General features: G+C 34.7%; 1 non-coding gene across 1 annotated transcript; it reads left to right on the forward strand.

Annotated features, from left to right (window-relative positions):
* The first annotated feature begins 41,338 nt into the window (after window positions 1-41,338).
* On the forward strand, window positions 41,339-41,445 carry LOC139874032 (small nucleolar RNA R71). The gene has a single exon (XR_011767736.1). It is a non-coding gene; the product is annotated as a small nucleolar RNA R71 (small nucleolar RNA).
* Window positions 41,446-72,089: the final 30,644 nt, after the last annotated feature.

The following is a 72,089-nucleotide window of genomic DNA, read 5'->3' on the forward strand; positions in this document are numbered from 1 at the left end:
GGTATCAGAGCGGTGGTCTTAGCGAACCAGGTCTGCATTAGTGTGTCTAACTGATAAGTCGTTAGGATGCATTAGTGAGTCTGGACTTCGACCGTGTCTGCATGTCAAAAGTTTTGCTTATCATTTCTAGTCGAAAATCATCTGCTTATCATCCATAGGAAATTACCTGCTTATCATTATTAGTCTAGACACGTCTTGCTACATTAATTGCATGAGTAGCGTATAGACAAAATTCAAATCTTAGCGTATCTGCTAAATCATATCTTATCGTATCTGTTACTTTAAACTTTCCCTGACATATACCGCAAATTCCTTCGTAATCTATGAAATCTTTTGATCTCTATATATAGATATCCCATGTAAATAGAATACCACCCGATAGCCAAAAAATCATTTTATATCGAAAATCCTTTATCCAATCGTACGAAATGGAATTTGTCATCAGTTCAAGTCACTCGGATTTCGAAATGGAATCTCACTCAAGCTCCGAAAGCAGTGTGATCGGAATGGATCAACCAATTAGTCATCACATATTCTGGATGAATTGGGGATGGGTTCGTAGCCTCCTCAATCATTGGAAATAAGAAGAAGGCGATCCTTTCCATCCACCACATTACCCTCTTGGCGAAGAACCTGAAGCACTTACCGGCAAACCTGTTCGAGACACCATTTTCTCTTTCATTTCCAGGGTATCTCGTCACGATTATATACTACATCAAATTCTAGATTTTATTTATCCGCTCGTTCCGACCGACAATCATCCTAGAATAATAGAAGAAGTCAACGAACTTCGCGCTCGGGTAGTGGCTTTGGAGAATATGGTGCAGAGATTACAAACACCAGCAGCAGCACCAGCAGCATAACCAGTACCACCATCATCAATGCCAACAGTACCATTACCACCTCCAACCACAACCGCGTTGTAAACCTCAACTTCACAATCTGTCCCACTAGCATCAACGTCATACGCACCATAGATACCAAGGAGTACCAACAACAATAACTGACGAAGTATTAATTCATAACTTCATTGGAGAAACATTCCGCGGCGATTATATAATCTCGAAAGTCTTAGAGATTATCTAATCTAGCCCTAACCATAAATCAGTTAAGCGAACCAAAATGATAGAAGGAAGAGTAGAAACCCTGACAAAAATGGTGTGTGATTAACAAGTTAAACTTGTTTTACCAACAGCATCAACAGTACCGTCAACGTCACCAGCATCGTCAGTACAGTCAACATCAGAATCAACAACACCTATAATATCACAAACTCCGTCAGTTCAAGAATCACTGTGGACATCATTACGAATCAATAACGTGTATATTGTATCAACAAGTTATGAAGAATTAACTCATTCCCTCTGAAGAAATTATATATATTTTATATATATATATATATATATATATATATATATATATATATATATATATATATATATATATATATATATATATATATATATATATATATATTTTGAAATAAAAAATAAATCTTTCCGTGCTAAGCTATTGTGTGTGAATCTTAACTACTCGGTTAATTCATATTACAAATATGCAATAATGTACGTCCCTCGCCCGCGACTTAACCATCGTTAACTACAATCTCTGTCTCAATTCAACAAATTCCAATTCCTAATAAATCAAGTATATATTTGATTTTACACTTCATCATTGATGTAACCGAAACTTTTCAGATAACATCATTCGTACTTTGTGAAGTTCACGAGAATTTAACGAAAACCAACATCACATCTCAACAAATAACGAAGTATTGATTCATAATTTCAATATTATTGAAGAAATACTTATGTAACCTCTAAAGCCTTCAAGGAATTATCCAATTCTAGTTCCAACCGTAAATCGAATGAGTTTAATTTAGTATTAACTCATTAAAATCTATGTTACATCTGAGGAGAATATATGCATATATATTTTCATAAAGACTGTAATAAAATTCTTATGTACAAAGTATTAATTGTGAAATTTTTTTTAACGGGTAGGTAATACCCGAGAGATATATATAAATTCAAAATTAATATGTTACATTCTTCGAATCAGATTAAGCAAATTATCAATTATACTTCCTACTTTCACAATAATATACATTCTTTCATAGAAATCAAAACAACCATACTCATTCAAACCCAATTACATATTCTGATTTTAAAATCTCAGAATTCAATTCGAGATATAACTGGTACCATCACTTTTAGATTCCTACATCTTTCAAAGCTATACTTTGACTTCAAAAGTGTGTTAGAACATCAAATGTATACAAACAATTACAATCTGTGTTCAAACCCTTCGAAAATCTCCGAAGACACTTCAAATAATGAGCAATCGAGATGATGATCCAACCACATATTACCCACAGTTATGTACTTAAAAAGCTCTCGAAACCAAAGTCATAATTCAACACATATCTGTGTCAGATCTTTTGGCATTTGTTAGCAAAAAAATAACCTTGCAATTCCTTTGCAAAGTAGCAAATTATATCACAGCTCCAGCAAGACAACTTCGATTTTTTCATTCGGAGTAGCCTTACCATAATTTTGATATATGTGATTACCCTTTTATTACAGGAGAACCTTTCATATTCCACCACATTAGCAATAAACTTACCAACAACTTCACTGATCTTGGGCATTTCAAAGAATCTTTATATTTATCGAAACCTCATCATTTACTCATCTGCCTCTTGTAACGAGAATTGCCATACGAATCATTGGGAATTAGCAATCAGTATTTTGAAATCTCACAGCATGTTGACGCCAACAGTTATACATAACGTCTATTTCCAAGGCTTACATACTTCGAATGTGAAGTTTCTGAAAAACACTCTGAACCGCGAACTAGTTCTCGAAATGCTGATGAAGCAACAAAAACTGTAAACGACCTTAGCAGTAAAAAGTTTGATGATAAAGATTAGTGTATTAACAAAGCTTAGAAATAGAGAAGTTTTGGAACTGGAAAACGGATTGAGCAAAGTATGAAGGAGGCTGTGGAAAAATGACAAAGACTGAACCTGCCTTCAAAGAATCCAAATGATTCAGTGTCTGCTGAAGTCATTAATGAATACCTTGCTCCTCACACTAAACCCTTACAGACAATATTCTTCATCATCCTCTGATATTAGAAATTCTAAGATATCATCGTATCTTTCATTATAAATATCCTCCATATTTCTGAAGATATTTCCATAACTATTCTTATCTGGAATCATTTATCTCTTTGCGCTATCTGTATTACATCAAAAAGGAAACTGTTTAGTTCCTATACTCTGTAAACCTTTGAGTTTAAAATATGAATGTTTTTGAAGTAGTGCTGGAAACTGAAGCATGAATTAGTATAATATAATGACACTTGATCAACGTGATTATATTACAGTAATTCATGTTGAGTTTCTAAATGGAACGTGATGATTCAGAGATCATAACATCATCATGTGCCATGTTATACGACTCTTGTATTCTATTTAACTTCTAAAATATCAAGAAAATATTTCTTGATGATTCGGCCTTTTTCAAGGTATTCTAGTAATTTGACAAGTCAAGATCGTGCCATCACAATTTCCTTCCTAGAACATTAACAATGTTCATTCCGAAATTCATATCTGTGAATTCTGGACCATTACAAGCGGTGCTTAATCGCAAAAAGAAGAAACGAAAGGACAAAACTCCGAAATAGAAATTGGGGTATAAATTGTAGCAAATAAAAGAGAGCATTAACTGTGGATGACAATGATTATAAAAGATAGAAACAGAGACTTTGAAATATAAGGGAAGATATAAAGCCCAACGACAAACCAAAAATTATAAACCATATATATCGATGCATATAGCAATATAAAGACACGGGAGAACTAGAAACACTATAAACCCAAGAGTATAGTAGAAGTAAATAGATTCTTCCAGCGGTAGATGAAAAAGAAGAATGACCGATATGAAAGTTATAAGTATATCGAGAATCAGAACTGGATGGAGCATATTGATGAACACTTTAAAATATGAGTTGAGGGGGAAAGAATAGAAGGTGATGAAACATGACTAGGAACTTAGAAATCAACAGATTTAACTCACACAATGACGGAATAAGTGAATCAAACCCTCTAGTAAATAGGTTAAGCTTTTTGGGATTAATTTAGTCATACCATAACTAAATCAAGTGTGATTAAATCAACATCTAGAGCTATTATTCACCACCTGGGTGATTTGGGTTGAGAGAGAATCGGAGGAGCTCACCAGATCTGAGTGTGTGTAACAAATGAGAGGCTTAACCTAAAATGAAGAATATAAGACTTTATATACCCCTGCTGTTGACTCACCCGTATGATTCATCCATCACACATACGAGTTGGCTTCATCAGCCGTACGGGTGATCACTCACTCGTGTCTTCTCATTTAGGTTGTAATTGTGACTTAGCTCAGTATCAACTGTGCGTATGAGCCTATCAGCCGTACGAGTGAGGCTTCACTCGGACATAGTCAAACATCCAAATCTCGTTCCTGCAGTTGCTGTAACCACATACAAACACGGATAGGATAATAACGAACGATCATGGTGGCCTGTAAACTGTTGTACCTGCAATGGACGTGGGTAGATGTCTAGGGACTTGCATAAAATGCATCAACAGAAGGTGTGAGTTGTAAGAAAACGAAGGAGGTGAATTTATAAGAAAATCTCTGACAGAACAATTAAAATGGACGATCGCATTTAAAGCGGATCCTAATTCCTTTTGTTACCGGAGAATCAAATCTTATTACAAAGATTTTCTTCAAATCCCTTGAAATCTGAAAATCAATCATATCTACGTCAAATGATAAGATGAATCTACACTTACTCATTTCACTCTTCTATGTTAGCTTCATTCATACTCTTCATATAAACGGATTGTTTATCCAAATTATTCGCTGATGATAAAACTCTAATTTTCAGCCTGTATGCATCATGAAAACATACTTATTATCATTCATGACCTTTCCACTCAAATTTCGGGACGAAATTTCTTTAACGGGTAGGTACTGTGACAACCCGGAAATTTCCAACCAAATTTAAACTTTATCTTTATATTATTCCGACACGATAAGCAAAGTTTGTTAAGTTAAATCTAAAGAATTTTAAATTGTGTTCATACATTCATTATAACCTCGACCAAATTTCGACGATTCACGAACCGTTATATATAAATAAATATGTATATATATGTATATATATATTATAACTTGAGAATATTAATAAAGTATTTAACGTATAATACTTTACATGAACGTATTTGTTTCAATATGTTTATCGATGGAATTAGAAGATAATATCAAATGATTGATTTATCAGATACATTATGATATGATTACGGGTCTATGTTATGAGGTCCACTGTGATTTAAGAAATCTATTCTTTTTGACAACATTCGGAAAATGGTAAAGTGATTTATAAGTAAGAATGTGAAGTGTAAATAACTTAGATGTTGGATATCGACAAGTTAAGTAACTCGACATTTTTCATTAAGATGATTTCATACATTTATTTAACCTTTGAACTTTATCCCATGCTTCACCAACAAACTGTAATTTAAAAACTTGAAACCTATTATGAATATATATGATTCTACTTTTCTAAAACATTTTATGATATAACGATTTCCATTATTTTAACCTTTAAACAAAATGATTCTTAAAAATATATTTGGTTTTGGAAAACAAAATTATTATATTTATTTGATTTAGTTTCAAACATACAAAAACGTTTTCAGTTTAAAAAGAACTTTATTATTAAAACGTATATAACTTTTATAAATATCTAGAACCACTTTTGACAACTCATTACTTAACCAGTATGATAAAGATAACGATACTTATATTTTACTTTATTAAATATATATAAAGATTTAAATTAATATTATATATATTTATACGCGTATTATACGTACATAGTTTTATACTTTTACTATACTTAAACTTTACCTTTACTTTATTTTTACTTTACTTTAACTTTAATAATTCATACTTTAATAATTCACTTTAATAATTCATACTTTAATAATTCACTTTAATAATTCATACTTTAATAATTCACTTTAATAACTCATACTTTAATAATTCACTTTAATAATTCATACTTTAATAATTCACTTTAATAATTCAAAAATCTATTATAAATAGAATTCAATAGGTTTCATTATTTCATAGAAACTTGAAAATATTTTTCTCTAAACTCTCTCAATCGATTTACATATATATATTTACTCCGTATTATTTCAAGATATTATTAGTATACATAAAATATTACGTCAGAGTGCTGTCCGAGTGATTTCGAAATTGTTTTTCGAGTGGGATTGGATTAAGGAAATTATGGGTTATAGCTATAGAGGTGATTGGGTATGGTTCATGGGTATGCTCGTGAGGTCAATATAGTGTTTATCATCTCCGTTGCGTCTACGTACCTTTCCTGCAATATTGAATCTCAATATTGATACGTGAGTACTCATAATTTAACTTTTACATACTAATAGTGTATCCCTGACTAGTGCTCGAGTATATAGGATTATGCATGTTTATACTTTTGATATTGCCTTTAGTTAGGTTATGTTGAATCCTGAATTAGTTATATATGCGACTGAGATAACGTATAAGATATGCATGTCGTTGGAAAGCTAGCAAAAAAATTAAGAACTTTTAATTTAAATATCGAATGATTTCGATGAACGGATTTGAAGTTATAGTCCATCGAATTTTTGTATTATTATTAAAAATGATTATTATTATCGTCGTTATTATCGTCGTTCTAGTTTTATCTTATTATTATTATTATTATTATTATCTTTATCAATAAAAGGATTTATCATTAAAAAATTGTTATTTTTTTATTATTACTATCGTTATTATCGTTAAAGTTATAATTAGTTTTATTATTATTATCCAATTATTATTATTATTATTATTATTATTATTATTGGTATTATTATTATTATTATCATTATTAATATATATATCATTATTTAAAAATGGTTATTGTTATTGTTAATATTATTATTACTATATTATCATTAAGATAATTATTAGTATTATCGTTAATAATGTTATAGTAACTATCATTATTAATATTAGTGTAATTAAAACAAATATTTGTAACACCTAATTATTTTGATTACTATTATTATCATTATTACGAACACGATATAAAAGACGATTAAAAGCAATTAAACAAAACGATTAGGAAATAATGGGTTAGAGTATCATGATGAAATTAAAATATTATAAGATATTGATTTAGATAAAATTATCGTTCTTATTATTTTTATCATTACTATTATTATTAAAATTATCGTAGTATTAAAACTATCATTTTAACAAAAATTATCATTTTAATAGAAATGTCATTGTTACTATAAAATATCATTATTATTATAATTATTTTAAATAGAATTATTATTATAAAGATAATACTAAAAATTATCGTAAATATTAAAGTTATCATAATTAGAATTATCGTTTTATCATAATGTCATCTTAGTAATTATAAATATTGATATTTTTATAATAATAATTATTATTACAAAATAATACAGCTTTTACTTACTATCATTATAGATATTATTTTATCAAATAAATATTTGATACAAACATATTTTACTACGTGTAATAACTTACTTTAATAATACCTATCATATTATCTTTATAATATTAAATGAACCCTATAAATTTTATTACTTAATATATATAAAAGTATATTTTATTATATACATATAATATAAAATTCTATTTATTAATAAATAAATTATATTATTTACTCTAATAAATCTTTTAAAAATATTTAAAAATATAAAACGACGATATTTAAACTATATATTAATCATGTATAGATTTTTGGAAATTATTTTGAGTCAAATTTACTTTTTTTTACTTTTGCATATTAGTCTCGAGCATTAGGATTGTGGTACACTGTGACTTGACCCAATTTGTTAGACAAATATTGACCAACACATAAATATATATAATTAATTTAGGTTCGTGAATCCGAGGCCAACCTTGCACTTGTTCAATGACGTTATATGTATTTTTACTACGAAATACAGTATGGTGAGTTTCATTTGCCTTTTTACCCTTTATATTTTTGGGCTGAGAATACATGCGCAACTTTTATAAATGTTTTACGAAATAGACACAAGTAATTGAAACTACATTATATGGTTGAATTATTGAAATCGAATATGCCCCTTTTTATTAAGTCTGGTAATCTAAGAATTAGGGAACAGACACCCTAATTGACACGAATCCTAAAGATAGATCTATTGGGCCTAACAAACCCCATCCAAAGTACCGGATGCTTTAGTACTTCGAAATTATATCATGTCCGAAGGAGGATCCCGGAATGATAGGGGATATTCTTATATGTATCTAGTTAATGTCGATTACCAGGTGTTCACCATATGAATGATTATTTTTTGTCTCTATGCATGGGACGTATATTTATGAGAACTGGAAATGAAATTCTTGTGGTCTATTAAAATGATGGAAATAAATGATTATGATAAACTAATGAACTCACCAACCTTTTGGTTGACACTTTAAAGCATGTTTATTCTCAGGTATTAAAGAAATCTTCCGCTGTGCATTTGCTCATTTTAAAGATATTACTTGGAGTCTTTCATAGCATATTTCGAAGAACGTTGCATTCGATTCATTGAGTTCATCAAAGATTATTATTAAATCAATTTATAGTTGGGTAGTGGATATTATGAAATGGTATGCATGCCTGTCAATTTTTGATGTATAGAAAGATTGTCTTTTAAAAACGAATGCAATGTTTGTAAAATGTATCATATAGAGGTCAAATACCTCGCAATGTAATCAACTATTGTGAATCGTTTATAATGTATATGAACGGGTCCTTTCAACTGCGGCGTTATTTCGCCTCTTCAAAACTTTCGCACCATGGTATACATTTAAACCTATAGTATCTCGGGGTTCTGGTTCTTCTACTAATAATCCCCCCCCCGACTTATATCCACACCGAGATATTCACCAATCAAAGTAATAAAAATACCACCTCCTATTATGCTATGCGGTCTCATCCCCCGAACCATAGCTGATAAATAATAACCCACACAATACGGTATACTTACAGCGCTTTGTGGGTCTCGAATACACATATGGTAAAACAAATCCTGTTCATTTACTTTTTCCTTGTTCTTACCCCTTTGTGTAATCGAATTAGCTAAAAACCTATGAATTACTCTTAATTCGGCTCTATCTATATCCAAATAAGAGTAATTTCCCCCTTTGAAACGGTGATGGCTTGTCATTTGACTCCACACACCGTGTGTATCAAAATTTTCATCTATCTTTCTACCGTTTAGTATCAACCCTCTACAATCGGCAGATGCTAACTCCTCAGGCGTATATATACGTAAAGCCTGAGCCATGTCCAGTAAAGACATGTGGCGCATCGAACCGCCTAACAAAAATCTAATAAAAGATCGATCGGTTAAACTAGTTACCCGATCATTCAACTCTATACTACACAATAATTCTTCACACCATACCTTATATACAGGTCTACGCATGGTGAATAGACGTACCCAGTCATTAAAAGTAGAATTACCATACCTCTGTACAAGTAATTCCCTAATTGGCCCGGCCAATTCTACAGCTTCTAAGGGTCCCCATTCTATGACCCTTGGTACCTCAACAACCTTAGAATGAAGAGTATGCAAACCCCTTTGATATTTTGGATAATCTATCCAAAGTCTGTCAAATCTCAGGTTCGGGTGCAACTCTTCCAAGTGCATATCAGAAAATGTCATGACTGGATGCGGTATATCCTGCTTGTAGTAGTTATCCACCTCATGTTGTTCCGCATTCTCAGCAGGAGCATTGCGGGCTTGGGATGAAGATTCACCCCTTTCAGTCTGCAAAACACATCAAACACAATTTTTGTGCATCCAAATATGCATTAGTGTCAGCAAAATCATCAATCAAAATAATTACAATGACATGATCAATTTATATCAAACTTAAGCTCATTTTCATATTTTCATCAAATCTACACTTTTTCAAATAAGCATATACGAAAATGTTCGTCAAGTTCATAAGCATTCAACTCAAATAACATGTCAAAATAATCATTACTAGCAATTAAACAAGTTTCAAATGGTATTATCTTTCAAAAATCAAGTTCATGAATTTTAGACTTGAAAAAGTCCACTTTAATTCTCAAAATCATGTTTAGGCTCAAAGTTTGGATCATTTAACTACCTAGACATGTTACACTACTTAATTTAGCAACAATTCATGACAAAAATTGGCCATAACCTGTTTATATCAAAAAGCCCCAAATTTTCTCAAGAACACAAACCCTAGATTACTCTAAATTTGAAGTTTAAGGCTTCTAATCATGTTAAACAGCATCAATCTAGGTTATACAAGCATAATACATAAACAATTTAAGCCTAATTACACTAAAAACATCAAAATCAAATTGGGAAAAAAAATTGCTCAAGAACACCAAATTTCGGATTAAATGGTGTTTAGGTGTAGAAATTTACCATTTTTCTTGAGTAATTCCTAGATAGCATCCTTCTCAACATGATTTTAGTAAAAGATTTGGTGATTAACGGTTAAAAATTGTGATTTTGGGGGTGTTTTTGGGTGTTTTTTGGGAGTATTTCGCAGGTTTTTCGGTTTTGGGGGTGTGGACTGATCAGTTTGCAGCTCTTTTTAATTTTTTTTTTGTATTTCGGTCCTCCCGCGACTTGCGGTGTTTGGACCCTTCAAACTCCGCAAGTCGCGGAGTTTGGTTTTTTTTTTTTTTTTTTTTTATATATAATCTTTAACTTATAAAATAATTAAGTAATTAATTTTAAAAATTTTGTTTCCCTTGTTATTTAGGACGAGGTCGTTTCGGATCGATGCCCTAGTCCGTCCTTCGACAAAATTTTAAAAATTTGTCTTTTTGTAGCGATTGTTTTAAAAGCTAAGATTTTTGGGTTTTTTAATGTTTTTGGCATACTTTAATTCAATAAGATTAAAAATAATGATAATAAAAGTTCTCGTCCCTCCCTCGGGTAAAGCAATTTCGGTTCAAAGACCTAGTCTTCAACTTACGACGAATTTTAAAAATCATATTTTTAACTTAATGAGATAAAGTAAATTTTTGTTTTTAAATTCACACAACTTAAATATAAAATTCAAAATTAATATTAAAAATTCACACCAAACTTAAAATTTGAAATGCATAAAATTAAAATTTCATATTTTAAAAATTAAAAATTCACACCAAACTTAATTTAAAAATTTATAAATTCATACCAAACTTATATTAATTTTTCAAATATTTACAATTTTAAATATATTGTTTTTACAAAATTTACAATATTAATTTAAGATTTAAATATTAATTTTAAAAACATGGTAAAAATAAAATTAAAAATCTTTTTGTCTTTTTATCCCACTTTAATCAATCAAATATTATCAAAAATATGCGCCCCTCTTTTCGGTAAAGTAATTTCGGTTCCAAGACCTAATTTAACTCATGACGAATTTTTGAAATATTTTGGGTTGATTGTTTAAAGATATTTATACCTTAAGAATAAACGTTAAATTTCGCAGTGATGTAATAAATTTTTGTATGATATCAATAATTTCGGTCGCCAAACCTAATTTTATTCAATACCAATTTAATACTTTTTAGCGAACAAATTAGCGTTTATTATCAAAAGGTTAAAAATAAAAATAAAAATAAAAATAAAAACTGTACAGACATACCTGTGAAATAGATTTCTTAGTTATATGATCTATCCCATTCATAAGATAGTCGGTTTAATTGGTTTTCCATAGCTACATAGGCGTAACCTCGAGCATTCAGTGTCTTTTCTTCTAAACATATGAACGGTCCGTCTCTGCATAAAGTAACAAATTCGATATTTGAATAGGTTTGATTATTTGAACATTTACCTCTATGTGACCATTTTCCGCATTTGTGACATCGTTCTAGGTGTCGTGCTCTTCTTTTTGCTGCGGATTTTGATTTTCCTTTACCGAATTGTAACTTATTATCTTCGCATCTGGATTCTTTTCTAACTCCGTCCATTCTTTCTCTGATTACTGATACTAATTCACTCGGTAGTATGTCATTATTACGTTTAGTGATCAAAGCGTGTAGCATTAGACCATGGTTTAGTTCACAGGCAGTCTTCATTTCGTAAAAACCTAAAAAAAAAAAAAAAAATTCAGAATGGGGGGAGAAGACTAGTTCTTTAGGGTCTGCTAGGGAAAGACCATTCGGGTTCCATTTTCGAGAACTACACGAAAACAGACAATCTAACTCTAACAGAAATACATAAACCCCTTTGATTCTCCCCACACTTAGTTGGCTGTGGTATTGAAATTATGATTAACTTCATTGTCAACTTCCATCGGACCATGTATGTAATGTTTAACTCTGTGACCATTAACTTTAAATTCAATCCCATTTGAATTTATCAATTCTATCGTTCCGTATGGGAAAACTCTTTTGACTATGAATGGTCCAGACCATCTTGATTTCAATTTTCCAGGAAATAGCTTGAATCGTGAATTGAAAAGAAGAACTCTGTCTCCTTCTTTAAATTCTTTTGAACTTCTGATTCTTTTATCATGCCATTTCTTCGTTCTTTCTTTATAGATTAACGAATTTTCGTATGCTTCATGTCTTAATTCTTCTAATTCGTTTAATTGACTTAATCGTAGACGTCCAGCTTCATGTAAATCAAGATTACATGTTTTCAAAGCCCAAAATGCTTTGTGTTCAATTTCTACTGGAAGATGACATGCTTTTCCATAAACAAGTCTAAAAGGTGTGGTTCCAACTGGAGTTTTGTAGGCTGTTCTAAAAGCCCAGAGTGCATCCTCCAATTTAATGGACCATTCCTTCGGATTTGATCCTACGGTTTTCTCTAGAATACATTTTAAAGCTCGGTTGGTATTTTAAACTTGTCCACTTGTTTGTGGATGATATGCGGTGGAGATTTTATGAGTTACTCCATATCTTTTAAGAACTTTATCAAGTTGATTATTACAGAAATGAGTACCCCGATCACTTATTAAAGCTTTCGGTGTTCCAAACCTTGCAAAAAGACGTTTTAAAAAATTGACTACAACTCGTGCATCGTTAGTTGGGAGAGCTTGTGCTTCCGCCCATTTAGATACATAATCAATGGCTACGAGTATTTATAGATTATTATGAGATTTTGGAAATGGACCCATAAAGTCAATACCCCAAATGTCAAATACTTCACATACTTGGATGACATTTTGTGGCATTTCATCACGTTGACTTATTTTTCCGGCCCTTTGACAAGCATCACAGGATTTGCAAAGAAGGTGTGCGTCTTTGTAAATTGTAGGCCAATAGAATCCAGCATCATAAACTTTTCTTGCTGTTAGTTGAGGCCCATAATGCCCTCCTGTTGGTCCTGTGTGACAATGGTTTAAAATTTTACTAGCTTCATCTCCGAATACACATCGGCGTATTATTCCATCGGGACAACTTTTAAACAAATGTGGATCTTCCCAGAAATAGTGTTTTATATCACTGAAGAATTTCTTTCGTCTTTGGTACGATAATCCTTTTTCAAGGAATCCACATACTAAATAGTTTGCATAGTCTGCAAACCATGGAATTTCTTTATAATCTATCTTCAATAGATATTCATCAGGAAAGTTGTCTTGTATGGTCGATTCATTTAGAACTTCTAATTCGGGATTTTCAAGACGAGAAAGATGATCAACGGCGAGATTTTCTGCTCCTCTTTTATCTCGGATTTCAATATCAAACTCTTGTAAGAGTAAGATCCAACGGATTAATCTTGGTTTAGCATCTTGTTTTGAAAATATGTATCTAAGAGCATAATGGTCGGTATAGACCACCGTTTTTGCTAGAACGAGATATGATCGAAATTTGTCAAAAGCAAAGACAATAGCAAGGAGTTCTTTTTCAGTAGTTGTATAGTTTGTTTGTGCTCCTTGTAACGTTTTACTAGTATAATATATAGGTTGAAATCGTTTTTCAATCCTTTGTCCTAAAACGGCTCCCATTGCAAAATCACTTGCATCGCACATTAGTTCAAATGGTAGATTCCAATTTGGTGTTATCATGATCGGCGCATTAGTAAGTTTTTCTTTAAGAATATTAAAAGATTTGATACACTCATCTGAAAAGATGAATGGAGCATCCTTTTCTAGGAGTTTATTCATAGGAGTGGCAATTTTAGAAAAATCTTTTATGAAACGTCGGTAAAAACCGGCATGCCCTAGAAAACTCCTAACTCCTCTAACATTGGTGGGATGTGGAAGTTTAGCAATTATATCTACTTTAGTTCTATCCACTTCAATTCCTTCTTTTGAAATTTTATGACCAAGAACGATGCCTTCTTTAACCATGAAATGACATTTCTCCCAATTAAGTACTAGATTTGATTGTTCGCATCTAATAAGCATTCGTTCAAGATTAACTAGACATGATTCAAATGTATCACCGAAGACCGAAAAGTCATCCATGAAAACTTCCATGCATTCTTCTATCATGTCGTGAAAAATCGCCATCATGCACCTTTGAAAGGTTGCAGGGGCGTTGCAAAGTCCAAATGGCATGCGTTTGTAAGCAAAAGTACCATAAGGGCACGTGAATGTGGTTTTCTCTTGGTCCTTGGGTGCTATTGGAATTTGAAAATATCCGGAAAATCCATCTAGAAAACAATAGTAACTATTTCCGGCTAATCTTTCCAACATTTGATCTATGAAAGGTAAGGGAAAGTGATCTTTTCTGGTGGCGTCATTTAATTTTCTATAATCAATACACACACGCCATCCTGTTACAGTCCTAGTAGGAATAAGCTCATTTTTCTCATTTGTAATGACAGTCATGCCACCCTTCTTAGGTACGCATTGAACTGGGCTTACCCATGGACTATCAGAGATTGGATAAATTAAACCTGCATCTAGCAGTTTAATAATCTCTTTCTTAACTACATCTTGCATATTAGGATTTAGTCTTCGTTGGCGTTGCACATACGTTTTATGACCTTCTTCCATAAGGATTTTATGTGTGCAATACGAAGGACTTATTCCTTTAATATCATGAATCTTCCATGCAATGGCTGGTTTATGGGCTTTCAACACAGAAATGAGTTGTGATTTCTCATTTTTAGTAAGAGAAGACGATATTATTACAGGTAATTCAGATTCACCATGTAAATAAGCGTATTCCAAATGGTTTGGAAGTGGCTTTAACTTTAATTTCGGAGGTTCTTCTATCGATGATTTATATCGATATCTGTCTTCTTCTTTTAGCATTTGAATTTCTTCTGTTGTTGGTTCATATCCATTAGCTATAAGTGTAGCTAACATGTCAGCTTCATCAATTGGTTCATTACCTTCTCCTAAAGAACATTCTCCTGTTCCTTGTAATTCTGGAAATTCTTCTAATAATTCTGCATGTGCATCTATAGTTTGAATATAATAACATGTATCATCTGCAGATTGTGGTTGTTGCATTGCTCTATCAACTGAAAAGGTAACACTCTCATCCTCTATACTTAGGGTCAATTTCTTACCGAACACGTCTATCATTGCTTTAGCCGTGTTTAAGAATGGTCTTCCTAATATGAGAGGAACTTGAGAATCTTCTTCCATGTCCAGAACAACAAAATCTACTGGAAATACTAAAGTACCAACTTTAACTAGCATGTTATCCATTATCCCTCTAGGATATTTTATTGATCTATCGGCTAGTTGTATGCTTATTCTGGTTGGTTTCAATTCTCCAAGGTCTAGTTTAGCGTATAGTGAATACGGCATTAGATTTATACTAGCACCTAAGTCTGCCAATGCTTCTATTGAACTAAGACTACCCAGAAAACATGGAATTGTGAAACTTCCTGGATCAGATAGTTTTTCTGGTATCTTATTCAACAGTACTGCTGAACAATTAGCATTCATAGTAACAGCCGAGAGTTCTTCCATTTTCTTTCTATTTGAAATTAGATCTTTCAAGAATTTAGCATATCTAGGCATTCCTGAAATCACATCAATGAAAGGAAGATTTACATTTATCTGTTTAAACATATCCAAGAATTTGGATTGCTCGGCTTCAAGTTTCTCTTTCTTCATTTTACTCGGGTAAGGAAGTGGTGGTTGGTATGGTTTAACATAAGGTTTAGCCTTAACTGTGTTATCTTCATTAACCTTTTCAACTACCGGTTCTTTTTCCTTATCTTGATCAGGTTGTGGTTCTTGTGGAGTAGGAATAGCTTCATCAGAAGTTACAGGTATTTCCGGTGGTTTAAGCGTTGTACCACTTCTTGTGGTAATAGCTTTAGCTGTTTCATTCCGGGGGTTAGCATTTGTATCACTAGGTAGACTTCCCGGTTTTCTTTCACCTATTAACCTTGCTAGGTTACTTACTTCTTGTTCCAGATTTTGAATAGAAGCTTGTTGATTTCTAAATGCTTGAGCATTTTGTTCATTGGTTTGTTTCTGAGATGTGAAAAACTGCGTTTGAGTTTCAACTAGCTTCGTCATCATATCTTCTAAATTTGGCTTTTTATCATCGGTTTGTTGTGGTGGTTTGTTTTGAAAATTAGGTCTTTGCTGATTGTAAGTATTATTGGATACTTGTTGATTGCTAGGACCTTGTTGGTTGTTGTATGGAATATTTCTGTTATAATTTTGGTTTTGATTGTAAATTGGTCTTGGCGGTTGATAATTATTCTGATAATTATTTCCAGGCCTTTGGTTTATGTATGAAATATTCTCTCTTTGTTCCATTGTTAATTCAATACTGAGACAATCTTTTGTCAAATGTGGTCCTCCACACTGCTCACAACTAATTCGTATTGAGTGAATATCTTTAGTCATCTTTTCCATTCGTCTCTCGACAGCATCTATCTTTGCGGAAATGGAATCTAAGTCATGGCTAGAATCAGCTCTAGCTGCTTTAGATGATCTAACGATATCTTTTTCTTGGTGCCACTCATGTGAGTGGGAAGCAGTGTTATCAATAATTTTGTAAGCATCAGTTTCGGTTTTCTTCATAATAGAACCACCAGCTGCTATATCTATGTCTTTTCTTGTAGTGATGTCGCATCCTTGGTAGAATATTTGTACTATTTGACAGGTGTCTAAACCATGTTGCGGACATCCTCTTAATAACTTTCCATATCTAGTCCACGCCTCATATAGAGTTTCATTTGGTTTCTGTGTAAACGTAACAATTTCTGCTTGAAGTCTTACGGCTTTAGATGCCGGAAAGAATTGTTTAAGAAATTTGTCAACTAAAACGTCCCATGTATCGATCGCCCCTTCAGGTAACGATTCCAACCAATCTTTGGCTTCTCCCTTTAAAGTCCAGGGAAATAACATGAGATATATCTGTTCATCCTCCACTTCTCGGATTTTAAATAGTGTGCAGATCCTATTAAAGGTACGTAGATGTTCATTTGGATCTTCCTTCGGCGCACCACTAAATTGGCATAGATTAGTCACCATGTGTAGAATTTGTCCTTTGATTTCATAATCTGGCGCATTAATGTCTGGATGAGTAATTGCGTGACCTTGGCCAGTGCGTTTAGCTCTCATTCGGTCTTCCATACTTAAAGGTTCCAGATTCTCCATAATTGAATTTGTTGAATCGGAATCACTAGAGGATTCTGATTTAATGGTTCATTCCTCAACAATCTCTGTTTGAATGATTGGTGGTTCCGAAGGAAAGTTTAGTGGTTCAGGATCTACGAATCATTCCTGAATATTCTCCGGATTCTCAATTGTGAGGTCGGGTTCAAAAAATGGATTATCGGAAATTTGAACTGAAGTACTTGGTCGACTGGATGACGATTCTAAAGAAAAATCAACGGCAGTAATATTTGCTAAATGTCTTGATCTAGTTACAGGTGGTGAACGTACAAAAGGTGGTGATCGTCTTGCTCGGTGCATTCACTGAATATCCTATTAGTTTTTAAAAGGAAAGAAAAATTATAATAAGTTATCCAATTAATAGACTTTTCTGATTTTGCCCACGTTTTGAATAGCCAAAAGATGCAGCAGAGGGGCAGGATTCGTTTGGTCTCAATATAATTGAGGACTGTTTGGCTCCAATAACCCGGTCCACGTACAAATCCAACTATTACTACGAACCAGAAAATTTTTATGTCTATCAATTTAACCACTTAAAATAAATTTTCGTAATTTTAAGAAATTTAGATAAGAAGTAGAATAAAAATCTATGTCCTAAAAACTAGAATAGCGAGAAATAAGAAAGAAAAAGAGTTCGTCGGAAAAAGATTGAAAAAGAAAAATGGTTGAAAAATAAAAGGTGACGGAAAAATAAAAAAAACTTATAAAACTTAAAAATACCTGACTAACCTAACCTTATTACTACAACTAACTTAAAATTATAATCGCAAATTGAGATTACTAATTGGAATGATAATTGATACATAGGTAAAAGTCGTCTAAAAATATTAAAGCTTACAAGTAAAACTATATCCCAAATGGAAATAACTTAAAAAGAAACTAAAACTTAAAAAGGCGTCGCAAAATTCTAAAGCACCTAAATCTTTATTCTAAAGAAAAAGCACTTAAGGAATTCTACGGCAAAGCCTAAAAATCTAGAAGTAAAAATAACTATGGCAAAAACTATGTTTAAAACTAAATATGAGCTAAAAATACAAATATTACGTTAAAACGATTGAAAAGGGACAAAATATAAAAATATACAAAAAGATGTAAAAATTACAATTTTTATAAAAATATTATTTTTATATTAATTATTTATTAAAACTATTAATTTTACAATTTAATTAAATTAATTTAACAAAATATTAATAAAAACTAAAATAATTATTTAATTAAAACCTAATTAGGGTTTTATATTAATAATTATTATAATTATTCGTAATTAATGCCTGATTAGGGTTCTGTCGGCGTGTCAGGTTATCTCCGCGACTTGCGGTATTCAAAGCATCAAACCCCGCGAGTCGCGGGGTTCCAAAATTCAACTCTGGAGCAGTTTGAAATTTTACGCATTTTTTATTTTTTTTTATTTTTTTAATTTCTGTTTTTAATTTTCTGTTTTAATAAAAGTATTTATATAATAAAAACTTATATCTAAAAACTAAAATAGAAATATTTTATAATTTTATAAATAAAAATCTTATAACTAGAATTATATATATTTTTTATTTTTATTTTTTCGGTTTTTGATTTTATGTTTTAAATAAAAACAAAATACTTAAATAAAACTAATATTTTTATAAAATAAAAATAAAGAAACTTTCTAAAACTTAAATATTTAACAAAATTTTAAAAATATATAAATTTTTCTTTTTATATTTTCAAATATTTAAAACGTATTTTTATAAAAACGAATTTTAATAAAAGTAAACTAAAATTATTTTTTTTTTCTTAGCGTTGCGCTTCCGGCGTTTAAGAGTTCCCCGGCAGCGGCGCCAAAAATACTTGATGTCAGAGCTAAGGGGTATAAAATACTATTAAATTTTAGCAGGAAAATACTATTAAATACGATACAATTTTACACAAGTTATTTATTTATTTATAGAATGGATATACTTAAACCTTGTTACAACACTTATATGCAGTGTACCTAATCGTACAGTAGTGTAGTTTTTAGTAAGTCCGGTTCGTTCCACAGGGAATCTTTTTTAAACAAAGTTCAACGCTATATTGGTTTACTTTTATAAAAATACAAATATATATATATATATATATAAATAATATTATTATTATAAAGGGGGGTTTTTACCGTTTAATGACCGGTTTGTCGATTTTAAAACTTTAGTCGCAGTTAAAACCTAATGTAAAATATTAAATAAATAAAAGACTTAATTTAAAGCGTAAAATAAATAACGATAATGAAATTGCAATAAATAAAAGTGCGATAAAATAAAATTGCGATAATTAAAAAGTACGATAATTAAAAGTGCGATTAAATAACAATAAATAAAAGTGCGATAATTAGAAGTGCAATTAAATATAATATAAAGGAAATTAAATATGAAATAAAAGAATTATGCTTATTTAAACTTCCGTAATCATGATGTTTGACGTGTTGATTTTAGTTTTATGCCCATGGGTTAATTGTCCTTTGTCCTGGATTATTTAATATGTCCATACGGATTTGTCCATAATAGTCCATCAGTCATAAATATAAAGAGCGAAAGCCTTCGTCAAATTATTCTTATTCCCGAAGTTAAATATTCCAACTAATTGGGGATTCGAATTGTAACAAGGTTTTAATACTTTGTTTAATGAATACACCAGGTTATCGACTGCGTGTAAACCAAGGTTTTACTACTTTGTTAACAATTACACCAATTACCCTTGAATGTAATTCACCCCTGTTTCAACAAGTTTATTAACTATTAATCCAATTCCGTATCCGGTAAAATGAATAATTATTGGTATTTATAGATATCCCGCCCACCGTACCCAGTCAAGCGTATGTGGTTATATATAAATACGTCAAATTATAAGTTTGTATATTAAATTAACAAGGTATTGTTTAGTTAATATAAAACCCATTAATAGCCCATAGTCTAATTTCCACAAGTGTAGTTCTTTTGTCCAAACCCCAATTATGGTACAAAGCCCAATTACCCAATTTTAGTAATTAGCCCAACATCATGATTACTTCGGATTAAATAAGCATAATAATAACTTAGCTACGAGACATTAATGTAAAAAGGTTGAACATAACTTACAATGATTAAAAATAGCGTAGCATTACACGGACAGAATTTCGACTTACACCCTTACAACATTCGCTAACATACCCTTATTATTAGAATTATAATTAAAATTAAAATATAAATTATAAATATATATATATATATATATATATATATATATATATATATATATATATATATATATATATATATATATATATATATATATATATATATATATATATATATATATATATATTTTACGTATGAATGAGGAGAAGAAAAAGATTATGAAAAATGCTCAGAATTCGGTTGGCTTTATAGGCAGTTTCTCATTTTGGGGGTCCGCGACTCGCGGCCAATTTTGCCTTCAAACTCCGCGAGTCGCGGAGTTTGAAATTACAGCTCAGATACTTTGGAGTCTTTCTTGCCGACGGATTTATAAATATATATAATATATTAAATAATTATAAGAATTATTTAAATATTATATTATATTTATGTGCATAGTTGATTTGTAATTTTTAGTCCGTTGCGTCGAGCGTTGAGAGTTGACTCTGGTCCCGGTTCCGGATTTTCGAACGTCCTTGCGTACAATTTAATATCTTGTACTTTGCGTTTTGAATCTTGTACTCTTGTAATTTCGAGACGTTTCTTATCAATAATTGGAACCTCTTTGATTGTCTTTTGTACTTTTGAGCTTTTTGGTCGTTTGCGTCTTCAATTCGTCGAATCTGTCTTTTGTCTTCACCTTTTATTATTTAAACGAATCTCACTTGTAAATAGAACAATTGCAACTAAAAGCTTGTCTTTCTTGAGGAATAATGCTATGAAATATATGTTCGTTTTTAGCATTATCAATACCGTACGATCACTAAGCAACAAGCTAAGTTAACAACCAATATAAGTTCACCAACGACGATGTGAACAACGCCAAAAAGCTACACTCGGAGGGTTAGCTACATCACAACAATACAACAATATATATAACAAAGCGTAAACCGCCCAAGGTTAATCCCTTAACCCGAATACCGAAAACCAAATACCAAAATGAAGATTGGCCGAACTACACGAGCCTTAGTAAATCCGCATCCACACAAGACTACTATCTTCAATACCATAATCAACATCGAGGTTGGCGAACTACATGAGCCTTAGTGAATCCGAAACCACATGAGATCACTACCTCAATAAGATGACCGAACTACACGCGTCACCGTGAATTCGAACTGCACGAGACTCACTTCCGATAAGATGACCGAACTACATGTGTCATCGTGAATCCGCATCCACACGTGATCCACTTCTCCAATCACAACCCACATCAATCGGGGTATTCCAATCCACAACACAATATAAACCCTTCGCCATTAGGGTTATATAATCCACGTCACAAGCATATGTGATAACGTACACACAAAGTGTGCACCTCGCCAAAGGTGGTCAACCAAAACGCACAACCGTGCCAATTGGACCTATACACAAGTCCATCAAACCCACCTATATGTGAAGTGAGCTCTAAGACCGAGAACCACTCCACCCGGCCCGCACCCATCCTAGACATACATATGCACATAGGACATTAACACTCACCTTGTCGCCTTGATTAATGCCACCGAATAATCCGCAACTCACCGATGGAATGTACCTATTCCATTTATCACATAACAAACAACATGATTAGGGAGGATTTACAAACCAACCCAAATTGACAACTAGTGCAAACTCGACCCAAATGCACCTCCAAGCACAAACCGCGCTCAAACTAACCAATAATCACTAACACTAGTGACAATGGTCCTAATAAGCTAATTAAACCCGAACACAAGCGTTAAACACTTGTCTTGCCCAATTTGACACCAAAACCCTAATTTTGACCCATTTCAAAATTTCTCAACCAAACACACCCAAATGAGTTCCAACACTTCCATAATCACTAATCATAGTGATTACACTCAATTTAAAGCCCTGAACAAATCAAAATCATCAACCAACCCAAAATCCACCTTCATCACTAATAAACTCGAATCCTAGTTATTATCTTCCATTAATAACTAGTGGGGTTCCATGTATGAACATACAATCAAAAGCCCTAAATTTGAATGATGAACACAAAAATGAATTTTGGAGTTAGAGCTTACCGCTAGTATCACCTTGTAGCTAAGAACGAGGAGAACAAACTTGTCTCTTACGCTTTTGATCAAAACTCGCTTCTTGCTTTCCAAAAATCCATTTGAATCAATTTGGGGTTTGAAGTTTTTGAGAGGAAAATAGAAAGAAAAGGAAAAAAGAAATAAAAGAAAAAGATGAGTGGATGGTATTTAAGATCCCAAATTTGACACATACGTGAAATGACCAAAATGCCCTTGAATATCCTTTAAAATTGCAAATCTGGTACCAGCTCGCCCAGAATATCGTGCCGCAGCCTTAATCGATGCGCTGCGACCTATAACGTATTCTGGTGGTTTCCTTAACATGCCTCCTGGAATTGTAATCAGCTGAATGCCGCACCGCGGCCCTTTCTGTCGCGCTGCGACCCAAGGCATGGTCTGGTGCCTTCCTTACCGTGCCTCCTGATCCTGATTTGTTTGTAATGTCGCGCCGCGACCCATACCTCCGCGCCGCAACCTTTAACTTGGTCTGATCACTTTTCGCATACAAGAACTTTAACACACGAACATGTCTCAATTCCTTTATGCACCTATCGTACATACGCGATACACCTGTAAATCATGTACGGAGAAAAACGGGGTGTTACATAAATTAATATTCATATCTCATTAAAACAGGGGTGGATTACATACAAGGATAATTGGTGTAATTGTTAACAAAGTAATAAAACCTTGGATTATACGCAGTCGATAACCTGGTGTAATCATTAAACAAAGTATTAAAACCTTGTTACAGTTCGAATCCCTAATTAGTTGGAATATTTGACTTCGGGAATAAGGTTAATTTGACGAGCATTTTATAATTATGATCGATGGACTATTATGGACAAAAACCAGATAGGTATCAAATAAACCAGGATAAAGGACAATTAACCCTGGTAATAAATTAAAATCAACACGTCGAACATCATGATTACGGAAGTTTAAATAAGCATAATATTTTTATTTCATATTTCATCGTACCTTTATTTACTGTCATTTTAATTACTGCAATTTACTTTATCGCAATTTAAATTCTGTCATTTATATTATCGTCATTTATCTTTACGCTTTATTTAAAATCGACAAACCGGTCATTAAACGGTAAAAAATCCCCCCCCCTTTTTTATAATAATAATAATATTACAAATATAGTCTTAAAAATATAGCGGTAAACTCAGCTAGCTCCCTGTGGAACAAACCAGACTTACTAAAAACTACACTACTCTACGATTAGGTACACTGCCTATAAGTGTTGTAGCAAGGTTTAGGTATATCCCATCTATATAAATAAAATAAAAAACTTGTGTAAATTATATCGTATTTAGTAATAAAAATATAACTATTTCGTATACGCTGCTGCACACATCAAGTTTTTGGCGTCGCAGCCGGGGAAACTTAACGCCGAAGCGAAACGCTATAAAAATTTTTTTTATTAAGTTTTAATTTCTTTTTGTAAAAATACGTTTTAAATATAAAAATATAAAAATAAAAATAAAATATATATATATTTTTAAGAGTTTGTTTAAAATTATAAAGTATTTTTTTTTTTGGTTTTAAATTTAAGTTTTATTTATATAAATATTTTATTTAAATTAAAAATAGAAAAAAATATAAATATAAATAAGTATTCGGGCCTGGTACTGTAGCAGCCCAAGACCTGGCCTGGTATCAGAGGCCATGCGATCGCATGGCCCAGCCACATAAAACTCATGCGATCGCATGAGGCTGTCTGACAGGTCTGATCCCAGCAATCATTACGCCGTAGGGTTTTATTATTAATTATATTTATTAATTAACCCTAATTAGGTTTTAATTAATTAATTAGTTTTTAAATTTAGTTTTAATTTATATTTAGTAATATTAAGTTTTAATATTATTATTAATTATATAAATTAATCCTTTTATAAAATAAATATAAAAATAATATTTTTATAAAAATAAGTAATTTTATCACTTTTTATATCTTTTTATATTTCGTATCTTTTTAATCGTTTATTCGTAAATTGTATATTTATCGTTCGTAATTAGTTTAAGCTATAGTTTTTGCCGTAGTTATTTTTATTTCTAGACTTTTAGGCCTTGCCGTAAAATCCCTTAAGTGCTTTTTCTTTAGACTAAGATTTAGGTGCTTTAGAATTTTGCGACGCCGTTTTAAATTTTAGTGCCTATTAAGTTATTGTCGTTTTGGATATAGAATTCCTTTTAAGCTTTAATACCTTTAGACATAAGTTTTAAATTTTAGTTTTTAGACTTTTAAGTTTCGACGCTACATTTTATTATTTTTTTCGACGCTTAATTTTTCGACCTTTTATTTTTCGACGTTTTTCGACGCGCTCTTTTTCTTTCTTATTTCTCGACGCTCTAGTTTTTAGGACATAGAATTTTCTATTTCTTCTCTAAAATTTTAAAACGAAAAAATTATTTTAAGCGGTTAAATTGATAGACATCCAAAATTTTCTGGTTCGTAGTAATAGTTGGATTTGTTAGTGGCGAGTTGTGGGCTTCCGATTTAAAGGGTCCTGGCTACCTGCTGCATCTATTGGCTATTCGAAACGTGGGCAAAATCAGAAAAGTCTATTAATTTGATAACTTATATAATTTTTATTTTTTTAAACTAATAGGATATTCAGTGAATGCACCGAGCAAAACGTTCACCACCTTTCATACGTTCACCACCTGTAACTCGATCAAGACATCTAGCCAATATTGTCGCCGTTGATTTTTCTTTAGAATCGTCATCCAGTCGACTAAGTACTCAAATTCAAATTTTCGATAATCCATTTTTTGAACCCGACCCCACAATTGAGAATCCGGAGGATATTCAAGGACAATTCAGAGATCCTGAACCACTAATCATTCCTCCGGAACCACAAATTACTCATCCAGAGACTGTCAAGGAAGAAACCATTAAATCAGAATCCTCTAGTGATTCAGATTCAACAATTCAATTATGGAAGTAACGGAACCTCTAAGTATGGAAGACCGAATGAGAGCCACACGCACGGGCCAAGGTCACGCCATTATTAATGTGCCAGATTATGAAATCAAAGGACAAATCCTACACATGGTAACTAATCAGTGCCAATATAGTGGTACGCCGAAGGAAGATCCAAACGAACATCTTCGAACCTTTAATAGGATCTGTACTCTATTTAAAATCCGAGAAGTTGAGGATGAACAGATCTATCTCATGTTGTTTCCCTGGACTTTAAAGGGAGAAGCCAAAGATTAGTTAGAATCGTTACCTGAAGGGGCGATAGATACATGGGATGTCTTAGTTGAAAATTTTCTTAAACAATTCTTTCCGGCATCTAAAGCCGTGAGACTTCAAGGAGAAATTGTTACGTTCACACAAAAGCCAAATGAAACTCTATATGAGGCGTGGACAAGATTTGGAAAATTGTTAAGAGGATATCCGCAACATGGTTTAGACACTTATCAGATAGTATAAATATTCTACCAAGGATGCGACATTGCTACACGAAAAGACATCGACATAGCAGCTGGTGGTTCCATTATGAAGAAAACCGCAACCGAAGCTCACAAAATTATTGATAACACAGCCTCCCACTCACATGAGTGGCACCAAGAAAAAGATATCTTTCGTTCATCTAAAGCGGCTAGAGCCGATTCTAGCCATGACTTTGATTCCGTTTTCGCAAAAATAGATGCTTTCGAGAGACGAATGGAAAAGATGACTAAAGATATTCACGCAATACGAATCAGTTGTGAGCAATGCGGTGGACCACACTTAACGAAAATTGTCACATTGAGCAAACGATGGAACAACGTGAGAATGTTTCCTACATGAACCAAAGGCCGAAAAATAATTATCAAAATAATTATCAACCGCCAAGGCCAAACTTCAATCGAAATCAAAACATTCTTTACAATCCAAATGGACCCAACAATAACTCTTACAACCAACAAGGTCTGAATAACCAACCAACTCAAAACAACACTTTCAATCAACAAAGACCTGGCTTGTATAAACCACCACAACAAACAGAAGAGAAAAAGTCAAATCTGGAAGAAATGATGGCAAAGTTAATGGAATCTCAAACACAATTTATTTCATCTCAAACCCAAACAAATCAGAGGTTTGATCAGTCATTAAGAACTCAACAAGCTTCCATTTTAAACCTAGAAAAACACATAGGTACTCTTGCTAGCATGATGAGTGAGAGGGAACAAGGAAAGCTACCAAGTAATACTGAAGTAAATCCTCAGAATGAGAATGTTAATATGGTGTCAACAAATTCTGAAAAACCAGCTCCAGAAGAAGGGAAGGTTTTTGATGTGAGTGACAATGAAGAAGTTACAACACCACCACCACCCGAGTATGTAAAGCCAGTGGTGGCACCATACAGACCACCCATCCCGTTTCCAAAAAAAGGAGTTGAGTATGAGCAAGTAATAGGTAATAAAGTTTGTGATACCTCTGGAAAGAAGAAGAAGAATATGAAAGTGCAAGAAACAAAAACCGTAAAGATAAACCCGGTGAAGACAGTTCCACCAAAACTTCCACCTAGATTGGGTGATCCGGGTGAATTTATTGTTCCTTGTCTACTTAGTAATTGTGTCATGTATGATGCACTAGCAGATTTAGGTGTGAGTGTGAGTGTTATGCCTCTTTCATTATATAACAGATTAGGAGTAGGTGAGTTAAGTTCAACAGAGATGAGTGTCCGACTCTTTGATCAAACCATTAGGCACCCAGTTGGAATTGCTGACAACCTACCCGTTCAAGTGGGTAATTTAACCTTTTTAGTCGAATTCATTGTCATTGACATAGAAGAGGACTCAAATATTCCTCTAATTTTAGGTCGACCATTCTTAGCATCCACCAGGGTGTTATTTGATGTAAGAAAAGGTAGAATGACACTTAGTAATGATGAAAAATCGATCACCTTTGTGAGTCGAAAGTCTAAATCTCCACTAACCAAAACCGTTGAACCAACAAAAACGATTGGTAAGAAGCATATTGTTTTACCAACTCCAACGGTAGTGCTTAACAATAATAAAACGCCTAAGTGTGGGGAAGATGAAGTAACACCTAATGATGACCTAATAACAAAGAACCCCGTTGTTGATACGAAATTAAATGATCCCGTTATTAATAGTTCAATGAAGAAACTTATTAAACGGATTCGCGATGCCAGAACCAAGGGGAACTTTAGGTTATGTAACCGATTAGTATCCAATCTATCGCCTAAAGAAAAGGCAAAAGTAGTTGAATTTGTGGATATTACACAGGAATCCGACCAATGACTTAAAGCAAAAGTCACAGATATGCATGTTGATTATGGTCCAAGAGAAATTGACGATGAAGTTAATCACAATTTCGACACCACAGCTACCTAAGTGTGGGGAGATTCAAATGTTCTAAAAAGAAAATGCTGTCTAGAGTTAGTAGTTCTGTTCTCGTGTAGTTCCGAGAATGGAATCCGATTGGTCTTTTCCACTAGCAGACACTAAAGAACTAGTTTTCTCCCCCCATTCTGAATTTTTGTTTTGTAGGTTTTATATTAAATTAATACGCATTTTTAAATTTAATTTTTGTGTGATTTTAAAAAAAACAAAAATTACTTTATTTCATTAAATTTAAAAAATGATTTCTAAAATTCATCGTAAGTTGAAGACTAGGTCATGGAACCGAAATTGCTTTACCCGAGGGTGGGGCGAAAAATTTTGTTATCATTATTTTTAATTTTATTGATCTAAAGTATACCAAAAAAATAAAAATAAAAAAAAACCCAAAAATCTTTGCTTTTAAAACAATCGCTTTAAAAACGTCAAATTTTAAATTTTGTCGAGGGACGGACTAGGTAAACATACCGAAACTACCTAAAGTAAAAGGAAACAAAATTTTAAAAAAATTATTCATTTAAATTGTTTTAATAAATAAAGATTATATATATATATATATATATATATATATATATATATATATATATATATATATATATATATATATATATATATATGTTTGTAGTTTATCTTATATACAAAACAGGGTAAAGCAACGCACTTTCAAAGACTGGCATTAAGTTCAGCAAAAGCTACTAATTTTGACGACAAGACGCAAAATATCAAATGTGATATAAAATAATATGTTTGCAAACTCGGTATTTTTAATCACTTTTCTACACTAATCACCCTCATGAATTTATAATTATAGTCTGATTTCATGCAAATTAGGGCATTGCATGATCTCAAGTATGGGGAAGGGTTATAAATTCTCTCTGGTTTACACTTAGTTTAATTGTCAAATGTTGTGAAAATTTGAAAATTTTTGAATAAAATGAATTCAAAATCATGTTTATACATATTTATGAACGATAAAACTAGGTGTTAATGCCGAAATTATTGTTACCTCGGAGAGAACATAAATGGAGAAACAACCTAAAACACTTGAATTCATTTAAAATGGAATAGAAGAGAATAAAAAGGCAAAGAAAAGAATAAATAAAAGCTAAGTGTGGGAAGAATTTACCAATTTCTTTAAAACATATATCACATATTTGGTACAGATTATTGCAGGTGCTTTTGCTTTGGACTAAACTAATCAGTTTTACCGATTTATTGTAATACCTTTGAATGAAAAGATGGATCTACACGATGAGTCAATTCCATCATTAAAAGGAAGTAAAGTGTTCCGAAAAGACACGCGCTTCTTGATTTAGGTCAAGAAGTTGTCGTCCAGACCAGCTGTAGGTTGACGAAAAATCTAGAAAAGTCATCTCTAAAATCAGCAGGAAATCCACGGACCTCAGCATCAAATAGGGTCGCCAAGTGGTCAGACTTATCCTAACCATGAGAGGATCTGTCTCGTAAAATGGGGAGGGCGCCGTGTAAATTAGCTTGATAAGACTAATGAATCAAACTCCCAGAAAGGATAATCTCCTTAAAAGTTTAAAAATCAGCTTTTAAGCCTGATATTACTCAATCCTTGAGATTGACTTTAAATATTGAGAATTACAAACTCATGGAATTCAATGATATCTAAACTCGAGCTTGAACGAAAAAATATCTTGATCAAATTACAAACCGATTTGTTTTCTAAAACCCATTTTCAATGCGTTCATTACCATTGAACGTAAAATCCTAAGAATTCACCTGGAATTCATTAGGTCACCTGAACCAATTCGGGTGTCAACCGTAAGAACGGTGGTTGCATAGCATGGTCGAAGACAGGACCTTGTGCCAGTCCGAAAAACTATAGGGTGATCTTTACTATTGCTCCTACAAAGGATAGTAATTGCATCCGACACGTTTTAGACCATGAACATCTGCATGTCATTAGACATTACCTTAACAGTTGCTTGTTCAACGCTTTCCTTTATAACCGGACGGTAGTTTACCGAAAGGTAATATACGGAGCAAGTATACTGGACGTGTGCTTTCCTAATACAAGGTTAGCAAGTGGGTGACACAAAACCGCAAGTTTTGAGCTATAATTTTAAAATCTGAAACCCACAAAACCCACAAAAATATTTTGCAAACACCGGTGAAGGGTTATTCCGGAAAACTTATCTAGGGTAAAAGCTAGAATAAATTTTCAGAAGATCAAATGTTTTCATAAAGATCCAATTTCCTTAAAGGATCTAAATTTTTAATAGTCATGTGGGACTGTAAACCACATCGTTACTATCATTGTTTATACCGCTGTATCAAAATCACTGATGTATAAAGTGTGAAAATAAAAATGTGATTCGAGTGAAGTGTGATTTAATTTCAAATTCTGTATTGCTTGAGGATAAGCAACGTTCAAGTGTGAGGATATTTGATAATGCTAAAAAGGAACATATTATTAGTATCAATATCCTTCCAATATGTAAAGCTTTTAGTTGCAATTGTTCTATTTTTTATGTAATATTCGTTTAAATAAATAAGTGCGAAGACAAAAGAAGAAAACGATGATTTGAAGAAGCAAATGACCAAAGCTCAAATGTACAAGATATAATTCAAGTGGTTCAATTTATTGATGAGAAACGTCTCAAAATTACAAGAGTACGAGTCGCAAAATGCAAAGTACAGGATATTAAATTATACGAAAGGACGTTCGAAAAACCGGAACCGGGACCTGAGCCAACTATCAACGCGCGACGAAACGGAGCTAAAATTACAAGTCAACTATGCACAAGAATATAATATAATATTTAAATAATTATATAAATTATTTATATATTATATATTATATTAAATAACGTCGACAAACTAGCAAACAAAAAATATGTGAGCTGGATCTGATGGCCATGTGATCGCATGGAAAATAGGCATAAAACCCATGCGAGTGCATAAGCCCATGCGAGTGCATGATATTTGCACTAAAATCTCATGCGATTGCATGAGTTACTGTAGCAGGCCACATCCTATAAATTCACCAGTTTTCTGCGAGTTTTAATATATCTTTTTCTATTTTCTTTCTCTTATCTCTCAATTTATATTTATATTTATATTTTAATTATAATTTTAATTTAAATTAATAATAATAAGGTTATGGTAGCAAATGTTGTAAGTTTGTAAGTCGAAACTCTGTCCGTGTAACGCTACGCGATTAATCACCACTGTAAGCTATGTTCTTCCTTTTTAAATTAAAGTCTCGTAACTAAGTTATTATTATGCTTATTTGAGCCAAAGTAATCATGATGTTAGACTAAATATTAAGACGGGGTTATTAGATTTTGTACCATAATTAAGGTTTGGACAAAAGACCGACACTTGTGGACATTGGACTATTGACTATTAATAGATAGGGGGTATTGTCTAATCGAATGACAACTCATTAGAATCTATCGAACTTATCTTCAAATTAGTTAATCTAATAATTATTAAAATGATTATGTATGTTCTATTTAGTGACGTTTATACGACATCTTTTACGATCATTTAATTAATTATTTGGGTTGGGTAATTGATTATTCATTCTAATCAAGTGGGTAAATTAATATTCATACCTCATTAAAATAGGGGTGGATTACATACGAGGATAATTGGTGTAATTGTTAACAAAGTAATAAAATCTTGGATTATACGCAGTCGATAACCTGGTGTAATCATTAAACAAAGTATTAAAACCTTGTTACAGTTCGAATCCCTAATTAGTTGGAATATTTGACTTCGGGAATAAGGTTAATTTGACGAGCATTTTATAATTATGATCGATAGACTATTATGGACAAAAACTAGATAGGTATCAAATAAACCAGAACAAAGGACAATTAACCCGGGTAATAAATTAAAATCAACACGTCGAACATCATGATTACGGAAGTTTAAATAAGCATAATATTTTTATTTCATATTTCATCGTACCTTTATTTACTGTCATTTTAATTACTGCAATTTACTTTATCGCAATTTAAATTCTGTCATTTATATTATCGTCATTTATCTTTACGCTTCATTTAAAATCGACAAACCGGTCATTAAACGGTAAACCCCCCTCCCTTTATAATAATAATAATATTACAAATATAGTTTTAAAAATATAGCGTTAAACTCAGCTAGCTCCCTGTGGAACGAACCGGACTTACTAAAAACTACACTACTCTACGATTAGGTACACTGCCTATAAGTGTTGTAGCAAGGTTTAGGTATATCCCATCTATATAAATAAAATAAAAAACTTGTGTAAATTATATCGTATTTAGTAGTAAAAATATAACTATTTCGTATACGCCGCTGCACACATCAATCATCATGTTTCATTAGAACTTCAGCATGACTTACTGTAATATTATCACGTTGGCCAAGTGTCATTATATATATACTAACTCATGCTTCAATTCTTAACACTTCTCCAGAATACATTCATAACTTATACTTAGGTTTATACATAAGTTTCCAATATAATGGAATACAGAAAGCACGAAGAGGTAGATAATTTCGAACAAGAATATTTATGAAAATATCCTCAGAAATATCGAAGATATTTATGATGAGATTTTGGAATTTCAAAGTTCGAAGGTTGATAAAGAAAAATTTTTCGCAAGATTTTAACATGACTTCGAAGCAAGATATTCTCTAAAGATTTCATCAGATCCAGAATTACCTGGATTCTTTGAATATAGGGTTTGGTCCTTGTATTTGTCCTTGTTCTCCTTCATGGTTTGCTCGATGCGTTTTTCAGTACTAAATTTCCTATCGAGCGTTCCTCACACTTCATTCTTTATCATCAAACTTTTGGCCATTTAGACCATCTACTATTTTGCTGTTTCCTCTGCATTTAATGCTACCATATATGAATCATCGGTTATCAATCCAAGATGTTTTCAAGAGAATTATGTTTTTAGATGATTAAACGCTGATTTCTGGTCATTGGTATGGCAATTCTCGTTACAAGGTGCGGATGAGTTCATGATACGACTTCAATAGATAAATATAGTGATTTGTCGGAAAGATTTAAGCCAAGGAGCAACGAGGTTGCTGGTACGTCTGCCGGTGATGTGGTGGGATATAAAAGGTTTTCTGATAACACTAAAAGAGCACGAATATATATCAAGGTTATAATAAGGTTGTTTCGAATGAAAAGTCGAAGTTGACTTGCTGGAGCTGTGACAAAATTGGCTAATTTGAAAAGGGATTGCAAAGTTATTTTTGATAATAACAATGCCAATGGAGCTAGCACATATACGTGTTAAACATTTACTCAGGTTCCGAGGGTTTCCAGGTGCATAATTATATGCATCAATCTTTTCTTCCGTAAATGAAGTTCGGTTGATTCATCCTCTCGATTGAGGTTTTTTTAAGAATTATGAAAGGTTTGAACGTAGATTGTAATTGTTAAGATACAAACGAGGTTTAAGACGAAATCAAGTGGCAGACTTGAAGAATTGTTTAGTTTCATATGTTATAATCGATATTTTAATTCATTTTAATTGTCCAATGTTTTCTTCATTATGCCACTTGTTGGATTCTGATAAGTCAAAATCCAAATATCAAATCGAATAAAAATGATTATTCAGTGGTGAACGGATTCGTATATCTGTGGATGTAAGTAGGATAGTAAATGACTGTTGAATCGAAATTGAAGAATGTACAGTGTAATATATTTATGTGAAGTCTAAACATTTCTAGGGTATTACCTACCTGTTAAAATATTCTCATCATTAATAATTTGTACAGAAGAATTTTTAATTACGATCTTTATGAAAATATACTTACATATATATTTTCTTCAGATGTAATCATGGATTTAATGAGTTAATATAATATTAAACTCATTTGAATTACCGTTAGAACTAGATTACATAATCTCTAAAACTTTAGAAACTGCATAATCTCCATGTCGAGCGAAGATAATCGATGTAGAACGATGTGTAGAACGATGATAAAGTAGATAGAAGGATACATAGAATGATGATTATACTCTAGGTACAGAATAAGAGGTTGAGGCATGTGATGTTGAAAATTGGGTTATTGGTGGTACTGTTGGTGTCGGTGATGTTGCTGAAGTTGGTAAGTTTTGCACCATATTCTCCAAATTGATCACTCGAGCGTGAAGTTCGTTGACTTCTTCTATCACACCGGAATGATTGTCGGTTGGGACAAACGGATGAATAAGGTTTAGAATTGAAGTTATTATGTAATCGTTGCGAGATATTCTGGGAGTGAGAGTGAAAATGGTGTTTCGGATTGGTTCGTTGGTAAATGCTCCAGGTTCTTCGCCAAGAGAGCAATTTGGTTGATGGAAGGGATCGCCTTCTTCTCATCTCCATTGATTAAGTCGACTACGAACTCAACCCCAATTCATCCAGAATTGATGATGGCTGATTGATTGATCCATTCCGGTTATACTGCCTTTGGAGTTCGAGTGGAAATCCATATCGGAATAGCTGTCGGAATACGAGGAACTTGAACTGATTGTAGAATTCATCTTACACGGTTAGATAAAAGATTTTCGATATGAAATGATTCTCTTATATCGGATGATATTCTAATTACATAGAATATCCGTATATATAACAAAAGATTTCGTAGATTACGGAGGAATTTACGGAATATGTCAGGCAAAGTTTTACAGTAACAGATACGCTAAGATATGAGTTTTGTCTATACACTAATCATGCAGTCAATACAGTAAGATGTGTCTAGACTAAGAATAATAAGCAGGTAATTTCCTAAGGATGATAAGCAGGTACTTTTCGACACGAAATGATAAGCAAAACTTTTGACATGCAGACATGGTCGAAGTCCAGACTCACTAATGCATCTAAACAACTATCAGTTAGACACACTAATGCAAGACCTGGTTCGCTAAGACCACCGCTCTGATACCAACTTTAACATTAGGGACGCATCCCACTCAGTGCCTTCCCAGCTAGCCGCCTGGTGACCGCTAGGTGTACCTCAGACACTGAATTTACAGCCCTGCCTCTCCGCAAAGCCAACCATAATCGGACCGCTAGGAGTAAGAGCTAATGCTTTATCACAGGTAACACTGTGAGAACCCCCTCTACGATTAAGCCGATTAAACAGCTTAAACCAGCTCTGATACCAACTGAAAAGACCCGTTCATATTGATGTGTTATAGAGGGTGTGTATGAAACGGCTATCAGTTTTATATTTATTTACTACAGGAAATCACCTAAATTAAACTAAAACACAAAAGGCAACTATACCTATCGTGTAATAATATAGCTAAGGTAAAGTCCGGGAGGTCGATCCGTGGACACTATTATTGGTGTCTTACTAGGTCAAATTAGTTAATTTAGTAGTTAAACTAGATATAATAATTATAGGTAACTTTGGGGGGATTTACCGTTTAATGACCGGTTTGTCGATTTTATATTTTAAGCGTACAGATAAATGACGATAATTAAAGTGCGTAAAATAAATAACAATATTAAAATGACAATAAATAAAATTGCGAGTAAATGAAAGTACGATGAGAAATACAATAAAAGAATTATGCTTATTTAAACTTCCGCAATCATGATGTTTGACGTTTTGATTTTAATTTATTATGCTGGGTTAATTGTCCTTTGTCCTGGATTTATTTGATACCTATCTGGTTTTTGCCATAATAGTTCATCGGTCATAATTATAAAATGATCGTCAAATTAACCTTATACCCGAAGTTAAATATTCCAACTAATTGGGGATTCGAACTGTAACAAGGTCTTAATACTTTGTTAATAATTACACCAGGTTATCGACTGTGTGTAATCCAAGGTCTTAATACTTTGTTAACAATTACACCAATTACCCTTGTATGTAATCCACCCTTGTTTTAATTAGTCCATGATTATTAATTTTCCCACTTGGCCAGAATGAATAATAAATTACCCAACCCAATTGATTAATTAAATGATTGTAAAAGATGTCGTATAAATGTCACTAAATAGGACATGCATAATCATTTAATAATTATTAGATTAACTAATTTGAAGATAGGTTCGACAGACTCCAAAGAGTTGTCATTCGATTAGATAATACCCCCCATCTATTAATGGTCCATGGTCCAATGTCCATAAGTGTCAGTCTTTTATCCATACCCTAATTATGGTACAAAATCCAATAACCCAATCTTTAATATTTAGTCCAAGATCATGATTACTTCGGCTCAAATAAGCATAATAATAACTTAGTTACGAGACATTAATTTAAAAAGGAAGAACATAGCTTACAGTGGTGAATAATAGCGTAGCGTTACACGGACAGAGTTCCGCCTTTAAAACCCGTAAAACATTTCTTACAATAACTCAGTTATTATAAAACTTAAATTAAAATTATAATTATAAATATATATAAATTACATATATAGAGAAAGAAGATTGGAAAAAGGCGTGTCTTTCTTCATTCTCCGTAGTCTCGTTTATAGGCAAATGTTGATTTGAAATTTTCACTTATGACCCCTTAACTATGCTCAATTAACAACTTTTTATTATTTATTATTATTCTTATTATGAATTATTTAAATATTATATTATATTCTTGTGCATAGTTGACTTGTACTTTCAGCTCCGTTGCGTCGAGCGTTGAAAGTTGGTTCATGTCTTGGTTCCGGATTTTCGAACGCCTTTTTGTATAATTTAATATCTTGTACTTTGCTTTTTGCGGCTTGTACGTTTGTAATTTTTAGACGTTTTTCATCAATATATTGAACCACTTGGATTGTATCTTGTACATTTGAGCTTTTTGGTCGTTTGCGTCTTCAAATCGTCGAATCTGCCTTTTGTCTTCACCTTTTATTATTTAAACGATAATTACTTGAAATTAGAACAATTGCAACTAAAATCTTGTCTTTCTTGAGGGATAATGCTATGAAATATGTGTTCGTTTTTAGCATTATCAATATTCCCACACTTGAGCGTTGCTTGTCCTCAAGCAATATAGTCTTGAAATAAAAACATACTTGAATCACTTCTTTATTCTTCACACTTTGTACATCAGTGATTTCAATACGCCAGTTATGAACAATGATAGTAACGATGTGGTTTACAGTCTCACATGACTATAAAAATTTAGATCCGTTAGGAAATTGGATCTTTATGAAAACATTTGATCTTTTGAAAATTCAATCTAGTTTTTATCCTAGATAAGTTTTCCGGAATAACCCTTCACCGGTGTTGCAAAATGTTTTTGTGGGTTTCGGATTTTCAAATTTTAGCTCAAAACTTTACGGTTTTGTGTCACCCACTTGCTAACCTTGTATTAGGAAAGCAACACGTCCAGTTTACTTGTCCCGTATATTACCTTTCAGTAAACTACCGTCCGGTTGTAAAGGAAAGCGATGAACAAGAAACTGTTAAGGCAATGTCTAATGACATGCATTTGTTCATGGTCTAAAATGTGTCGGATGCAATTACTATCCTTTGTAGGAGCAATAGTAAAGATCATCCTATAATTTTTCTGGTCTGGCACAAGGTCCTGTCTTTGACGATGCTATGCAACCACCGTTCTTACGGTTGACACCCGATTTGGTTCAGGTGACCAAATAAATTCCAGGTGAATTTCTAGGATTTTACGTTCAATGGTAATGAACGCATTGAAAATAGGTTTTCAGAAAACAAATCGGTTTGTAATTTGATCAAAATATTTTCTCGTTCAAGTTCGAGTTTAGATATCATCAAATTTCATGAGTTTGTAATTCTCAATCTTTAAAGTCAATCTCAAGGATTGAGTAATATCAGGCTTAAAAGCTGATTTTTAATCTTTAAGGAGATTATCCTTACTGAGGGTCTGATTCATTAGTCTTATCAAGCTAATTTGCACGGCGCCCTCCCCATTTTACGAGATAGATCCTCTCATGGTTAGGATAAGTCTGACCACTTGGCGACCGTGTTTGATGCTGAGGTCCGTGGATTTCCTGCTGATTTTAGAGATGACTTTTCTAGATTTTTCGTCAACCTACAACTGGTCTGGACGACAACTTCTTGACCTAAATCAAGAAGCGCGTGTCTTTTTCGGAAGACTTTACTTCCTTTTAATGATGGAATTGATTCATCGTGTAGATCCATCTTTCTTTCGAATATATTACAGTAAATCGGGTAAAACTGATTAGTTTTGTCCAAAACAAAAGTACCTGCAATAAGCTTGTACAGATATGTGATATATGTTTTAAAGAACTTGGTGAATTCTTCCCACACTCAGCTTTTATTTATTTCTTTCTTTGCCTTTTATTCCCCACTATTCCATTTTAAATGAATTCAAGCGTTTTGGTTTGTTTCTCAATTTATGTCCTTTCCAAGGTAACAATAATTTTGGTAGTATCACCTAGTTTTATCGTTCATAAATATGTATAAACATGAATTTTGAATTCATTTAGTTGAAAATTTTTCAAATTTTCACAAAATTTGGCAATTAAACCAAGTGTAAACCTGAGAGAATTTATAACCCTTCCCCACACTTGAGATCTTGCAATGCCCTCATTTGCAAGAAATCAGTAAAAATTTAAATTCATGAGGGTGATTAGTGTAGAAAAATGATTAAAATTACCGAGTTTGCAAACATATTGTTGTTATTTCACATTTGATATTTTGCGTCTTGTCATCAAAATTAGTAGCTTTTGCTGAACTTAATGACAGTCTTTGAAAGTGCGTTGTTTTACCCTGTTTTGTACATAAGATAAACTACAAACATATATACATATTTTTGAAGTTTGGTATATTACCCCACTTTCAAAATTTATAAAATCTAATATTTTTTTTGGCATACTTTAAATCAATAAAATTAAAAATAATGATAACAAAATTTGTCATCCCGCCCTCGGGTAAAGCAATTTTGGTTCAATGACCTAGTGTTTAACTCACGACGAATTTTAGAAATCATTTTTTTAAACTTAATTAAATAAAGTAAATTTTTGTTTTTAAAATCACACAAAACTTAAATTTAAAAAGCATATTAATTTCATATAAAACCTACAAAAAAAAAAAATTCAGAATGGGGGGAGAAAACTAGTTCTTTAGTGTCTGCTAGTGGAAAAGACCAATCGGATTCCATTCTCGGAACTACACAAGAACAGAACAACTAACTCTAGACAACATTTTCTTTTTAGAACATTTTGAATCTCCTCACACTTAGGTAGCTGTGGTGTCAAAATTATGATTAACTTCATCGTCAATTTTTCTTGGACCATAATCAACTTGCATATCTGTGACTTTTGCTTTAAGCCATTGGTCGAATTCTTGTGTAATGTCCACAAATTCAACTAATTTTGCCTTTTCTTTAGGTGACAGATTGGATACTAACCGGTTACATAACTTAAAGTTCCCCTTGGTTCTAGCATCGTGAATTCGTTTAATAAGTTTCTTCGTTGAACTATTAATAATGAGATCATTTAATTTTGTATCAACAACGGGGTTCTTTGTTATCAGGTCATCATTAGGTGTTACTTCATTTTCCCCACACTTAGGCGTTTTATTATTGTTGAGCACTACCATTGGAGTTGGTAAAACAACATGGTTCTTACCAATCATTTTTGCTGGTTCAAGGGTTTTGATTGGTGGAGATTTAGACTTTTGAATCATAAAGGTGATCGATTTCTCATCATTACTAAGTGTAATCCTACCCTTTCTTACATCAAATAACGCCCCGGTGGACGCTAAGAATGGTCGACCTAAAATTAGAGGAATGTTTGGGTCCTCTTCTATGTCAATGACAAAGAATTCGACTAGAAAGGTTAAATTACCTACTTGAACGGGTAGGTTGTCAGCAATTCCAAGTGGGTGCTTAATGGTTTGATCAAGGAGTTGAACACTCATATCCGTTGCACTTAACTCACCTACTCCTAATCTCTTATATAATGAAAGAGGCATAACACTCACACTTGCACCTAAATCTGCTAGTACATCATACATGACACAGTCACTTAGTAGACAAGGAACAATAAATTCACCCGGATCACCTACCCTAGGTGGAGGTTTTGGTGGAACTGTCTTCACCGGGTTTACTTCTACGGTTTTTGTTTCTTGCACTTTCTTATTCTTCTTCTTCTTCTTTTTTCCAAAGGTAAACTTTATTACCTATCACTTGCTCATACTTAACTCCTTTTCTTGGAAACGGGATGGGTGTTTTGTATGGTGCCACCACTGGCTTTACATACTCAGGTGGTGGTGGTGTTATAACTTCTTCATTGTTACTCACATCTAAAACTTTCCCATCTTCTGGTGTTGGTTTTTCAGAATTTGTTGATACCATGTTAACATTTTCATTCCGAGGATTTACTTCATTATTACTCGGTAGCTTTCCTTGTTCCCTTTCACTCATCAATCTAACAAGAGTACCTACTTATTTTTCTAGATTCAAAATGGAAGCTTGTTGAGTTCTAAATGACTGATCAAACCTCTCATTCGTTTGGGTTTGAGTTTCAATAAATTGTGTTTGAGATTCAACTAGCTTAAATACCACTTCTTCCAGATTTGACTTTTTCTCTTCGAATTGTTGTGGTGGTTTATACAAGCCAGGTCTTTGTTGATTGAAAGTGTTGTTTTGAGTTGGTTGGTTATTCGGACCTTGTTAGTTGTTTGAGTTATTATTGGGTCCATTTGGATTGTAAAGAATGGTTTGATTTCGATTGAAGTTTGGCCTTAGCGGTTGATAATTATTTTGATAATTATTTCCCGGCCTTTGGTTCATGTAGGAAACATTCTCTCGTTGTTCCATCGTTTGCTCAACATTACAATCTTTCGTTAAGTGTGGTCCACCGCATTGCTCACAACTGATTCGTATTGCGTGAATATCTTTAGTCATCTTTTCCATTCATCTCTCGAAAGCATCTATTTTTGCGGAAACAAAATCAAAGTTATGGCTAGAATCGGCTCTAGCCGCTTTAGATGAATGAAAAATATCTTTTTCCTGATGCCACTCATGAGAGTGGGATGCTGTGTTATTAATGATCTTGTGAGCTTCGGTTGCGGTTTTCTTCATAATGGAACCACCAGCTGCTGTGTCGATGTCTTTTCGTGTGGCGATGTCGATGCCTTTATAGAAAATTTGCACTATTTGAAAAGTATCTAAACCGTGTTGAGGACATCCTCTCAACATCCTTCCAAATCTTGTCCATGCCTCATATAACGTTTCATTTGGCTTTTGCACGAACGTAACAATTTCTCCTTGAAGTCTCATAGCTTTAGATGCATGAAAGAATTGCTTAAGAAATTTTTCAACTAAAACATCCCATGTATCAATCGCCCCTTCAGGTAACGATTCTAACCAATCTTTAGCTTCTCCCTTTAAAGTCCAGGGAAATAACATGAGATAGATCTGTTCATCCTCAACTTCTCTGATTTTAAATAGAGTACAGATCCTATTAAAAGTTCGAAGATGTTCGTTTGGATCTTCCTTCGGCGTACCACTATATTGGCACTGATTAGTTACCATGTGTAGAATTTGTCCTTTGATTTCATAATCTGGCGCATTAATGTCTGGCTTAATAATGGCGTGACCTTGGCCCGTGCGTGTGGCTCTCATTCGGTCTTCCATACTTTAAGGTTTCGTTACTTCCATAATTGAATTTGTTGAATCCGAATCACTAGAAGATTCTGATTTAACTATTTGTGGTTCAGGAGGAATGATTAGTGGTTCAGGATCTTGGAATTGTCCTTGAATATCCTCCGGATTCTCAGTTGTGAGATTGGGTTCAAAAAATGGATTATCGAAAATTTGAGTTGGAGTACTTGGTCGACTAGATGACAATTCTAAAGAAAAATCAACGGCGACAATATTGGATAGATGTCTTGATCGAGTTACAGGTGGTGAACGTATGAAAGGTGGTGAACGTTTTGCTCGGTGCATTCACTGAATATCCTTTTAGTTATAAAAGATAAAAATTATATAAGTTATCAAATTAATAGACTTTTCTGCTTTTGCCCACGTTTCGAATAGCCAATAGATGCAGCTGGGAGCCAGAACCCTTTAAATCGGAAACTCACAACTCAGCCACTAACAAATTTAACTATTACTACGAAGCAGAAAATTAGGATGTCTATCAATTCAACCACTTAAAATAATTTTTCGTTTGAAATTTTAGAGAAGAAAGAGATAATTCTATGTCCTAAAAACTAGAGCGTCGAGAAATAAGAAAGAAAAAGATTGCGTCGAAAAACGTCGAAAAATAAAAGGTCGAAAAATAAAAATAAGAAAGTAGCGCGTCGAAACTTAAAAGAGATTTTAAACGAAAAACGGCAATTACTTAAAATGATACTAAAATTTTAACACGGCGTCGCAAAATTTTAAGCCACCTAAATCTTAGTCTAAAGAAAAAGCACTTAAGGGATTTTACGGCAAAGCCTAAAAATCTAAAAGTATAAAAATAACTATGGTAAAACTAAACTTAATATTAAAAGTTGTAACTAAAGTCTAAAAATCTAAAGGTAATAAAACTTAAAATAAATATATATATTTTTTTAATTTTATAGACAAAATCTTAAAAATATATATATATATATATATATATATATATATATATATATATATATATATATATATATATATATTTTAACAAAAAATTTATTTTTATATTTTTTTTAAGGATTTTAAATTTTTTATTTTTTTTAACTCATTTACTATTCATGAATACTAAATGAAACGAAATTAATTAATTTACTATTCACATGAAAGCGATATCATAGAAATTATTAATTATAAGTTACATAATATACCCCTGAAGTATTTAATAAATACGACTTTTTAAAACTTTACGATTCAAATTTGATTCAAAATTATTATTATATTATTATATTTTATTTCAAGATTATTATATTATTATATTTTATTTCAATATTATTATATTATTATATTTATTAAATTATTATATTTAAATTAATATATCTTTAATCAATAAAAAACTAAAAAAACTTAAATACCCCGTGAAGACACAAAAAGTGTCCCCGGCAGCGGCGCCAAAAACTTGATGTGTTCTAGAGGGTGTGTATGAAACGGCTATCAGTTTTATATTTATTTACTACAGGAAATCAATTAAATTAAACTAAAACACAAAAGGCAAGTATACCTATCGTGTAATAATATAGCTAAGGTAAAGTCCGGGAGGTTGATCCGTGGACACTATTATTGGGTGTCTTACTAGGTCAAATTAGTTAATTAAGTAGTTAAACTAGATATAGTAATTATAGGTAACTTTGGGGGGATTTACCGTTTAATGACCGGTTTGTCAATTTTATATTTTAAGCGTACAGATAAATGACGATAATTAAAGTGCGTAAAATAAATAACAATATTAAAATGACAATAAATAAAATTGCGAGTAAATGAAAGTATGATGAGAAATACAATAAAAGAATTATGCTTATTTAAACTTCCGTAATCATGATGTTTGACGTTTTGATTTTAATTTATTATGCTGGGTTAATTGTCCTTTGTCCTGGATTTATTTGATACCTATCTGGTTTTTGCCCATAATAGTTCATCGGTCATAATTATAAAATGATCGTCAAATTAACCTTATACCCGAAGTCAAATATTCCAACTAATTGGGGATTCGAACTGTAACAAGGTCTTAATACTTTGTTAATAATTATACCAGGTTATCGACTGTATGTAATCCAAGGTCTTAATACTTTGTTAACAATTACACCAATTACCCTTGTATGTAATCCACCCTTGTTTTAATTAGTCCATCATTATTAATTTACCCACTTGGCCAGAATGAATAATAAATTACCCAACCCAATTGATTAATTAAATGATTGTAAAAGATGTCGTATAAACGTCACTAAATAGGACATGCATAATCATTTAATAATTATTAGATTAACTAATTTGAATATAGGTTCAACAGACTCCAAAGAGTTGTCATTCCATTAGACAATACCCCCCATCTATTAATGGTCCATGGTCCAATGTTCACAAGTGTCGGTCTTTTGTCCATACCCTAATTATGGTACAAAATCCAATAACCCAATCTTTAATATTTAGTCCAACATCATGATTACTTCGGCTCAAATAAGCATAATAATAACTTAGTTACGAGACATTAATTTAAAAAGGAAGAACATAGCTTACAGTGGTGAATAATCGCGTAGCGTTACACGGACAGAGTTCCGACTTTAAAACCCGTAAAACATTTCTTACAATAACTCAAAAATATTTTCTTTTCTTTGTTATCTCATTTGTCTTACGCGGGTGTTCTTGTTTGTGTTTTGCAGTTAGTATATGTGTACTCGTAAGACAAAAAGAAATTCTCCTTTGATTTACGACCCAGAGATTGAGAAATATCGAAAGGTTACAAAAGTCACCAAAGCTTCTACAAGTTCAAACGTGGCTTAAACACCACCAGTCGTTGAGACACAAGATCTTATTGAAAAGACACCACAAGGTTCACAGGAGCCAAGTGAAGAATCTTACGAAACAGACAATTCAACCGATTCAATGGCAGAAAGAGATACTCGTGGAGTGGATTCATACTACCAACCGGGTGAGTATGAAGACCATTCACCAATTGTGTATCCAGCTGCACCAAACGGAAATAACCGGTGATTTGAGGTTCGACCTCAATTAATTGCTATTTTGCCTACCTACTGAGGTATGGCTAATGAAGAATCATATGAGCACATCATCCATGTTCAACGATATTTTTGCTACAAACCAGGTAAATGGCCTCACTGATGAAGAGGTACATCTTCATCTTTTTCCTTATTCATTAAAAGATAAAGCTAAGAGATGGTTTTTGTCCTTGCCCGCCTGAAGTATAACTACTTGGGGTGATGAAAAAGAAGTTCATTGAGGAATTATACCCGATAAGTAAAACTTCGGATATGCGTATGCAAATTAAATCTTTTAGGCAATTGCCAGGTGAACTTTTTCATGAAGCATACAAACGTCTGAAGGAATTACTTAGATCTTATCCCCACCATGAAGTACCAAAATGGGAACTTGTCAAAGTTTTTTATGATAGTCTTGACTTACAAAATAGACAATTCCTATTAGCGGCTAGCGGTGGTGTGTTTATGACTCGAAATAGTGATATTGAGTGGGCATTTTTCGAGCAATTGAGCAAGGGTTAAAAAAATCCAAGCTTTAGTTGAACGAAAAACTCACAATTCTTCCCAAGTTAACCAAGTGTCCACTCCGGGAGGGTCGTCTAGAAATTTAGAAAAAGAATTAGATGAGATAAAGATGTTAATTCCAATGTTTAACAACCTGAATTAAGGTGGTAGTTTTAATTATGTGCAGGTTCAGGAAGTGTGTTCACTATGCGGGGATGCTTCACATTATGCAAATGGATGTAAGCAATGGAACCCACCAATAATGGAAGAGCTAGTGAACGAGGTTCAAGGGCGGAGATATGATCCATATTCTAACACCTACAACCCAGGGTTGAGGAATCATCCAAACTTCAGTTGGAACAACAACACATTGAATACACCAAACAAACACCTAAATCATTACCAAAACCAAAGTCAAAATTAAAGTCACCAAAATCAAAACCAAAGCAATGCTCCACTAAATCAACCATCGAGTTCGGATGCAAAGATTGATGCATTTATTTTCGAGATGCGAAAAACAGTGGAGGTTCAAAATAAGTCTATTGGTGCAATGGCTAAAGAAATTGGTAATGTAGCGAAAAGTAAGGGAATACGGGAACCGGGTACTATTCCAAGTTATACGGTGTTAAACCCAATTCACAAGGATCCAGGGAAAGGGCATAGTGTGAACATGGTATGTACATTGCGTAGTGGAAAGAAGTACAACAACAAAGTTGGTGAGAAAGAGGAATTTCAACGTGACTCAGGTAAGTCTCCTATCATTATTGATGAGAAAGACGAGGTAATTGAAAGTGATGACCATGGGAACGGGGTAGACACAAAAGAACCAATCATTGATGAAATTGGGAAATCGTACATGGAGACTAATACCATTCCATTCTCCAAGGATTTAGAGTCCCGAACCAATTCCCTTATGGGAAAAGGGGACCAAAAACGGATGATATGTGGGAAATATTTAAACAAGTATAAATAAATATTCCACTTATTGATGCAATCAAACAAATTCCTGCAATTTGCGATTGGAACTATTTTTGGATAAAATTTGAGGCTGAATTTGAGGGATTTTCTACTTGGGAAACACTTTACTTGATCCCTATAAATAAGAAACCCTAAGCTACGAATTTATCATCATTCTCATCAGTTCTTAGAGCCCTAATCACACCAAATCACATCACAAAACATCCTTATTCAAGATTCAAGTCAAGATTAAGGAGGTGTTCTTCATGCAACTTCAAGAAATGATCATGTTCATCATCTCCAACATGAGTGGCTAGTTTCTTTATCTTTATTCCTTCCATGAACAATTGATGCATGTGTTTTTCATTCAAGTTTATGTGATTTGTACTGTTATAAAACTTATGTCTTTTGAATTGTGATATTATAAATCGATTGTTTATTGATCAATGCAAGTCTTATGATTTTGATTATTGCAAGTTGAGTTAGAGTGATTTAATATTGTGTTCTTGATCCAACTTAGTGTTAATTAGATTAAGGATAAAGACATAGTGTCTAGGTTGCATAGTTTAATCTCAAAATAGTTAGAACTGATAGACCTAAGAAATCTTGTCTATGAGATTTGATCAATACTTGATGAACATAAGACTCGTTTGAATGAATGCATGCTAGATTGGGATTGTGAAGGGATAAAAGCCTTTAATCTTATTGTTTACATTTTAATCTTTTGATTGTACTCTTAGTTTAAGTTTTCAAGTTCAATTTAGTTGGTTAATCTTGGTTGCTTATTAGTTAAACAAACAACCAAATCCTGAAAATTGCTTGTGCTCAACCATTATTTCCCGTGGAACAAATCCTGCTTGCCCTATCTAAAGTAGAATAATTAGGTTCATTTTTGACCGGCCCTTCGACACCGATCACAGTGACTCGCCAGGATATCCTCCGGATTATAAAAGCTAAGCTAGCTACTACTAAAAACTAACTAAAATATTTAAAATCAAAATTAAGGTACAAATTGAGTGTGTGTAAAAATGACCCCAAAAGCCACCTTTTATAGGCTAAATTTGGTTGGGGCCGGCTGGAAGGCCGGCGTCAAGGTCCGGTGCCAGAGGCCGGTGCCTGGGCAATCCGTTTCTAGTGGCCGTTTCTTGTGGCCGGTGCCAAGACAATAGGCATGCCGGCGTGGCATGGCAGGCCGGTGGGCAGGCCGGTGTGGCAGGCTAGTTTTGCCACTGGTCTTGCTGCTTGTTTGGATCGTTTTGCTCGTTCCCGGGATCGTAACTTGGTTTCAGGGGTCGTAACTTGTCTTTCACCGTTTCGCTCTAGAATCTTCGTTTTAGCTCCGATTTACTTGATTCTTTTTACATCTCCTTTGTAATTACTTAATCTACAAAATTAACCGACAAAGTGATTATTTTGGTGACAAAGTTTGGAACTTCATTGATTTAGGGCTTAATATCGAGGGTAAAAACGTGACTTTTTAACCGATATCAGATAATATAGTAAAGAAGTCACTAAGTGTTGAGTCCCCAAAATGATTAAGGATTTAATTATGACAAAACAGCATTATGTATACTAAAATGTTATGTTCGGCCAACATAGGTTTATTTATGTTTAGAAAGCATTTACTGCTGTTTCAAGTGTCCTAGTATGCTGCCTGGTCTACCTACACAAGGTAGATAGTATTCTTCAATCAGCACAGGATGTGTGCCTAGCAAATTAAGAAGATCAAGTGAACCAGTAGAAGAACCAACATAGCTGGTAGCAGCATACAACACTTAGACAATTATGCTCCATTACAAGCATAATAGTTTTTTGTGTGGTCTACATCAATTGTACTATTCAACAGAAGTCGAAGACAAAGTTGAACATAAAAAGACACGCGTCGGTGGCTGACAAGTGATCTTACAAAATCACATGAAAATGCAGAAGTTTAATGCATGTGCATACATGAGTTATTACTTTGTCAACACTTATGGAACCCAACATTCTATTTGTTAATTCAAATAGTATAACCAAACTGAATTGTGGTGTTTCTGTAAATAGCTACCAAAGAGGATAGAAAGAGAGTACATTCTCTGATGATGTTGTCTACACAAGTACATACATCCTATGTACCAATGGACAATAGATCTATTACCTGTTAATAGGAATTCTATAAATAGATGATTTCACTATTGTAATAAGTAGTGGTGTGGGTTTATTAAATAGAGCCCAAACTTGTAAAAGCTTAAGATATCCTCTTTAGCTAAACTTAGGTGTAATATTTATCAACCAATTATTTATTCCGCCATTGAATAGTTGTAATTCTTTGAGATTCATATCAATAAAAGAATAACGTTGAAAATTATCCAAGACTCTTATTTAATTATCTGTTTGAATACTTAACTGCTTAAATACTTGTTTAAATAAAAAGAATTGTATTTACCTCTCCCTACAATACTTTATTGTTATCCAAGGGAACAACACTAAGCACTGTTGGTTGTTACATTGACCATAAACTAACTCTGTCTCTGACATTATTTAGGGGTGTGATGCTGCAACACCTCTTGAAACACCTCTTGAAACAGTGAAAGCATAAGTCCCTAACTGACTTATCGCAACTATGCTTGTGGATTTGAAGTCCTTGACCAAAGCAAAGCTGATTTGGAAAGGCTTGCCCTCAAAAAGTCTCGTGAAGACGCCATATCTCTGTCATTTAGAGCTTAAATTGAACTTCATGCAAGTTTAAAATCTTTGGAAATTTGATTCTACCATTTTCCATTGCATCTCGAACTTTTTTTATAAACCTTTGACTCTATTAATCGAGTCAACATCAAGCATCAATTTATTGGCATCTTAACTGTCGCTTAGAGCCTAAATTGAACTTTAGACAAGTTTAAAACCGATGAAAATTTGATTCTACCATTTTCATGGCGTCTATACTTTTATTTTAGTTTTTTTTAATAACCTACTTATTGGCCGGAGGTTCATTCAGAAGTAATCTCTCTATCCATAAAACATTGAGAGAGATGACTTTCTCTACTCATGTGATGTTTTACTCTGAGTGAAGAAATGACTTGTCTTTATTTTAGGATAAGGGAATGATTGTCTACATTTTACCTCCCCCATACCCCACTTGTGTGAGATTGTGTTTTGTTGTTGTTGTACTAATTGGCCGAAGGTCCATTCGGGAGCAAACTCTCTATCCATAGAAGATTAAGAGGAAATACTTTCTCTACTCTTGGGGTGTTTCACTCTAGGTAAACAAATGACTTCTCTTTATTCTATGATAGGGAAGGATTGTCTACATCTTACCTCTCCATACCCCACTTATGTGTGATTGAGTTTTGTTGTTGTATCATTATTTTATTCCTTGGATTATATATAAATGCAAAATTGTTTATATGCGAAGTAATTTATGCAAAATTGTTTACATGAAAAATTATAGTAAATAAAAAATTGCTTATGGAAACTATATAATACAATTGTTTATAGATACAACCTTCTTATTTTTCATTGTTACAAAAGAAGATTATATATTATACTCAGTAATATTACATGTGAAAGATATAACTTACTAAAATATTTAGCTTTCTTTCTTACAAAAAGTATTCTTTCTAGTAGTTGTGGTTCCCTTTTACGATCGAATTGTACGTGCAGTTCAGCTGTTAAGGGTCCTTTTCAACCAACAGCTATGATACTTATCACAACTGTTAGTTAGCTTAAAGATAGTTGATGAGGATAGTAGGTGGAGTTCATGATTTAAAATTCTTGGTGAGTTTTCTACACTTAGGCCGGGGCCTATCTTCCACCACCAGAGGTGTTAACGGACCACCAGGGGATCACGGAGAGAAGTAGTAGCTCGCCACCAACTCCGTCAGTGGCGCCTGCAACGGTTGGTAACGGATGGGGTGTGGGGCCATGTCGAATATTTCCGTTTGAAATTGAGCCATTTAGCATTTTTTTTTACTAACTAAATAATTTATACAATATACATACACACACTCCAAACCATTTTTACTTACAAATTCTCATCTTTTTCATATGCCGCGACGTACTTGGACTAAAAGAGTTGAAATGCAAGATCGAATGACACGAGAGTTGCGAGATCGAACAACGCATCATGTCCTTCGCAACCATTTAATCGAACACATTTGGACACTACCATATGATTATATTGTTCGAAACAATTAGTTTTATTTATTGTGTTTTTTTAATTATCAATGTAATGTTTTAATTTATAATAATGTAATATTTTTAATTTTATTTAATAAAGTGTTATTTTTATTTATATATTGTATTAAATAATAATTTAAAATTGGTTAAAATTATAGATGGTGTGTAAGATAAGGAGTGATTAGTGAAAGGAATGTTAAATGATTTTGTACTAATGTGATGCTGATGTGGAAGAGAGAAGTTAAAGTGTAAGACCCTGAATTTTATACATCACATTCAGTTTCAGAGTGGCACGACGTACCAAGAAAGTGGCACGCCGTGCCAAAGAAAAATTCAGCAAAACCAGTTTCAGAGTGGAATGCCGTTCCAAGAAAGTGGCACGCCGTGCCAAGGAAAACATCAGCAATTCAGAACCTAAGTGGCACGCCGTGCCAGTTAGGTGGCACGCCGTGTCAAGACCTGATTCAGCATTTTTACAAGGGGTTAAATGGGGGCTTTTTGGTCATTTCACATGGGAGCCGGATTTTTAGCCACAAAATTGATTCCATCTCATTCTTATTTTCATTTTATCCCATCTTTTTTTTCACTCAAACACTCTCTTCTTGACCTAGAGAGGGAAACCCATTTTTAGAGAGAGAGAGCTCGATTTGGAGAAGAAGAAGCTTGATTCTCAACAAAGTCCGAGTGTTAAAGTCATTCATCTCGTTTCTAGCTATGTTTTGGTTGTAGTGGTAAGTTTCGAATCCGAATTTCATTGTTTAAGATTCTTGTTTGAGTTTAGAGTTTGTGCTAGTTAGGGTTATAAACCCCACTTATTGTGAAATTTGGGAGTTTTGAGTATGGTTAGTGTGTGTAGACCTAATTATGGTGGGTTTAGGGTTAGATGAAGAATTTGGAAGTATTTGTCATGAATTTGGGTGTTAGTCACTAATTTGTAAGTGTATTGGTCATTTTGATGTTCTTAAGAACAAGTTTACTAGTCAAAATGGGTGTTGACTTTGATTTAGTGTCAAACTAAGTTTTGAGTCAAGTTTTGGTGAATCAAGTATGTAAATACTTGATTTAGGTGCTAATTGGTGTTTTGGAAATATAATCACCACCCGTTAGTAATTTTGGGCGTTTTTGGGACTTATGTCAAAATGGGTAAGTTGATTGGGTCAAATTTGGTAATGACACTAGTTTTGGTCAAATGGGTGTTTAAACACTTGTGTTAAGTTTTAAATGATATTTTTGGAAGTAATCGCTTATGAGAAGTGATTTCGGGTCAAAGTGATGTTTTTGACATAAGTCAAATGTGGTCAAGTGCAATATGGGTCAATATTGCACATGTTGTAGTTTTGGTGTAAATGACAGTTTGAAATGATCACTACCTAAGTAGTAATCTAGTGTCGGGACCTAGGTTGGTCTAATTGGTGTCAAGTATAATTTGAGTTAAATTGTACTTTGTAGATTGGGTTTGAATTACCACCCGAAGTGGTAATTGGTTTGTGTCCATTAGGTGTTAAATGAGCGGGTTTTAGCGGACAAGGTGTGATCCCTCGACTAAGGGATGATTGTATCGGATTCTCTTTTAGAGAATGTATATTTATGTGTATATTGTGCCTATGTGCGATATAGGTAACTACTTGCTCGGATATGAGGACGAAAATCATAATACACGACTCGTGTGGGCATTCTAAGGTGAGTGGAATAATTATACGTGTATGTATATAATGTATTTATCTGTGTGGAATGCGATGTGGGTTTAAAGTTCGCGTGTACGATACCACATCGTATTGGCATGTGGTACGGGTTTAAAGTTCGCGTGTTCGATACCATATCATCATGTGTGCGTGGGCGTAAAGTGTGGGATTAAAGTTTGCGTGTATGATACCACATTTCACGTGACGGGTGGGTTTAAAGTTCGCGTGTACGATACCACTCCGGGGTTAGTGATATATGTCGTTGTACACTAATGGTTGTTGTGAACACCGATGGTCATTTACGAGTACCATTCCCATGTGCTATTGGTTAACCATGGTTGTGTGTTGTAGTTTAGCATATTATATTGTATTGGTTATATGCTATTGATCGTGCTAGCTTGCGAAATTGGAGACTTTTAGCTTTATACTTTGTGATGGTATGCTAATTAGATTGCTAGCATGTATGCGGTAATTGTGTAAGTGTTTGCAAGTAAGTAGATTATATATGTATATGTATAATTATTGCATTCACTAAGCTTTATGCTTACCCCTCTCGTTGTTTACCTTTTTACAAGTATTGTGATTTGAAGCTTTTGGATATTTGGACGCGGATTGGGGATTTTCTAGTCCCCAGGATTACGCTCTTGGTATCGGGTTGGGGTATTGAGTATTAACCCGTAATTCGTGTGATTGGGTTATTATAAATTGTTAAACGTATCGTTACGATGTTACATTTTTGTTAAAACCAAGTTGGAAATGAAATGTATTATAAACGCGTTAATGGTACCTAACTTATATAAAAAAAATGTGCTTCGCTTTTGGTAAACGGATTTGGGTCATTTCAAGTGGTTGGTAACTTTATGATAGGTGTCTAGACTTAGACTTGACGGTGTAGAAGTGTATGCTGACTTGTAGAAATACGGGTCGGGATGATAATAGTTAGTGCCTTAGCGTAGATACACTAACTATGACATGTGGATAGGTGGTGCCTTAATTGGTGTTTGCATTTGTACCTTAGATAGATAGTCACCTAAAGTAGTAGGTTGACTAGGAGGTTACTTGATGATAAATCCTTAAGTAGTGGGATGACCTTGCGGTTGTGATTATGTGCATTTATTATTATATTATATATATGTGCATATATAGGTATTGGTGCGGTGTCCTAGAGACGAATCTATTGGAGAGATTCAGATATTTGGCGGTTTTGAGTGATCAAAGTTCATCGTAAGGACTTTGGTCATTCAGGTACTAGGAGTTATCGCGTGTTATTTTTGTTTGAATGTTGCGTCAGTCCGGGTAAAGTACATTGCGTGACCATGTGAAAATGGTAAGGTAAGCAATTGTAATAGTGACTGATCACCATTATTAAGAAAGTGTATCTTGACACCAAGCATGACATAACGAGTACCGAACGAAGGAAACGTGGCATGGTTGGGGTAGAATCGGGACGAATTAGGAATCTTTTATTGGTTACTAAGATGTAGTTGTCTCGAGTGAGGTGCTTGTTGACACATCGGGTTCATTGTGTGTCGGGAAGTGTTACGGTGGTTTCAGTTAGCTAAGGTGAGTGAGCAAACTCACGAGCTTGGTGCGTGATTAGTCGCCCTAAGTAGTAGGTGCATTATTGAGATTGTCATTGGTTGTAGTTACACATCGTAACTAGGATGACCAATTTATGTGTGTGTGTGTGTGTGTGTGTGCGCGCGTCAAGGACTTGAATTCCGTAATGGGATGCAATGAGTATAATGATTGTGGTATTGGATTTCACTCGGTAGAGTGTGTGGTTAGAGAATCGTGAACGGATTCTAGTTGTGAGTCACATTGGAATTGGCGAATCGAGGAGTCTTCAGGTCGTTAAACTCATGGGAGTGGGACCCATATGACGATGATGCATTAGTGTGTTAGTGTGTTATGGATTAGAGGGTAACATTCCTAACGAAATACCCCTGTTGTTGTGGTTGTGCCGATATGTGGAAGGGTGTAAGACTTGGTGTTCCCGAGCATCTCCTTAGTGTTAAAGGAATGGCTTCGTTAGGCTATATCGTTTGGCCTTGTGGAAATTGCGGTTAGCGTGTGATCGCTAGGAACTTTCGATAAGACAATAAACTGTAAGGATTGTCGGGTAGGTATGACTTCGGGTCATTATTGGGGAGAGATGGGTGACATAGGGTGTATAGAACCTAAAGATCAAGTTTCTAAATCTCGGTAGATTGCGGTGGGAGTCTGCATGACACTGGGACAGGTGCCTTCTTATACCTGCTAGTGTAATGTTCAACTCCGGTGATGATGTAATCACTTTGTGCTTAGGGTTCCCGTGAGATACCCTTGGAAGCAGCGGAGATTACAATAGTGATCGACGGGTGATAGTAATTCGATGGTTGCAAAAGTCGAAGTTTAAGAGCATTGAGGTAAATACTTCTTAAGTGACGGATGAGCGAATCTTGTTGCTCTTAAGTGATAGACGGGTAGAGATGAACGGTGAGCCGGTGATGGACTTAATGGTCGGTTAGGCTAAAGGTTATGATCAAGTGTTAATATTGTGTAACGACCCAACCCGTTATCCAACCGAATACGCGCCAAATTTTTTTTTTTTTTTGTTTTTTTTTTTTTGTTTTAGCAGTGGGGTGCGCGGCGCGCAGCCCCCTATGTGCGCGGCACGCACAAGGCCTGACAGCTTGCTGTCCAAATTTTCCAAATTTCATTTAAAGATCTCCCACTTCCCAACACTTTTAGACGAAACGCTTTTCACAATATATAATATTAGATAAAACTAACATGTTTCAATAATAAAACGAGTTTTACGACACCGAGCCCACATCGGCCGTTTTACGACTTTCGTACAAAATACAAGTTTCAATCCCAATTTACATTTTGACGAGTTAGGACTCTATAACCCAACTCGATACCAAGAGCATAATCCCGGGGACTACCAAATCCTCAATCCGCGTCCGTAAATCCAAAAGCTACCCCATCGAGCCCAAGCGCTCCTACGCAACTAGTCTAACAACTAGATAGCCTAATAACATAATACACACATACTACATACATGCTAGCAATATTATTAGCAACCATCTCAAGTATAAAGCTAATAACCTCCAATATCGCAAGCTAGCATAATCAATAGCATATACTCAAACAATATAATATGCTACACTAAAACACATACACAAATCATATGGTTAACCATAACGCTATGGTGCTAACGGCTCGTGGTTCACACCATACGTAATGCTATGACGCTACCGGCTCTTTGGTTCACGCTACTACGCATTTGAGTCATACTCCTTTATAGTGCTACCGGCTCGTGGTTCACACTTTGGCGCTACCGGCTCGTGGTTCACATCATGATTTTATAGTGCTACCGGCTCGTGGTTCACACTTGATGCTACCGGCTCGTGGTTCACATCATGATTTTATAGTGCTACCGGCTCGTGGTTCACACTTGATGCTACCGACTCGTGGTTCATATCATGACACTTATCACATACATGTCATGGTACTACCGGCTCGTTGGTTCATACTATAACATTCACAAATAAATACACTATATACATAAATGCATAATTATTCCACTCACCTTGGGAATGCCCGCACAAGTCATGTATAACATGATCTTCGTCCTCAAATCCAAGCAAGTAACCACCTATATCACACATAGGTACAATATACACATAAATAGCCAATCTCTAAAAGAGAACCCGATACAAACTTCCCTTAGCCGAGGGATCACACCTTGCTCGCCAAAACCCGCCCATTTAACACCTAATGGACACAAACCAATTACCACTTCGGGTGGTAATTCAAACCAACACAACAAAGTACAATTTAACCCAAATCATACTTTACATCAATTAGACCAAACCTAGGTCTTAACACTAAATTACTACTTAGGTAGTAATCATTTCAAACACTGATTACACCAAAACTCCAACACGTGCAATATTGACCCATATTGCTTTTGACTACGCTTGACTTATGTTAAAATATCACTTTAACCCCAAAATTACTTCTCGCGAGTAATTACATCCAAAAACATTATTTAACACTTAACAAAAGCGTTTATCATTCATTTAATCCAAATTAGTGTCGTCATCAATTTTGACCCAATTCAAATTACCCATTTTGACCAAAGTCATAAAACGTCCAAAATCACTAACGACTAGTGATTATATTTCCAAAACACCAATTAACACCTAAATCAAGTATTTACATATTTGATTCACCAAAACTTGACTCAAAACCCATTTTGACACCAAACCAAGTCTACATCAATTTTGACTAGAAAAACTTGTTCTTAAGAACATCAAAGTCACTAACAACCCTTCAATCTAGAGGTTTAACTCTCAAACCAAGACAAATACTTCCAAATTCATCATCAAACCCTAAACCCACAATAATCGGGTTCACTTACACTAGCAATACAACAAAACCCCCAATTTCATGAGAAATGGGGTTTATAACCCTAACTAGCTCAAACCCCAAACATGAACAGGAATCATAAACAACAAAATTCGGAGTTAGAACTTACCAACACTATCAAAACGTAGCCATGAACGAGGTGAATAACCTTAACTCTTGTACCTTAACCCGAGTCACCCTCCTTCTTCTCCAAATGGAGCTTTCCCTCTCTAAAACTCTTCCTCTCTCTAGGGTTTGAAGATGAGAGAGTTGTGGATGTGAAATTGATCCATAATTGGATCCAAATCTGCCAATAAGGCTACAGATCCGTCCTTAAGTGAAAAGACCAAAAAGCCCCTCATTTAACTCAAAATAGAAAAGGCAGAAAACTGTCACAGGTGGGGTGCGCGGCGCGCACCTTTGAATGTGCGCGGCGCACACAAGGGTCTAAACAGATTCTGAAGTTCAGGGACTGATTCTGACAAATCCTGATTCTGATGTAAATTCTGAAAATGCATAAGTGTTAGGTAGACCTTTTGTGGCGCTTTCTGATGCACACATTTACTGACACTTTCAGGAACATTTTCTGATGCACAAAACTCAGGATCTTACAACTCTCCCCCACTTAAACTGGATCACGTCCCCGTGATCTCCGTCACTTAACCCACCGGAACCACACACTATGGTCCTCCGACACACATCCAAACTCGATGTCCATAATTTCCATTAACCCGAATATCTCACCACACACTAATAATCACTAGCATGCATTACCGTAACCAGCGGTATCATACGCTCAATGTCCAAAATACCCATTTAGGAAATACGGAAAACACCATATATTCTTCCAAGTTCTCTCGGCTACAACTCGCATCAAGTTACATCCATAACTATATCACCCAACACGATCTACTAAATTCACTGCGTCGTGACCCAAGTCTTGCATTAATCCAAATCGAGAAGGATTTATGCCGCGTTAAACTCTACACTTCAACGGTCCATAAACGTACCACTTCTTACAGTCACCACAACCAGGTTATTCCTTCAACGAAGAAATTTTGGTATCCCCAAATATTTACACTGGGAACACAAACTTTCCCATCAATAGGTCCGCACACGACCACCAGTCTCTGGACTAATCCAGGGCGACAATAATACACCACATGCTAAACAATACATCAACACTCGACACAGGGTTTCTCCTCTAAACCGTACAACACAATCACACGAGACGGCTTACTAGTACTAGCATGGAGACTATTCATATACTAGAATCCTGTCAATAATGAATTATCATCATAATAATTCGCGATTTGCCACACGACCCACAAAAATATTCACCCATACAGGGTGAATCCTCCTACCTAGACCGTCCGTTAAGGATGACCTCGACATTTAAATGCAACCAACGGGTCACATCACTAGGGAACACACCCCCGCAACCAAACAACATCCGCGTGTCTCTACGCGAGACAATCGAAATTGACACTCTTCGCCTCACAATCGTCCATAAAGTGGAATAGTCCACTGACAATTTCCATGATTACGTTTCCCGACTGGGAAAATACAGTATCCTTCGCAATAACGAACTCGTACCGATCCAATAATACTATCCGAGTTCACGACAACCCAAATTCCCACTATGAGAGCACCTGCAATGACAGCTTCATTCTCTCACTCCGGAATCTCAAACTTCACATTTGGTCTACACAACCACCTTACATAAGAAGACTTACACTTCACTTGATCTAGTACCACAGGAGCTTCCTCGGGTGGCAGTAAAAACTCCCTCACTTAGGATTTAGCTCCACATTCTTATAGCAAAGATGATAACATCCCGCGGAATTACCATTCCACAACACACATGATCATTCTCATCACTAATCGTAAACACCGAATCACTGCAAATTCACTTTAGGCTCTCAGAGCCGTCATACAAAATTACTAGAGATGTAGTACACGCGACGACTTCGCACCTTCATACCACAAATCACAATCGACTGCCTTAATCGTTCGCAAAGCGAACTCCACCAAAACCCCACATACGCCTCTATGACTAGGCATATTCCACTCCACTTAATCAGTCCTACATCCCAGTCGAGATCACTCAACGAACCTATAACAATAATTGTTCACTCTCATGGAGAAGAGTGACCAATCCATCACAATAATTGCATCGACCGCAATATCAACGCTTCATCATAACCTTCGGACTAACCGTTCATGAACTCCATCACTGGCTCACCGGTCATCTTCACCCGTCTATCACAAGAGCAACCAGATTCGCTCATCTGTCACTTCATAGGAAGTATTTACCGCAATGCTCTCTAACTTCGACTTTCGCAACCACCGAATTACTATCACCCATCGATCACTATTGTAATCTCCGCTGCTTCCCAGGGTACCTCACGGGAACCCTAAGCACAAAGTAATCACACCACTATCGGAGTTTGACATTTCACTAGCAGGTATAAAGAGGCACCTGACGCAGTGTCATACAGACTCCCACCACAATCTACCAAAATTTAGAAACTCGATCTTTGGGTTTCATACACCCGATGTCACCCCATTTCTCCACAATAATTACCCGAAGTCATACCTACCTGACAAACCTTACGGTTTATTATCTTCTCGAAAGTTCCTAGCGATCACACGCTAGCCACAATTTCCACAAGGCCAAAACGATATAGCCTCACGAACCCTTCATATAACACCAAAGAGATGCTTGGAAACACCAAGTCTTACAGCCTTCCACACATCGGCACGACCACCACAAAAAGGGATATTCCGTTAGGAATGTTACCCTATAATCCATAACACGTTAACACACTAACGCAATCATCGTCATACGGGTCCCACTCCCATGAGTTTAATGACCCCAAGACTCCCCGATTCGCCAACTCCAAGGCGGATCACAACTGGAATCCTTACACGATCCTCAAACCCCACACTATACCGAGTGCAACCCCAAACCACAATCATTAGACTTGTCGTATTCCATTACGGAATTTAAGTCTTCGACGCACACACACATACAATAATCGTTCATCTTAGTTATGATGAGTAACTACAACCAATGACCATCTCAAATAATGCACCCACTACGTAGGGTGACTAATTATGTGCCGAATTCGTGAGTTGGCTCATTCACTTAACTAACTAAATCCACTGTAACAATTTTTGACTCACAACAAATCTGATGTGACAGCAAGCACATCACCCGAGACCACTATAACCTAGGAACCAATAAAAGATTCCTAACTCGTCCCGATTCTACCCCAACCATGCCACGTTTCCTCCGCTCGGTACTCGTCATGTCATGCTTGGTGTCAAGATATACGGTTGTAATAATGGTGATCAGTCACTATTACAATTGCGTACCTTACCATTTTCGCATGGTCACGCAAAGTACTTTACCCGGACTGACGCGACATTCACACAAAATAATACGCGATAACTCCTAGTACCCGAATGACCAAAGTCCTTACCGCTAACTTGATTACTTCAAACCGTCAAACATGCGAATCTCTCCAATAGATTCGTCCCTAGGACACCGCACCAAATATATACATGTATATATACACCAATATACAATATAGTAATAAACGTACACAAGTACACCACAACAACAAGTCAACCTACAACCTAGGTAACTATCACTGAAACAACGTCCAAGTTCGCCTACTTACATTAGACACTAGCTATCTAAGGCACTAATTTAAACGTGAAATAAGGCCCCACATAATCACACTTTGGACAAACACAAGTCATAGTTAGTCACATACTCTAAGGCACTAACAAATCTCAATCCGACCCGTATTCCTACAAGTCCCGCAAATAATGCATAACCGTCAATAAGTCTAAGACTAGGCACCTATTCCAAGGTCACCTAATTCCCTTAGACTATGATCTGATACCACTTGTAACGACCCATCCCGTTATCCAACCGAATGTGCGGCAATTTTTTTTTTTTAGCAGTGGGGTGTGCGGCGCGCAGCCCCCTATGTGCGCGGTGCGCACAAGGCCTGACAGGTTGCTGTCCAAATTTTCCAAATTTCATTTAAAGATCTCCCACTTCCCGTCACTTTTAGACGAAACGCTTTTCACAATATATAATATTAGATAAAACTAACACGTTCCAATAATAAAACGAGTTTTACGACACCGGGCCCACATCGTCCGTTTTACGACTTTCGTACAAAATACAAGTTTCAATCCCAATTTACATTTAGACGAGTTAGGACTCTATAACCTAACCCGACACCAAGAGCATAATCCCGGGGACTACCAAATCCCCAATCCGCGTCCGCAAATCCAGAAGCTACCCCATCGAACCCAAGCACTCCTACGCAACTAGTCTAACAATTAGATAGCCTCATAACACAATACACACATACCGTATAAATGCTAGCAATATAATTAGCAACCATCTCAAGTATAAAGCTAATAACCTCCAATATCGCAAGCTAGCATAACCAATAGCATATACTCAAACAATATAATATGCTACACTACAACACATACACAAATCATATGGTTAACCATAACGCTATGGTGCTACCGGCTCGTGGTTCACACCATACGCAATGCTATGACGCTACCGACTCTTTGGTTCTCGCCACTACGCATTTGAGTCATACTCCTTTATAGTGCTACCGGCTCGTGGTTCACACTTTGGCACTACCAGCTCGTGGTTCACGCCTCATTTTATAGTGCTACCGGCTCGTGGTTCACACTCCATTTTATAGTGCTACCGGCTCGTGGTACACACATGATGCTATCGGCTCGTGGTTCACATCATGATTTTATAGTGCTACCAGCTCGTGGTTCACACTTGATGCTACCGGCTCGTGGTTCACATCATGATTTTATAGTGCTACCGGCTCGTGGTTCACAATTAATGCTACCGGCTCGTGGTTCACATCATGACACTCATCACATACATGTCATGGTACTACCGGCTCGTTGGTTCATACCATAACATTCACAAATAAATACACTATATACATACATGCATAATTATTCCACTCACCTTGGGAATGCCTACACAAGTCATGTATAACATGATCTTCGTCCTCAAATCCGAGCAAGTAACCACCTATATCACACATAGGTACAATATACACATAAATATCCATTATCTAAAAGAGAACCCGACACAAACTTCCCTTAGCTGAGGGATCACACCTTGCTCGCCAAAACCCGCCCATTTAACACCTAATGGATACAAACCAATTACCACTTCGGGTGGTAATTCAAACCAACACAACAAAGTACAATTTAACCCAAATCATACTTTACATCAATTAGACCAAACCTAGGTCTTAACACTAAATTACTACTTAGGTAGTAATCATTTCAAACACCGATTACACCAAAACTCCAACACGTGCAATATTGACCCATATTGCTTTTGACTACGTTTGACTTATGTTAAAATATCACTTTAACCCCAAAATTACTTCTCGCGAGTAATTACGTCCAAAAATATTATTTAACACTTAACAAAAGCGTTTATTATCCGTTTAATCGAAATTAGTGTCTCATCAATTTTGACCCAATTCAATTTACCCATTTTGACCAAAGTCATAAAACGCCCAAAATCACTAACGACTAGTGATTATATTTCCAAAATACCAATTAACACCTAAATCAAGTATTTACATACTTGATTCACCAAAACTTGACTCAAAACCCATTTTGACACCAAACCAAGTCAACATCGATTTTGACTAGCAAAACTTGTTCTTAAGAACATCAAAGTCACTAACAACCCTTCAATCTAGAGGTTTAACTCTCAAATCAAGACAAATACTTCCAAATTCATCATCAAACCCTAAACCCACAATAATCGGGTTCACTTACACTAGCAATACAACAAAACCCCTAATTTTATGAGAAATGGGGTTTATAACCCTAACTAGCTCAAACCCCAAACATGAACAGGAATCATAAACAACAAAATTCGGAGTTAGAACTTACCAACACTACCAAAACGTAGCCGTGAATGAGGTGAATAACCTTAACTCTTGTACCTTAACCCGAGTCACCCTCCTTTTTCTCCAAATGGAGCTTTCCCTCTCTAAAACTCTTCCTCTCTCTAGGGTTTGAAGATGAGAGAGTTGTAGATGTGAAAGTGATCCATAATTGGATCCAAATCTACCAATAAGGCTACAGATTCGTCCTCAAGTGAAAAGACCAAAAAGCTCCTCATTTAACTCAAAAGATAAAAAGGCAGAAAACTGTCACAGGTGGGGTGCGCGGCGCACACCTTTGAATGTGCGCGGTGCGCACAAGGGTCTAAACAGATTCTGAAGTTCAGGGACTGATTCTGACAAATCCTGATTCTGATGTAAATTCTGAAAATGCATAAGTGTTAGGTAGACCTTTTGTGGCTTTCTGATGCACACATTTACTGACACTTTCAGGAACATTTTCTGATGTACAAAATTCAGGATCTTACGTATTGCGGTCGATGCAATTATTGTGTCAGATTGGTCACTCCTCTCCATGAGAGTGAGCATTTATTGATAAAGGTTCGTTGCGTGGAAAGTCGGGTGATCTCGACTGAGATGCACGACTGATTAAGCGGAGTGGCATATGCCTAGGCTTAGAGGCATACGTAGGACTTTGTTGGAGTTCTCTTTGTGAACGATAAAGGGCTGTTAGTTGTGATTTGTGGTATGAGGGTGCGGGGTTGTCGCGTGTACGACATCTCAAGTGATTGTGTATGAGGGCTCTGAGAGCCTAAAGTGAATTTTCGGTGATTTGGTGTGTATGACCAATGATGAGAATGGTCATGTGTGTTAGGAATGACAATTCCGCGGGATATTATCATCTTGACGGTGAGAATGTGGAGCCGAATCCTAAGTGCGGGAGTTTTTACTACCGCCCGAGGAACCTCCAGTGGTGTTATGTATAGTGAAGTGTCGGAGTGTACGATGCTAATCCTCAATAGGTAATGATACGTGTACCTCTACGCCTAGCGCATCATGCGTATCACATGCTGGTTGCACGCATGTCATGTCCCACATTATGTCTATTGCGCGCATTCGGTAAAATCTTGCTTAGCGAATAAGTAAGATGGCTAACAAAGCATATCTTATCCTTAAATAACTGAAATCTTATTCCTAACTATAATACCTATATTTATGGGACTGATACGGAAGGATCTAGAATTGTTTAAGGATATATCTAGGGTTAGGGTTTAGCTATAAATATAACCCTAAACCTAGCTCATGGATCATAGAATAACAATCAACGTTTTCTGTACTACTCGATTAACGATTGCATCCAGAAAATACTTTACGGTAATAGGTATGTTCACTATGAACTGTAACCCTATGAAACCACCCAAGTAGCCATTATTGCGGCTAAGCCATTAATGGTGAACTAAGTCGTTAATCACCCTTTCGTAGATCTTCATCTCAATAAGGGTTATCCACGGTAACCATTGACCGGAGATTAACACTATAATGTTCTTAAACACTCCCACATGGCACTCAACATATGATTAGTCCTATGCGACAGATTTATATTTGATCAAATGGCGCCATCCGTGGGACCATAAATAGAACTGCATAAGAAGTTTGTTTGTTATGAACGATTAACTTTCAAGCTTCTGATCTTTTTATGGTTTGTTCCTGTAACAGGTACTAAGCTATGGGAGATGGAAACAAGTCTGGTAAAGATCTATCCCATCATCAAGCATTCGGCTTGACCGGACCAAAAAACCAGGAGAAAACACCTACTTCACAAAAGAAACCTGATGCAGGGGCCGACAATTCCTCTGAGAAAGCAAAAAAGTCGTCAGCCACCGTCCCACCGGCATTCGAAGAGGTTCCACCCGAGAAACCTACGTATTGGATGCTGGGTGATGAGGACGATGAAGAAGACAAAGAAGCTGGATATAAGAAGGAAACCTCAATTACTACTGTGGGGTCTATCCCGATATATTCAACGCCAAAGTCAACTGTTAACACTAGGCGGATCATGACACCTGTAAGTGCATGCGAGTGGTTGTACAAGGAAAATATCAAGCTCAGTGAGCCAACGAATGTTAAAACTCTACTTGATAACGTGCGCTTCCCGCGAGATACCTCGCCGATTCCAAAGCTCTCTACTTTCTTTACCCCAGGCGGTTCATCCGAGCGCGCCCACAATTCTGCGGGTAAGGATAGAAAGAAAAGTCAGGAGAGTCTACTTAACATCTTGGCTGGAGCTGCGCCAGATGAGTACGCCCAAGCATTCAACGTGCCTAACCAGGGCGAAGAAATCTTAAACAAATTTTATGCTGGGATGATGGGTCATAAAGTTAAACCTTTTATGGAGGTCACACCTGTTACTGAAAAGTTTGCACCTCATATCTCTAATTATGTGCCCGCGTCCCTGCCGGTTATCCCGTTAACTATGGGATGGTATGATGGCACGACAGATCCCGATGACTTTTTACAAAGATACGAAGGGACTGCCCGTGCGCAAGAATGGAATGATGAAATCAAGTGTCTTGAGTTTCAAACTTTACTTCAAGGTGTTGCGAGGGAGTGGTTCAACAATTTTTCACCCCCCTTGTCAGCTTGTAGAGTGATCTTCGCGTTTCCTACTAAATTTCCATAACATGCGCGCTCAGAAGAAGGCGCATGTAGAATGTCATGATATTAGGTAAGGGGCAAGAGAATCTCTTGGCCAGTTTATTGATCACTATACAAAGGAAGTGTCTAAGATGGTGGGTTTGGCAGAAAGCCAAAAAGTGTTCGGGTTTATTCATGGGCTCTGCAGGGAAAGGCATCTTACCATGTGGAAGTGCCTGCGCATGGAGGTCCCCGACACTTTAGTAGAAGCAATTAAAGAAGCGCACGTGCATATGCGTGCGAGGGAAGATACCAATAAGCACGGTACCAAGTATCATGATGAGAAAAGTGGCAGAGATGATGATTCTCATCAGGGGTCCACTGGTGGGTCGAAGCGTAAAAGTGACAATTTTGGTCAGGGTTCTGGCTCGTCAAATCATAATAATAAGTTTCGAAGATCAAACTTTGGAGCCGATCAAGGGAAGGGGCACTTCCCAAACTAGAACTTCGCAATTATGCGTGAATTGAATAAAACATCGAAAGAAATCTTGGCTACTGAACCTATTTACTTAACGTTTTCTAAGCCTGGTAAGATGTCAGAATATGCCAGGCGCGATAAGTCAAAGTTTTTTGAGTTCCATAATGATTATGGTCATGAATTCGTTCGGTGTAAATCTTTTATTGAAAAGGTTATAGAATGCCTCAGGAGAGGCGAGCTCAACCATTTGAAACCTACAAAGAAGCAGGGATCTTCTTCGAAGAATCAAGCGCCTGATAAGGGTGCGCCAAGTCCAAAAAAGAATACTGACAAGATCGCCGATAAAACGATCAACATGGTGCATGCCTTGCATACGGGACAAAGGCGAAATGCCGAACAGTTAGAGTAGTAGGAGATAGGACCAATATGTTTCCAATCCATGTAGACTGTAAACCCGTCACATGCACCGATTCTTATCAAGGGGCGCATTATTGACTGTGGATATAATGTTAAGAGATTAAATGTTGATACGGGGAGCAGCATTGATGTTATTTATGAGCACTGCTTCAGGAAGCTACCCGAGGAGATCAAATCAAAATTACGCGTGCCAACGACTGTACTCTCTGGGTATTCTGGGGAGTCGGCATGGCCGTTGGGGTGCATTAAACTCGAATTGGAATTAGCAGATGATAATGATCCCTCTCGCTCTCGAGCTGTGCCCATTGAATTTTGTGTGGTACGCTCTTATTCTTGTTATAATGCGCTTTTAGGAAGAGTTACTTTGCAAAAGTTTACCGCGGTGCCTTCAACAGTTCATGGTATGATAAAATTCCCTACCAAGCAAGGAATAGCAACCATCCGAATGGAGTCTGGAAGGGCGATTTGTGCATCCATCACACCACCGGAATCACTTCCTACCATTGATGAACAAATGCGAAGCTGCTCTATTGTCGTCAATCCAAATCACCCAGACAAGCGAATTCAGATTGGGGGCAGCTTATCCAACAATGTTAAAGTTAAGTTGCAGAATATGCTGATAACCAATATGGATGTTTTCACATGGAGTGAAGAGGATATGACGGGAGTACCTCGCAAAATAGCAGAGCACAAGTTAAATGCTAGCCCAAGTTTAACTCCTGTGCGATAGAAGAAAAGGCCTATGGCCCCGAAAAGAAGCGAGTGGCTGCGAATGGAGGTAGAAAAGCTAGTGAATGCAAACATACTTAAGGAGGCACTATCAAACTTGGGTAGAAAATCCTGTCTTAGTCAAGAAAGCCGATGGTTCATGGCGCATGTGTGTTGATTTCAAGGATATTAACAAAGCATACCCCAACAACAACTATCCTCTTTCGGAGATAGATTGGAAAGTCGAATCATTATCTGGGTTCAGGTTTAAATGTTTCTTAGATGCGTACAAGGGGTATCATCAGATTCAGATGGCAAAGGCTGATGAAGATAAGACTGTGTTCCATACAGATCAAGGGATCTATTGTTACACAAAGATGCCCTTTGGACTGAAAAACACGGGCGCGACCTATCAACGGTTGGTTAATGATGCGTTTAAAGATCAAATTGGTAGGAACCTTGAAACTTATGTTGATGATTTGGTTATCAAAAGCAATATGGAAGTGCAACTGCTGGATGACATTCTTCAAACGTTCAACTCTCTGCGAAAAATCAACATGAAACTTAACCCCGCAAAGTGCAGCTTTGGGGAAGAAGAGGGAAAATATTTGGGGCACATAGTAACCCCAAGAGGAATCTGTGCGAATCCCAAGAAAATCGAAGTGGTGGAACAGATGTAGTCACCGACATCCAGAAAATAAGTTCAAAGTCTGACAGGAAAATTAGCGGTGCTAACACGCTTCCTATCAAAAGCATCAGAGATGTCTTTGCCATTCTTCCAGACTTTAAAGAACTCATTGAAAAACTCAGACTTCAAGTGGACAGAGGCGGCCTAGAAAGTGTTTCTAACGATGAAGGCGCTTTTAAAAGAACTGCCTAGTTTAACCGAACCCGTGGCACGAGAGACATTGATGCTGTATCTTGCGACTTCGAAGGAAGCCATAAGCTCTGTTCTTGTCGCAGATAGGGGGCAGGTATGTACCATGCTTTATTTATTTTTTATATATACGCATGGAGAATTATATGTTTATGTGTATGTGCAACCCATTCTTTCAAACACAAGTACGTATGCCTGTATACTTTGTCAGTAAGGCACTTAGTGGTAGTGAGGTCAATTATGAAATGTCCCGTTCATATTGATTATAAACGTTTCATATTAATTGATTTCTTTGCGAGGTTTTTGACCTCTATATGAGACGTTTTTTCAAAGACTGCATTCGATTTTTAAAACAAACCATAACCTTTAAAATATTACAATGATTATCAAATAATGATAATCTAAAATATAGCGTTTTCACACGACCATTACATAATGGTTTACAATCATATTACACAACAATATATGTCTTCGAATGCAGTTTTTAAACAATATTATACAAGAATGTTGACTCCAACTCTTGTCCATAAATTAGCATGCAACAGCGGAAGCTCTTAATAATCACCTGAGAATAAACATGCTTTAAACGTCAACAAAAATATTGGTGAGTTATAGGTTTAACCTATATATCAAATTGTAATAATAGACCACAAGATTTCATCTTTCAATAACATGCAATCTGCATAAAAATCATTCATATGGTTGAACACCTGGTAACCGACATTAACAAAATGCATCTAGAATATCTCAATATATAAATGTTGAAGTACTAAAGCAGTTCAAATTCTATGACTGGGGAGTTTCAAAGCCTATAGATCTATCTTTAAGATTCGCGTCAATTGGTGGCAATTATAATAAACACCAATTCTTAGGCTACCAAGTTCAACAAGGGCGATATCCGGTATAACGATTCAACATAGAATGTAGTTTCAATACTTGTGTCTATTTTGTAAATCATTTTCATAACTGCATGTATTCTCATCCCAAAAATATTAGATAGTAAAAATGGGACTATAACTCACTTTCACAGATTTTTCCTTCGTCAGGAAAATAAGACTTGGCCACGGGTCGATTCACGAACCTATAATGAATATATACATATATATCAAAGTATGATCGAAATATATTCACAACATTTTTTATTACGTTTTAACGATTTAAGTTTGTTAAGTTAGCAGTCCAAGGTTAGTAATCTACAACTAGTTGTCCACAGTTAGATGTACAGAAATAAATCAATATAAATTATCTCGAATCAATCCACGACCCAGTGTATACAAGTCTCAGGCTAGATCACAACTCAAAGTATATATATTATTTTGGAATTTAACCTCAACCCTGTATAACTAACTCAAGCATTACTGCATATAGAGTGTCTATGGTTGTTCCCAAATAATATATATAGATGGGTCGATATGATATGTCAAAACATTGTATACGTGTCTATGGTATCCCAAGATTACATAATATATATTAGAATACATGTATAATACAATATAAGTTAGTTAAGTTATAATTTGTATAGATTTGTTACAAATTTCACGTAGCTACACAAGCAAAATTATCCATTCTTGTTTTACCCATAACTTCTTCATTTTAAATCCGTTTTGGGTGATTAAAGTTGCTATGGTTTCATAATGAACTAAAATTTATGAAACTAAACAGAAAAAGTAGAAGTTTATAGTCAGAAATATAGGTTACAAGTCAATATTGTAAGAGGTAGTCATTTCAGTCGAAAGAACGACGTCTTGATGACCATTTTGAAAAACATACTTCCACTTTGAGTTTAACCATGATTTTTGGATATAATTAACTAACCCAAAACAGCCCCCGGTTTTACAACGACGGCGTATGTCCGGTTTTACGGTGTTCTTCGCGTTTCCAGGTTTTAAATCATTAAGTTAGCATATCATATAGATATAGAAAATGTGTTTAGTTGATTTTAAAAGTTAAGTTAGAAGGATTAACTTTGCTTGCGAACATGTTTAGAATTAACTAAACTATGTTCTAGTGATTACATGTTTAAATCTTTGAATAAAATAGTTAAATATATATATATATATATATATATATATATATATATATATATATATATATATATATATATATATATATATATATATATATATGAATCGAATGATGTTATGAACATCATTACTAACTTAAGTTTAGTAGGTAAACCTACTAGAAGTGACAAAAATTGATCTAGCTTTAAAGGATTCTTGGATGGCTTGAAAGTTCTTAAAGTAGAATCATGACACGAAAACAAGTTCAAGTAAGATTTCCACTCGAAATAAGATTGTTATAGTTATAGAAATTGAATCAAAGTTTGAATATGAGTATTACCTTGAATTACAAAGATATATTACTGTAAATAAGAAAGATTTCTTGAGATTGGATGATCACTTGAAATGGATTTGCAAGATTGGAAGTAAGCTAGTAAACTTGAAAGTGTTCTTGGTGTGTTCTTGAGTAGTTGTTTTGTAAGTTGATCTAGGTAAGGATTTATGAGCTAGATTGAGCTAGATTTTGATGAAGATGATGAAGAACACTTAGAACATGAAGAGAGAGTTTTGAGAGAAAGTAATTTGATGCATAAAATTGAAATGAAATTATGTTTGTGTGTGTCTTAGTTCACGTGAACTTAGGAGCAAGATAAAGGCTCCATCATTTTGTAATCTAGCTTAATCATTCATGGTAAATGACAAAGGTTAATCCCTACATAGTTCTATAATGGATGATGAGTTATTTAGGGCTACTAAGATCAGATTATTGAGTGTATATATCAATAGTAAATACATCTAGGAGCTGTGTATTGTACGAGTACAAATACGGATGGATATGAGTGAAATTGTTGATGAAAACGAATGAGAATGTATTTGTGACCCACTTTGATAAGTAGAAGTACTTTGATATATATCTTGAAGTCTTCCAAAAGTATACTAATACATCTTAATATACTACAAGTATATACATTTTAACTGAGTTGTTAAGTCATCGTTAGTCGTTACATGTAAGTGTTGTTTTGAAACCTTTAAGTTAACGATCTCATTTAATGTTGTTAACCCATTGTTTATTATATCTAATGAGATGTTAAATTATTACATTATCATGATATTATGATGTATGAATATATTTTAATATGGTATATATATACATTAAAATGTCGTTACAACAATAATCGTTACATATATGTCTCGTTTCGAAATTCTTAAGTTAGTAGTCTTGTTTTACATATGTAGTTCATTGTTAACATACTTAATGATATATATATATATATATATATATATATATATATATATATATATATATATATATATATATATATATATATATATATATATATATATATATATATATATATATATATATATATATATATATATATATAATTATCATTTTATCATGTTAAATATAGTGTAACAATATCTTAATGTGATACATGTGTATTTAGTAAAACGTTGTTATAACGATAATCGTTATATATATCGTTTCGAGTTTCTTAACTTAGTAGTCTCATTTTTATGTATATAACTCATTGTTAATATACCTAATGAGATACTTACTTATCATAATATCATGTTAACTATATATATATATATATATATATATATATATATATATATATATATATATATATATATATATATATATATATATATATATATATATATCATCATATAGTTTTTACAAGTTTTAACGTTCGTGAATTGCCGGTCAATTTGGGTGGTCAATTGTCTACATGAAACCTATTTCAATTAATCAAGTCTTAACAAGTTTGATTGCTTAATATGTTGGAAACATTTAATCATGCAAATATAGTTTTTATTTAATATATATAATCATGGAAAAGTTCGGGTCACTACAGTACCTACCCGTTAAATAAATTTCGTCCCGAAATTTTAAGTTGTTGGAGGTGTTGACGCATCTTCTGGAAATAGGTGAGGGTATTTCAGCTTCATCTGATCTTCATGCTCCCAGGTGAACTCGGGTCCTCTACGAGCATTCCATCGAACCTTAACGATTGGTATTTTATTTTCCTTAAGTCTTTTAACCTCACGATCCATTATTTCAACGGGTTCTTCGATGAATTGAAGTTTTTCATTGATTTGGATTTCGTCTAACGGAATAGTGAGATCTTCTTTAGTAAAATATTTCTTCAGATTCGAGATATAAAAAGTATTATGTACCCCGGTTAGTTGTTGAGGTAAGTCAAGTCGGTAAGCTACTGGTCCAACACGATCTATAATCTTGAATGGTCCAATGTACCTTTGATTCAGTTTCCCCCGTTTACCAAATCGAACAACACCTTTCCAAAGTGAAACCTTAAGCATGACCATCTCTCCAATTTCAAATTCTATATCTTTTCTCTTAATGTCCGCGTAGCTCTTTTGTCTACTTTGGGCGGTTTTCAACCGTTGTTGAATTTGAATGATTTTCTCGGTAGTTTCTTGGATTATCTCCGAACCCGTGATTTGTCTATCTCTGACTTCACTCTAAAAAATCAAAGACCTGCACTTTCTA

The sequence above is a fragment of the Rutidosis leptorrhynchoides genome, chromosome 10 (genome assembly GCF_046630445.1).
Source record: "Rutidosis leptorrhynchoides isolate AG116_Rl617_1_P2 chromosome 10, CSIRO_AGI_Rlap_v1, whole genome shotgun sequence".
Classification (NCBI taxonomy): Eukaryota; Viridiplantae; Streptophyta; class Magnoliopsida; order Asterales; family Asteraceae; genus Rutidosis; species Rutidosis leptorrhynchoides.